At 40.1% G+C, this 71,878-nt stretch overlaps 5 protein-coding genes across 5 annotated transcripts in view; 3 read left to right on the forward strand and 2 right to left on the reverse strand.

Moving 5' to 3' along the window:
- LOC115668441 (uncharacterized) overlaps positions 1–1,895 on the reverse strand; it is a 2,669-nt gene extending 774 nt beyond the window's left edge. The window contains exons 1-5 of the mRNA XM_030589896.2: positions 1,494–1,895; positions 1,071–1,358; positions 691–970; positions 315–431; positions 1–47 (exon numbers count right to left, since the gene is read on the reverse strand). The exon at positions 1–47 is cut by the window's left edge and continues 774 nt beyond it. Of these exons, the coding sequence (XP_030445756.1) occupies positions 1–47; positions 315–431; positions 691–970; positions 1,071–1,358; positions 1,494–1,844 (1,083 nt within the window). The 5' untranslated portion in view covers positions 1,845–1,895. The remainder of the gene's footprint in view (positions 48–314; positions 432–690; positions 971–1,070; positions 1,359–1,493) is intronic.
- A 23,626-nt stretch (positions 1,896–25,521) lies between these two features.
- Positions 25,522–27,805, forward strand: LOC115672280 (universal stress protein PHOS32). Its single transcript, XM_030594053.2, has 4 exons — positions 25,522–25,918; positions 26,005–26,114; positions 26,233–26,351; positions 27,416–27,805. Exons 1-4 carry the CDS (start codon positions 25,744–25,746, stop codon positions 27,504–27,506), a joined length of 495 nt encoding a protein of 164 aa, XP_030449913.1. The 5' UTR covers positions 25,522–25,743; the 3' UTR covers positions 27,507–27,805.
- A 6,731-nt stretch (positions 27,806–34,536) lies between these two features.
- On the forward strand, positions 34,537–38,306 carry LOC115672279 (rop guanine nucleotide exchange factor 7-like). The gene is made up of 7 exons (XM_030594052.2): positions 34,537–35,265; positions 35,365–35,481; positions 35,777–35,931; positions 36,401–36,475; positions 36,557–36,847; positions 36,934–37,290; positions 37,548–38,306. The coding sequence occupies exons 1-7, from the start codon at positions 34,626–34,628 to the stop codon at positions 38,037–38,039; spliced, it is 2,127 nt and encodes a 708-aa protein (XP_030449912.1). The 5' UTR covers positions 34,537–34,625; the 3' UTR covers positions 38,040–38,306.
- Positions 38,307–53,231: 14,925 nt separating this feature from the next.
- LOC115672359 (uncharacterized) lies at positions 53,232–53,882 on the reverse strand. The gene has a single exon (XM_030594155.2). It carries the CDS (start codon positions 53,806–53,808, stop codon positions 53,362–53,364), a length of 447 nt encoding a protein of 148 aa, XP_030450015.1. The 5' UTR covers positions 53,809–53,882; the 3' UTR covers positions 53,232–53,361.
- A 9,399-nt stretch (positions 53,883–63,281) lies between these two features.
- LOC115672358 (uncharacterized) lies at positions 63,282–65,088 on the forward strand. Its single transcript, XM_030594154.2, has one exon. It carries the CDS (start codon positions 63,559–63,561, stop codon positions 64,567–64,569), a length of 1,011 nt encoding a protein of 336 aa, XP_030450014.1. The 5' UTR covers positions 63,282–63,558; the 3' UTR covers positions 64,570–65,088.
- The last annotated feature ends 6,790 nt before the right edge of the window (positions 65,089–71,878 follow it).

Here is a 71,878-nt window from a genome sequence, read left to right on the forward strand (position 1 = left end):
CTGTTGGACATGATGAGGCCGGTTGCTTCTGTATCTCCAGGCTCCATCTGCGCGACCCAAAACAGAAGAGTAAAAAAAAAAAGTAACCACTAAGTAAAGATCTCGCTAAAAGAACAGAACAAGATTCGCAGCACCGAACAAAAGAAGAGACTCGATTGAAAAGAACCAATTTTTTTTTATGGGAACAGAGTGCAAATCTCGGCAAACTTGTATTTGGGTTTTGGCAAATTACACACTTGGACGACACGACACAACTAGGCTCGAGCAGATTGAACTTCGAGGGACCGCAGAAGGCATGAGTAATGAGGACTCACCACTCTCAGGCGCGAAGCAGACGTTAAGACGAGACTGAAGCTGGGGCTGAGAGCCTGTGTCGTCCAAGTTCAGGTTCAGGGCCTGCACTACTTTTGCAGGGATCAACACCGTCGAACCTGAAGCAGCACCCACAAGCACGAGCAAAGATCGAACTAGTCAGACAAAATGACAAAATAACAGAACATGGGTGGGTGAAAACGTCCCGCTAACTACAGGAGTTGATTCTTCCTCTGCCCACATACTCTCTCTTACGAAATCCACACAAAACCAGTCAAACTCCCACGCCGGTCTAGAACAGAGCGAAAGCGAACTAGGGAAAACATCACAAATCACTTCAAAGGACCACCAGAGATCGCTAAGAGATCTATTTCTGACCTGTCTTTTTGCGATGTTCGGGCTCGGAGACAGCCCGCCGAGGCAAGAACACGCCCGTCCCCGCCGATTCTCGCTTGAGCCCAGCAGATCCGAGAAACACAGCCCTCCTGCCCGACCCGTGTAGGTGGTGGCTCCGCAGCTCCGACTGTTGTCGATGCGCTTGTTGCAGAGTCGGCCACGCGGCGGCCGCGGCAAACCGTCCGTTCCCGACGACGCCCGCGAAATCGCTGTTCCTCACACCCTGGAACGGAGCTTGAGCCATCGTCGTCACGTGCCGAAACTGCCGGCGAAACAACAAAAAGAAAAACATCAGCGACGGCTCGAGACGTTCAAGACTTGAAAGGCCTCGTGCACAACCAGCCCGTAGAATCCGAACTTACCGGCGTGGCGGCCTGAAAGGGCTGGTGCTGCGAGATCGACGGGTAAGAGTAGGGGGCGACGTCGTACTTGTGGTACTTAGCGAAGCTGTTGAGGGCGTAGAGCTCCTCGTCGTTGATGCCCAGGTGAGCGACCCTGCCGGCGGCCTCGCGGAGGAGGTTCAGCGTGCCCGGAGGCGAAGCGGGCTGCGACGGGCCGTTCGGGCTGCCGCGGCTCGAGCCCTGGCCGCACCCGCAACCGCTCCGGAGCCCGCACAGCGTCGATTTGGGCGAGCCCGACAAGAAGAAACCCTGAACAGACAAGACAAAAGCCAAACCACCAAAAAAAAAAAAGAACCCTAATCAGAGACTGCGCCGAAAATGGAAAAGAGGGGGCAAAAAACAAATAAAGAACGAAAGGATGTTTAGAGCTTCCTTCTCTCGTACCTTCGAGTACTCGAAATCGTCTTCGAGGGTAGACTGAGCCACCTTGCGAGTCAAGTCGGCGATGCGCTCCTCCACGTCGCTCCATTCCTCCGTCGACCCCACCACGGACTCCACCGGAGAGCCGAGATCCGGCGACAGTACGACCCCGCGCGCCCGCTCGAAGTACGGTAACGCCGAAGCCGAAGCCGAAGCCGCATGGGTCGCGGCGGCGGCGGCGGCGGAGGAGCCACCACCGGGGGCGGGGCACCGCCGCTCCGGGAAGACGAGGAGGTCGTCGTCGTCGTCGGCGTCGGCGTCGGAGAGGAACTGCGGGGGGAGCCAGAACTCGCCGTCGTCTATGCTCTCCGCCATGAGGGGAAAAAAGTGCGAGCAACCACAGCCACAGGTCGGGGAGGGGCTCAAAAAGGGGGTTCTTGCTTGCAGGCGAAGGTTTGCCAGAGTCGAGACGAAAGAGAGGGGAGAGATTTTGAAGAGAAACTCCCGCTTTTGGGAAGACGGAAGAGGAAGCAGCACAAAAGAGAGGGTAAAAATGGAGGAAGAGAAGGGGGAGGTGGGGGGGGCTCAATTATAAGGCGAGCGCGTGCGCATGGTGTGGGGCGGTGGTGAGAGACAGAACGTCCCCTTTGAGGACTGCCCCCCGCTTTTCCCTTAGAGAGAGAGAGAGAGAGAGAGAGAAGTAGGACGTGGCAAGCGAGTGGGGGGGGAGGGGAGTCGAGAGCGCACGCGCGGGAGGCCGGGGGCGCGGGATGCCACGCGCGCGGACGGACGGAGGGGTTTTCCCCCCTCCTTCTTCTTCTTCTGTCTTTTTTGGGTGGGGCCCGGGGGGGCGGAGTTGCGGCCAGGTAAGATCGGGGAAGGGGAAGGGGAAGGGGAAGCGGGAAGGGTAAGGAGTGGGGGGCCCAGGGCCGTCGGCCGCCCGGGGGGGGGGGGGGGGGGTGGGCGGGCGGGTCTGGCAAGGCGAGAGGGGCTGGTGGGTTGGGGCATGTGACGGCGTGGGGCCCGCCCCGGGGGGGGGCGGGGGTGGTGGTTTTGAATATATCTTCCTTTTTCCGCTTTTTTTTTGAAAGATTTAAAAAAAAGGAAAAAGAGAAAAAGGCAGCATAGCGTGTGTGTATAGTCCCAGTGAAGTGAAACAATGGCCAGTGGGGCTCGAAACGTGGACTGCCCCCCCAATCTATCTTTAACGTCCATTTCAAAAAACTATTGTAACGGCGTTTATGTAACAATCATTATAGAAGGAAAATGCAGTGGTCACACGGCGGGTTACGAACGATTACGGGAGGGATTCCGTCGATTCGATGAATTGTGAGAGCGCTCGGAGCACATGATATTATTTCCTGATGCGGAGCAAGGAAGATAGGAGAGGGAGGGGGGTTCGAGAATTAATCGACGATTCATCCCGTGCCCAAATTCAGCATAATATATCCGTTAAATATCCCTTAGCTAGTTTCGACGGGGGACGACGTGGTGATATTCGTTCTCGGGGGAAATTTAACGAAATCTGTAGAATTGAAGAAGCGAATAGGACCCTGAAAAGATTCGAACTCGGGACCTCCGGCTCCGATACCATGATGCTAGATTTTATGGGACTACTGCCGCCAGCCGTTCTAAAATCTTAAGCTGTTAAAATGAATGCGTGATTTTATTATTTAAATGTGCCAACAAAGGTAGAACGGTTTTCACTTTCGATAAGAAGGGAATCATTTTCCCCCTAAGCCGCCGGACAAATGAAAACTAACTATTTTCCGTAATATAATTTTCGCGAAGAATATTTTCTTTATCTTTAGTTTTTCGGTGAAACAAAGGTACCTTATCCTTCTTTTTAAGTTATACCCTTACATTACTCCGGGTCATAAATACATAAAAAGAATTTTTGAATCGTAATAAATCATTTCTTATGGTCTTTTCCTCTGGCTAATCTAAAACCTCACTAATCAAACTTTACGCCGTTGCTTGTTTGAGGGTGATGGGTGTGCAGTGCGCGAGAGAGTAGCAAATCACGGCGTGGGGGAGGGGCGCGGCGGGGTGGGGGGGCCGCCGCAGCGCACGCACCGCCGTCCCCTCGCCGGCCCCAAAAAGCGGCCGTCTTTGTCCTCGTGGCGTCGGCAAATTGGCGGAGGGAGGGCGACCGCCGCATCTGCCGTGGACCGACCGGCAGCTCCATCTGGGCAAAGCTCCGTGTCCCCATGCTTTGCTGCAAAGTGATCCCCCCCACCCCCCCAATTGGCAAATCCCATTATTACTCCCTCCATCCCGCCACCTCCTTCCTCCATCCCCCTTATTTCATGGGTGACGTGACCAGCAGGATCGATCGGATCTTTGAGAAATCGTCCGAACCGATCTTATTGTTTGCCGCGATTCGGCTCGAATTATATTGTCGTTTGACTTGCGATCGAACAGAATTGACGCAGTTGGTTGAGACGGTACGGTGACGTTGGGGATTTTCCCCGGTTCATGATCCGGAAGATCACCTCGTTCGAATCTCGTCAATCATGTCGTGGCCACCTGCACAGGTCAAACATCGAGACCTGATCGGCCCATAAATTTCGTAGGGTACTCCACGGACCTTCGCCTTATCAATCCGTGAGTTCCGTCATCGTATGGTGCTCTGCGTCGCGAACCACGCGCAGGGTGCTCTGTGTCGGGGGCCCATCTACATCAGGCCGACCGCCGGGACTTGAAACGGTCCATGTAATTCGCGGGGTGCTCCATGGATCTCCGGCTAATCGACGCACTTGTCCGAGCTCTCGAGTTACAAAAAAAAAAATGACGATAAATGATTCTTCCAATCGAGCGTGCGGGGATTGGTTTTTTCATGTTTTTTGACACACTTTGGAGTGTATATGGACAAGGGCCATGTTCATACGCATTCGAGTGGGGCCAAAATAAAGGCAAAAGCGGGGAAAATGCAAAACCCCCCGCCAGCTATTGCGGTGCAGCCCACTGCCTGCCCAACCCCCACCCACCTACAAAAATATCTGAATCTCCATAAAGCACACCCGAGTTCCTATCTAGGGTGACAACGACCAGTTTTTTAATTTTTAATTTTTATTTTATTTTTTTCATCATCCTCTTTTCGTGGAAAATTGATTATTGTATGTAATGATTTCCTATTTTGCTTCGCTTCGTGAGCGCGACTCTCCATTTGCTTACATATCCAGCCAAAATAAATACGTGATCTTGTACGAATAAAACAACCCCCCCCCCCCTCCATTTTCGGATTCCTATTTTGTTTATACCATCTATACTATCCATATATAAAGTAATTTTCGAATTTTGGTGTCCTCCCATCCCTTATCATTATACCCTCGCATCTGTAATTAACTCCAATTGAGTGAAGAGTTGAGGAGGTGATATTGACTTCGTTTTATCGTTTTGCAGGGTTACACTTAAAATATGTTTGGTAACGTTTCTGTCCTCGGGAATAATTTATGTTCAGAAATAGTTTTTTTCTATTTCTATTCCCTGAACGAGTTTCTGAGTAGAAGAACGTGTTTGATAACTATACAAAATTTCTATTCCCGGAATAGAAAAGAAATAAAAATGCGTTTGGTACGACTCTAAAAATTTCTAATCCCAATTTTTTTCATTTAATTATAAAAAAAAGTCAATGGATACTTGATAATTCATGTTTGGATAAAACTAGAATGGAAATAGAATCAGAATATATTATGATATAAAATTAGATGACATTAATACAATAATAAAGAAAATTACTCCTTATAGACAAAGTAAATACCGGGTGGTGGTCGAGAAAATTGCAGTTTAGGATTTAGGGGTTTGGAGTTTAGGATTAGGGTTTTAAGGTTTTTGATTTGGGGCTTTGGGTTTGGATTTACGGTTATGGGTTTTAGTGTTTCGAGTTTTGGGTTTGGGGCTTTGAGGTTTGGGGTTTTGGGGTTTTGCGGTTTTGGGTTTTGGGGTTTTGTGTTTAGTGTTTCGGGTTTTGGCTTTTTGGATTTGGGTTTCGGGGTTTATGAGTTTAAGGTTTTAGGAATTCGGGTTTTGGAGTTTGGAGTTTGAGGTTTTAGGGTTTAGGATTTTGGGGTTTCGGGTTTAAGGTTTGGGATTTAGGGTTTAAGATTTTAAGGTTGAGGTTTAGTGTTTTAGGGTTTCGAATTTAGGATTTTAGTGTTTTAAGGTTTGGAGTTTAGGATTTAGCATGAGAATATCTTGTGAAAGAGATAGTTGATCTTGTTTCTCTTTTAAAAACCCGGAACAAGAAATGGATTTTTTTTACTTATTATTTCTATTGCAAATCTATACCCTGCTACCTTTTTGTTCCGGAGAACAAAAAAATTAATTGACGTTATCAAATTGATTTATGTTCTTTTTCTGTTTTGGAGAACAAAATAACAGTAAAATAGAAATTTTGGAGTGTTACCAAACCGGCCCTTAGCTCCGTTTGGTAACGTTTCTATTTTTTGGAACAATTTCTATTCAAAAATAGTTTTTCTATTTCTATTCTCTGGACGAGTTTCTGAGCAGAAGAGCGCGTTTGGTAACTACACAAAATTTATATTCCTGGAATATAAAAAGAAAAGAAATGCGTTTGGTACGACCCTAAAAAATTTTATTGGGAATAGAAATTTTTAGGGTCGTACCAAACACATTTCTTTTTTTTTCTTTTTTTTCCTTACCAAAAAAAAAAGAAATGCGTTTGGTACGACCGTAAAAATTTCTATTCCCAATAAATAAGAGAAAAGGCTAATACCACGAAAAACCCCAAACTAGTACATCTGTGATAATTTTATCGTTCATTAGTTTTCGTTAAATTTTACAGTCAAATTTCTGAGTTGGATGACACGTAGCAGTTGACGAGTGTCTCAGTTTGAGGTTTTATCCTCCATTTGTCTCGTAGTATTAATTCAATTTAACTGATGGTAAATTTGTCACAAATGTACCAGTTTATGATTTTTTGTTATCAAAAAATTAGTTTGGGGGTAAATTTATCACGTGTATTCCAGTTTGGAGTTTTTGATGATTAAAAAATTAGTTTAAAGTAAATATATCATATGTGTGCCAGTTTAGGGTTTTTTATGGTATTAACCCTGAGAGAAAACCATATTGTGATTAATTTTAAATTGTTGACTGAGTTATTAAGTGTTCTATCACCTTGCTAAACAAAAAGAAATCGTTCTCGACTCACGTCGAGTAACCCACCCACTTCATCCAGTTTATTTATTACCTACCCACCTTTGTTTCGCTTCGTATGCTCGTAGTGTGCACATTGCCTCTATTTCTATTAATAAAGAGAACTTATAAATTTAGTACCCGCTCGCAAATTTACTAAAGCATCATTAAGGTTTCAATGATTCTTACAACAACGAAATGTAAAATGGTAATTTATATAGGTGATGTTTTCTGTAGTGGGCGGTCACCTCCACAAGATCCGCTTCGTCGCAAATTAAAGAAAGAAAAAACACACAAAAGGTTTGTCGATGTAAATCTAATAAATATTTTATCCCATTTCAAGTTGCCTTTCAAGGGGGAACATAACCACTTTGTCCACTCTGAAAAAATATGTGCTGAGTACTAATCTATAGCACCAAGAGAATTTTTTTTTCTTTTTTATTCGGTTTCCACCCACAAATTCACTAAAATATACTTTTAGGTATCTATGATTGTTATAACATAACAACTAAATCTTGGAGCCAATTGCATCAATTGATTGCTCAAAAACTAATAGTGATGCACAGCAATCATGTAAAATCAAAGATTCTTCTTTACTCAAATTGAGGATTAATTATATGGAATCATCCAATTAAATGACTGCGGGGTAAGCAATCTTGACAGCTTTTGTCTCTTCCCAGTATTCTCTAGCATGCATTCAGGATTTACAGTTTCCTTAAACAAAATGATTAACTAGGCAATGAGTTGCTAATGATTTTGTTTGTGCTTTTTTTTTTATTATTAATTCAGCAAAAATTAGTTTTCCCTCCTTTGTTCTAGCAGCCTTGTTTGGATGTGCAGAGACTTTTTTATTCTATATCCAATACAAACGAGGTATAACTTACTAATACCACTTTTGCTTTTATGACGCAAATTAGGTATGTTACTATTGTTAGATTTTGGAAACAATATACTAAGAGTAAGTGATGCGTGTGTGGGGATGAAGAATGTTTTTTGACTTTTGAGTGATAATGGGATTTATGATAGATGGATAATGATCACTAAGGCATAAAGGACGCACTTCCCAGGCATGAATAAAGATCTAAATAGCCGAAGCTCACCACCGAGGTATAAAGGACAAGCCACCAACTAAGAATAAAGGACTTCGGGACAAGAAAAATTCACCACCGAGGATTAAAGGAAACCTACCGGCCAATGATAAAAGACTTCTTGGTTCACCACCAATCGAGGATAAAAACTGAGATAGAAATGCACTCACTTCAGGAAAATTTCATATATTCATCAAATTCAAGTCTTCTGTCTTACAAATGAGATTACACCCCTATTTATAGAGTGATCGTGCTAAACAAAAGAAAAGACTCTTATAATCCTGAAAAAACGAAAATGATTATTAGAGTATTCACATAATTAAGACTCTTGAAAGCAACACCATAAAGACTCGTAAAACTAAGAATTAAGGCGCTTAATAATTAAGGCTGAATGCATTTAACTAAGATTAGATGCATTGTAACTTGACTTGATCCTCCAAATTCATAACCAGTCTTGATAGTCGAATAGACACCTTGGAAGTTCATCAAACAACAAAGGAAATTGACTAGAATAACCTCCAATAACTAGGTAGTTGATTAGTAGCTTTGAGGTCGACGTCAAACTTGTAATCGACATCCATCGGCAACCATGAAATCGACAACTAGTCCTACGAGTCGACAACTAGCATGTACAATTGACATCTTCAAACTTGAATCCATCAAAACAGACTGGAGCTAAATTTGGCCTTTGATTGCAAAAGTAAAGATTGGGCTGGATCAATCAACAAAGTCTGAGTTGAGTTCGAGAGTTGATCGATAGAGCCGGATGCTCCCATATTAGTAAGTATAATACAATCATTGGGAATTAACACATACTCAATTTACTAATACAAGGGAAATTATTACTTTAAAAGTGAATTGCATCTTATAAAGCAAATCATTACTTTTAATTGCTTCCTATAAAGTAATTACTTTGTCTTAAGAAGTGTTACTACTTTGAAGGTAAATTACTCACTTAGAGGATAAGAGCTAAATGTAATTTCTCTCTAAGAAAGATACCACTCTGTAAGTTCTCCTAGAATCAAAATTACCACAAATATGAACAAATTAGATGATTTGAAATCTCTAATTATAGAAAGATTGACCATTTTACACATCCTAACTTGCGGATGTTGTTACCAGTAATTATTCGATAATACTGTAATTTTCTTGAAATAGTCACAGTCAGTAGTTCATTGTGATTGAGAATTTTCATCATTAATGGTAACTTTCCTTTTCACTTCGCAACTTGATGATAAAATCACTCAATAATTATCCTATCATATTGTAATTAGCCTCAAGAGGTCAGAACTTATGTTTCCTGGTCTTTGTAATAATACCTGCAATAATTTTGATTTTCATGAAGTCATCGCGATCTCGATTGCACCTATAACAAATACTTTCCCTTTTTACATAGTAATTTGGCTACAAATTTGGTAACATGAAATTTACATCACTTAGTAATTAAACAATGGAACAGTAATGTGTCTTAAATTGTTGTGAGAGATAGCCTATAATCAGTATTTGAGCTCAATTATCATAAATTACCCATAAATCTATGTAAATGATGATTAGTAGTCTACCTTTAGAGATAGTAAATTGTCTCAAGTCCTCATGAGCTCGAAGTTCTTAATGATTATAACTTATACTATTATTATTGTAACCATCTATTTCCCTATTCTTAGTAAATTTACTAATATTATGACGATGTTTCTTTCGAATTGGTAAACCAATGGAGTTTATGAGTAAGTAATAATCCTTTGTTGTTGCAAGTTCCTTCGGTTAAATGTTAGTTAGTTACCATTTTAACATGTAAACGATTACATTCGTGGAAAGAAAAAACGACACAAATGGTGCAATGAACTTTAGCTTAATTTGTAATGTCGTTCCTGAACTCTTAATTTGTTCAATATAGTCCCTAAACTTTAGCCCAACGCACAGTATCGTCCCTAAACTTTAATTTCTTTATGCAGTTCTTAAACTTTTGGCACATGTTCAATTTAGGCTATAAACTATATAAAAATGTTCGATGTTATCTCTGATATTAAATTAATGGAAGAACAACATTATACATTTTCATATATTTAAGGAACTAGATTGAACATTTACCAAAAGTTCAGATCTCGAATTAAATAAATTAAAAATTCAGAAACAATATTACATGTCGGGATGAAATTAAAAAATTATTTGTGGCATTATCCATTTTCAAAACTAATTCGATGGACGAGTTTTTTGTACTTTCAAATCCAGTGGTCCTACCCATTGCGTGATCAGTCCATCGAAACATCCTACTGGACCCAAGATATTTCCTGCACTTGCTACCAGAAATCGGATCACCATGTCTATTTCTAACACCAATAAGGGGAAGGTCAGGTCCGACCGTTCAATCGTAGCCGTACACGTGGCTTTATTCTTTTTCCAGACAAGATCATGCTCGTACTGTTTCTCGTAATTTGTGGAAATTCAAATTTCAAATGCCCCACTGTAATAATGCAATTTAATAATTGATGCCGCCGAATTCAGGTTATTATTATTTGCTACTATTATTTGAAAAGGATTACAAAAATAACATCGAGCGACAAGACACACTAGCTTCCAATTCTTTTTAAAATAAGTGTATTCGTAGTCCTGAAATTTGCAATGAAAGTGCAATTGAGTCATAAAATTTAAAAAAATTGAATCAAGTTCCACAGCTTGTTAAATTGATGTAATTGAGTTGTTTCGTTAATTCAGTCCAACTTGACTAACGGAAAAGATTTAGGGGGAATTAGGGGTGTGAGGTGTGCGGCCACCGGCACGTTACTATAAGAACGTATCCGTGGATACTACCCCAAAAGATTAGAGATAGACTCAAAAGGGTTTTGACCTCATGCTAGGCGCTTACGGTAGTTTTTGTAATTGTCATTACACTCGTCGCAATTTTCATGTAAAATATATATATATCTCGCCCCTTGTGTAAATTTTGTCAAAATCCTTATGTCGCCTTTGTAAGTTACAATACTAAGGCCGCTACTTTAACAACCTCTTCATCTTGGCTTTTAGAATATTCAAACATTAAATCACATCTACTTCTAACAGTTTAAGGTTTTGGGTTGAGTCCTCTCATATAATATCAGAATTAGGATCTACCCCAATTTATTTCGCGTGCTCATCAAATTCCACATGTCATTTCCAATCTAGCTTGCATGTAAAGGGTATTAAATTATCCCACTTTTCTTAACTAGGTGGTTTATATGATTTTTATATACACGCGCTCTTCCTCTACCTATCAGCTAAGCTTTTGGGTTTGACATTCCTACATTCTATTACCGCCTTTGGTCGAGTGCGTATTCAGCACCATGATCCTTATTTTAGGGGTATTGGGATGTCAAAAATCTAAGTGAGTTCCATGTCCGATCACATCCAGGATGGGAAATTCCTCACTTTTATTCGGTGACCAATCAAGTGTGAGATTTGCACATGCACCGGGTATTACTTGATCTTGTCCCTGTCCCCGTGGCCCAAGCCACCGAAATGACTCATAGTTTACCACACAGTGTGTTGATCATTTGGGGTAGTACAAATCAAGTCACAATTCAACCTCGATGTCAAAATCCCTCGCTTAAACTATTAACAGTCTCGTTAATATTGACTTGTGTTACTTAGCGATATTTGGTCCATTTGGTGCGTGATTCAGTTCATTCGCTCCACTAAATTTACTATTCCTAATAGCAAATCTCCCTTAATCCGTGCACAAGCCTTTCATGCCATCCTCGCCCGCCTTTAAGCTAAGCTCTAATACTAGGATCAAGTCCCTCACGAGATATTGCGTCGCGAGTGTAACGAAGAGAGTAATTCATGCCTTTGACATCGTATTCGACTTTGGATCGGCTTTCGCACGCCGAACGAAACCATTTTTTCCAGCATCGATGCCACGCCTTTTGAGCACGAGCGCTCTCGCGTAATTTTCTCCATTTTCATGCGATCAAAGTTGTCTTCCCGACCGAATCAAATGGGCACGGGACATGTTTTCTCGTGTTGCGGGATGAGTGCGGGACGTGCGATGCGAACCGCGACACATGATGCAGGAAAAGATGAGCGGAGATCATGGGATCTCAGGCGAGGAAAGAATCTCCAAGAATCTCTGACGTGGCATCCATTAAGGTTTTTGTCAGTCGGCAGCTCAACTGTCTTACCTGTCCTCGGTCAAAAAGACAACCACTTTCCGTCCGTTTTAACGGCGGTCGCTGTCCGATCGACAGCGGCTTTTCATCCAACGGCGCGTCGTTTTCCCGCTTTGACTGAGCCCAGCGCAGCCGGCGCTGGACGGCGGCCCCGCACTCGTACGCATGTTGCAGATGCACTCCCCGTGGACGCCACTCCATCGCCCTCAAACTTGAGCCTCTCATTAGTTTTTGTCCGCGAAGGAAAATACCAAAAGATACGGAGAAAAATACCTCATCAGTAGAATACTTTATTCGATGTTTGAATATAAAATTAAGGAACGAGTGTAGAAGCCTTAGAATTTGAATAAAATTCATTTGAGTCCTAAAACTTATCACGAAAGTGTAGTGTAGTCCTACAACTTTCAAAAAATGCAACCGTGTCATAAAACTTGTTAAGTTGACGCAATTAATTTTTAAAACTTGTCGAGTTGGTGTAATCAGTTTCAAAACCTAGGGGTGTGCAAAACGGACCGCTTAAATCGGGAATCGCCCGGACCGGACTGGAACGGCCGGTTTAGTCCGGTTCTCGGAAGTGTTGGTCCTGTTCTCGATTCCTAAAAGTGAAATCGGTATCTGGGCGGTCCGATTCTCGGTTCCAAAGGGAATTGGTGTCCGCGTGGTCCCGTTCCTAGTTCCAAAGGGAACAAGACTGGACCGACTACATATACTTTTTTATTTCTTCAAAAAAAATTAGTAAAACGTGAACTAAACCTTTAGTGAAACAAGTTTTTCGATTCGTCTTTTCAATTTGAGGATCATTGCTTACATATCACTTAATTCAACACGAAAAGATGGCATCAAGTAGCGGGAAAAAAAAATTGGTTCCATTAGACCGGACCGGACCGGGAACTAATCACCCTTACAAAAAACTTATCAGCATTTTTCGTTTGTCAAGTTAGATGGAATTAATAGAAAGACGTGATTAAACAAACTTGATGAGTTTTAAGACTTGATTGTACTATTTGAAAATCCCATTTTGGTGATAAGTTTTAGGACTTTCGGTGCACTCATCCCTGAAATTAATCTTTTGATAACGAGGGTTAAGATAATACCTGTTGATTTACTCATTCGGTGAACCAAAAAGAAATAAAGTAAAAAGAGCGAGGTTACTTTGATCAAGCAAAATAGAAAAAATCTGAATCTCAGCACTCATGGCGCCCACCAAAAATTACCAATCACACAATTCAAAATAAAAAAAAAATTATGGAAAATCCTTAAAATGCCCACATCACCCACTTAGTAATCCCGCCCAATCACTTTAATATACACACTCGAATCTAACTCGTGCAAATGAACGGGACCAATTAAGTTTATTCATCGGTATGTACCTTTTGTATTAGAATCCATTTCAAAAGTAGAAAGGGCAAATTGCAATAAAGAATTTTAGAGTAACAAAACTAAGGAACATTAGGATGTACGAAAAAGTCCCGATGCATCTCGTTACATGGGTCGTGACTGGGAACTCCGCTTTTCCAAGTCATCCTGGATACGAATTTTAGGTCCAACTTGTCAAGTACCTGAGATTTTACGGATGAAGTCATCTATTATACTTGCGTGATGTTATAACAGATTTTTAATTCGTGAATGTTGAGATTGGCAATTTTTATTCAATTTAAAATCTAAAACTGTGATAACCACGTCAACATTTCAAATTCACTTATATTGTTCACTAACTGTGCACACTTGATAAAATCTTTGATTCGTGCTACATTTTCTAAATATCACTATAAGGTTACATTAACATTAATGCTAATTAAACCAAGACTGACAATAAAAAAAAAGAAACTAAAACAGAGAGTGGATTGAGGAAAAAATTACCTTATTAAGAAATTCTCCCTTTACTATTTGTTTACTTTTTATTTTTATTTTATTGATTTGAGTTCATTTGGAAAATAAGAATCCCACGGAAACGCGAGTTTTGAAGGAAAAAAAAAATTGAAAAAACAGCAGAAGACCTCAACAAGATGTGATGGCAATTTCTTCTTTGGAAAAGGGGGCAAAATTTGAAACGAGCAAAGCGATCGAACAACGTGGAAAGGAAGCAGTTGCAACGGGGCAAAAAGGGGACACGAGGTGACGAGGATTAGCAACATGGCTTCGATTCAAAGGGATTACAAAGCAAAGTAAAAAAGAAGAAGGAGAAGAAGGAGAAGGGAAGGGTAAAGCGATGGGTGGGCAAAAGTGGAGATCTTTCGACATCCTCATCTGATTTTTTCTAAAGCAAACGAGTGCTGTTGCCTTGTGTGAAAAGGAAGCTTCGCTTTCATCGGACTGATTTGATTTGATTGCCTCATGATGCTCTCGATTTTTACCTCCTGTTCCCCTAAACTAATCTCGATCTTTCCCGCCGAAAGAGAGGGATTATGACGTCACCCTCCTCAGCCTTTTTTGACCATAGCACAAAGCACACACGAAAGTGCTTTTGGCCTAGAAGATGGGGTGTCGTTTTATGGGTGTCGATCATGTGTATTTGTTCCGATATAATAACTAATTGCTATTTGCTAATCCGAATCAAAACGTGTCGAAGTTCAAATCGATTTGAGAAAAAAGTCACAAAAAATTTCAAACTACGACTACCGTGACACATCTAACATGAACTTTATGCCAATTGTGACGCTTCTACTCTAAACTTTTTGCTGTGACATAAAAAAGCCCAAAATTTGTGCATGCGTGACACATGTACAAGTTTGGAATTTTAGGCGCTTCAGAGAAAAAAATTGGATAAATGTGTTACGGTGGGTAAAATTTAGGTTTTTTAGTAGCCTTTGCCCTATTGCTTTTAAGTTGGCAATGTTTTATGTCATGCCGGGTTTGGATTTTTCTCACTAAATTCGAGTTTCGAGTCATGTTCTTGTCTGGTATCAAGAATCGACATCCCTATCTAGAATGTTATGCTCAAACTTAGCTACGTATTCGGGAAATATACTAATGCTGAGACAACAAAACATTTCAATAGAAGTTGATGTATGGAGCGACGAGGTGGCAAATTAGTGATGACATACTTTAGTAACTTCCAGTGGAAGTTTCTTTTCGGGCAAAGCGAAGACAATTGATCTGCTTGGAAGTCCTCGAAATTACCCCAAATCTGCTTTTGAAATTGAACAATTCGTGTACCCAAAAGCCCTCGTTAATCGTACAGGTCCAAAAATTTAAAGGTTAAATGTGAAGAACAAAGTAAAAGATGGGGTTCGATCAGTACTAAGCTGAAATGGAAAGGATGATGATTCTTGGTTAATCTCTGAATCCCAAAATGTGATGGATACCACACTAGAAGCCACTTTAGAAGATTAGAATCCGAAAAGCTATCTCTTTAAGATTAGATTGGCCCCTTTTCCCAAACCTAAAGACATTCTACTAGACATGTATAAAAAGATCAAAGGTCTTCTACCACGGGGAACTTATCAAGAAAAGTTCTAAATTTATTGTACTTGTACCAATTCAGTCATGAACATTTTAATTATGCCAATTGAGGTTTAAACCTTTTTCAAATTTTGCTAATTGAGTTCATTCGATCAATTTTGATTGTAAATCATTGACATAGACTTACGTGCCACGGCCGGCGTTGATATGAATATTTTTTAATTTTTTGTAATAGTTTTTTTGTTTATATTTTTTATAGATTAGATTGGCTCCTTTTCCTAAATCTGTAGACATCCTGCTAGACATGTATAAAAAGATCGAAGGTCTTCGAACACCATGAGATAGTGTTGGGAAATTGAAAGTGTTGATAAATAATCTATTATAAAAACATTGTTTACCCGTTTCTTAACACACTAAACTTTTAAGGAAAACGATTAATTTAACATGGTATCTTAACATAGTTTTTGAGGGTTCGAATTTCGACACTCTCTCTTAATTTTCTCCTGTCGATAGTGTTAAGTAATATAGTATAAGTACGTTAAGCGATTTGTCTAATTGAAAGGAAGAGATAATCTCTAGCTATATGCGTATGAAATTTCTTGTTTGACGGGGAAATTGTCCAATCAGTCCTAAATCTACTGTGTGGATGCCAATTTAGTCTTAAACTTTTCAATTTTGCTAATTTAATCCTAAACATTTGCGCGAAAGTCCAATATAGTCCTTCCGGCACCACGCCGGCGATTTTTGGCAAAAGTTAGCCAGAAGGACTACATTGAAATTTCGCACAAAAGTTTAAGACTAAATTGGCAAATTGAAAATTTTAGTATCTAATTAACATCGGTACAATAACTTAGTCTATCACTGATTGACTGGTCCCAATTACTAAATTCGGTGGACCTCATATGCTGGGTGATTGAGATCACTTGATTCATGATAGAACAAAGTAACTCTAATGTGGTGCCAATATACCACAAGGAAGCCCCTCAGAGAGAAAAGTCACATTCATTAGAACCGATCCAAATTTTCTCTCTCGAGAGATATTGATTCGATATTGAAGAGCAAACGATGAGCGGTGAATGCTACTATAAACTAATATATCGTTTATTTCATCATTCAAACCCTAGCTTCTTCTCCTCACGCAATATGCCGCGATTTCATTGGACAAACTGAGTTAATTTTAACACTTCTGGCGAGAGGATCCGTACACGCCAGGTTCTTTTTGAATATGGCCGAAGCAACTCTGATCACGACCTAGTGTTCCTAACGTAATTGGTGTAGGCTTTATACTCAAATTGAATAAAGAAATCCGATCAAGCGTGCAATTTCGTAATATACGACGACTTAGGGTAACATCTTAGGGAAAGATTGCAGTTAACTCATGTGATTGCAGTTTACCCCACCTTCCATTTTTTTTTCATTTTTTGCAATTATACTATTCTATAATGATTCCTTAAGTTCGTCGCAAACGGATATTTTCACCCTCCGGACACGACAATAGTTATCTATTTACTTATACTAAGATCATGCTTTCCCCATATGATTTACCATTGACATAAGCAAAAGTGCGTGTCAGCCAGCTAGGGCAATGATAGGGCGTTTTCCCCATCCGCAAGCACCAATGATTTCCAGTTGCGGTGCACATGCAGCTTGGCTCGAGGACAGCACGTTTGCTCTTGAAGGACACTGTTAAGTGCATGCATGTCCCCGAAGGAATTACAGCTAGACTCAGTACAATTGTGTGCATGATTAGCTTAGGCTTCTATTCGCTATGTTCGTATGTTCAATGGATGGGACTTGGAGGTATGTCTTTAGTCCAAATTCTTGAGATGTGATGCTTGGTGGGTGATGACACTGGTGGATAAGAAAGATTATATCTTCCCTTTGGATGTGGAGATCCTATGTTTTCAATTAGGGATAGCTTGCATCTTAAGTTTACACTTTCCAAGTTGTCGATGCGTCGATGATTAACAAAAGGGCCCATGTTAAGTCGCATCACTCAACCCTAACATCGGTGCAATTAGTTGGGGGCATCGGAGGATTTTCAGCTCAGAAACTTGAGTTTATCCATTCGAATTTCACAAATTACGTGCAAACTAATCTGGGTTAGGGTCGCCTGCACAGATCAAAGGTCTAGACTTATATGGTTAATGAGGGTCTTATGAGCGTCGCAAGGTGTTCCATGAGCCTTCGGTGGCTGAGTCTCCATGCTTATGCGCCTAGATTATGAAAAAAAGAAAAGATCGCATAACTCATTTAATCCAACTCTGTAAAAGAGAAATGCACCCACTCTTTGTTAAAAATTACACACAGATCACATTCCCTTAATTACCCTTACATTCTCTCTCTCTCTCCACGCATGCGCTGGCACGCATTCTAGGATAGCGAGCATCTTCGTGAAAAAATGTAGTTAAGTATAACGACCAAACCAAATAGAATTGCTGCAAAACTTCATTTAGATGTATGGAGACCTTCGCAAATTACTCTAAAGAGGAGTGCCACATTCATGCTGGCAATTGTGTAGACCATTTATTGATTCGATGAAGTAGGTTTGATCTTGTGCTTAGGCACAGAGTTGATATGATTGTTAGGTTCAGGTAGTGCATATACCTTTTATCAAAATGCATACGTGAAATTGATGAATGGGGGGAGCCTTACACGCTAAATACATTTGGGGTGGAATTTGTCTCTAATGCCATACTCGAAAAGTCCAACTCAAAAGTTGATAGATAGACGAATACTACATTAGTAGAGGGCCTATTGAAACCCCACAAATAAGTAGTGTGTAATACTTTGGTAGTTCGATTCCCTCTTCTCGTTTCGGCCGTGACAAGCGCACATCAGATGTTCATGTAGTGACCTAAGAGGCGTCGTTTACATAATAAATTCCATTAACACGAATTAAGCCACAAATGAAGCGAAACCCAACAAGATAAGATACTTTATTAATTTCCAAAAAGCCCATGAAAGCATGCCCAATGAGAATCATCATCATTAGGAGTTAATCCAAAGTGGGGTGTGGGGCTAAAGAGGGAGAAACAGCATTCGAAGAATGGGGGGAGGGAAGAACATGTCGCCCTAATTAGCGGGGAGCTAGCAAAACTCGCCCATTACTACATGGGGATGTCCGAAAAGCTTGTCGTGGCCCGTGGAAGGTGGTCTGATTGTCGCACTGTCCATCCAAATCCCAAAAGGGTTTTCGCAGATTCCTTGGCCAGAAGTTTGACAATCTGTCCCCGCTGTTTCCCCTCTTTGACCAACCACGCCTCGCCCCCTTGCCACCTCGGCGAACAGCTCTCTGACAAAACAATCCAGCACGATTGCAAGATTATCAAAAGAAAAGAGTGGAAGAGAGAACAAGAGAAACGAAATTTTCAAAAGGTGATTGGTATTTCGATCTGCTGAAATTGCTAATTATAGTGCTATCCACCAAATGATGAGGGGCCCAACCTTAATCACTTCTTGCTGTAGGGATGGAATGTGGCTCTACTGGCATGGTCAGAAATGGATCTAACATTCCATTTACACAAATGATAACTTCCAACACATCGACCTATAGATTATTTGATATAGATAATTTGATAGTTAGGTCACTTCTCTCGAAATCGAAATATTGTTACGTTGCACCTTATTTGGGATATTAGTGAAATACTTGGTAAGTTTAGGGTTTGCTCCTCGAATGCGGATTTTGTCGTGGTTTGAAGGAGAGAGTGTTTCCGATGCTGCTTTTTGATCTTATTCAAACCCGAGATTCATGCGGACGTCAACGTGCCGGCTCTTGTGCTCTTCTCGTTTCGGTTCTATCCGTATCGAAATGTTCGTCAAGGTTTTCCGGTACTGATTTAGTGTGGACACTCGCTCTCGACGAATTGGCTGGGTGGCTAAGTGCTTGATTTGAAGATATGCATGTCTCGTATTCGAATAGGTAGTGTGATGCGTGTGTATTCATGGAGATTAGTCGAACCACCGGATGTGAATATGTGATATAGTTGGCTATTGGGCGTTATGGCCACTGTCGGGGCTGATTTTTAGGTTAGGATTGGAATTGGGCCGACTAATGGACTCGATTGGATTCATTAAGTTCAGAGCCCAATTGTCCAGGGCCATGACCTGACGAGAAAGACCGACGAATTGGCAAGTTCGTATTAGCTCCTGAGGACATAGGACGAGAGCAACACTTATATGAGCTCGCGACCTAAACACCAGCGAATAGATTGGTCGTTTGGAGACACCAACAAACAAATGAACAAAGCTCATGCACACGATCCCTCGAGAATCGAGCAAATCACATTAAAAATGGATCAATTTGGGTCAGACCAATTTTCAATCCACCCAAATTTGACCTAACACACCCGTTTGATAAGTTTAAATCCCATACATCATATCTGAAATAGTACTAAACTTTTAGATCTGCATAGAACCGGAGTTATCAAGTGAGACATGGCTTGGCTCGGCTCATGAACTGGGTTTGCTTTGGTAAGGTCTACGCAGTTAGTGCCTCCATAAAAGAGCTCCGAGGGAAGAAAAACCCTTTCATGGACGAACTTTTGTCTGAATTTGAGTCCATATGGATGGGATCCATCATATCTCTTGATCTAATGGGAGCTAAATATTCAATGGTTATGATTAGTTTTATATTGATGTACCTGGGTCTAGATAAGAGTACGCCTTCACAAGTGTTAGGCTTTTGAAGCAGTGCTAAACTAGCTACTACCATTCATAATCACCTCTAATTTCAAAGTTGAATTACTACTCATAATTACTTGGACCCTTCTAACTTCTTTGGCGTCTTTAACTTGTATACATGGGTTCTTCTCCGTTTGATGCATATGCACCGGTCGCATTCAAGACTTTCGTATAGGTTCATCATATCGAAATTAATGTGTGCATACCAAAAAGAGCACCGGTGCTCAAAGTAGTCAAGACATATTGCCATCAAACACTTCTTCTTTTGATGCACCTACATTTCCTGCACAAATTTTTTCCCTATAAATCTATAGATGGTGTGCAATGTTGCTTTTATTATTGAGTTCTTAGCAAACCTCCCCCCTAGAATACCTTTTATCTGAATTTCACGGGAAGAGCTCGGAGGGAAAAAACCTCCTTCCTAGAAAAACTCTTACTTGAATTTGGTTCCATATCAATCGGATTCATCACAATCGTCGATTATATAGGCCATGTATTCAATGGTTGTGATTATTTTGGATTGATGTATCCAGGTCCAGATAAGAATTTGCCCTTCCAGGTGAGAGAGACCTTTCCCTATTGTTAAGTTAAAGTAAGCAAATATGTCATAATTAGAAGTAGTGTCGTACTAAGCCACATGCATGAAGTTTCAAAATCCATCTCGAAAAGCACTACCATTCCCAATCTCCTTTCGTTTCAAAGTCCAAGCACTACTCACAATTGATAGGATCCTTTTAACTTCTTTAGCCTATGTCTACTCTGTTTGATGCACATGCACCGGTTGCATTCAAGACTTTCGTAGGTTCATCATATCTGAATTTATATGTATATACCGAAAAGAGCATCGGTGATCAACGTAGTCAAGACATATTGCCATCAAACACTTCTTTTGATGCACATACATTTCCTGCACAAATCTGTTCATATAAACCCTTAGATAAGTGTGTAATGTAGCTTTTATTAGTAAGTTCTTGGCTCCAGGGAATGAAATGGCTAGGGATTTTTGGTCCCACACGAAATAAATCAGTGACAAAAAGACACCCAAGAGGAAGTTTCCTAGCAACTTCGTCTCTCCCCTTTTTTTTGGGGTTCTCTATCTTTGTTTCGATTCTAACTTATCTCCAGATATTCATAAATGCATTTTGAATTCGAGGCTTGATGCCTCGATCTGATCAGACACGATGTATTGCACGCGTCTCTGTGCTGTGCCGTTAGGAGAATCAGAGGCAGCCTAGAACGCAACACGTGAACAAAATTTGGACTCGGACTCAAAGGCCGATGGTTGGAACGATCTGATGTCTGATCTTTTTACCAAAACGTAAGGCTGAGAGAGACTGATGGGATGAGATTGCGGTTGAGATCGAGACAGTTTGTCACGTGGTATTACGTGGTCCACGAATTGCAATGGAGTTATACTCGTTCAAAGCTTGATTTCGCTACGCACATAAGAAACTTCAACATTCAAGGATGTCGTCTTCTGCTGTTCTTGGTATTGAGGAGGACTCGGGATATTTCAAAGCAGCTTGAGATGCTTCGTATTGGATGATCCAGATGGTTCGACTTGTAGTTTGGACGAAGATGTTGAAGGGAGTCGTGGTTGGTGGTACGATACTGTGATCGGTCGTGGTTAAACTGTTAGGTTATACTAAGTCACTTGGTCGTGAGACTTTTGCTTCGAAGACTTTTGTTCTTGGTGGCGCTGTTGATACCCTTGCTTATCTGCCAAAAACAGGCTTAGGCCCATCGCAGAATGGATGCATGCAATATGGTTTTGCTCATACCCATCCCACAAAGCCACAGCCATCTCTACTTTGAATCACGAGGAAAATACTCGTTTCTGATTAGAGGGTTACAAATATGAACACCATCCTCTTTTAATTTGAGATAAGTTTGCCATTACGTATGGGTGATGTACTTGAGTTGTAAGCCCTCGGATAGAGACATGGTTGGAAGGAAGGAATGGTGGAAAATAAATCCCTAAAAAATGGTTTACCAAAAAAAAAAAATCTATAAACTAATACGATGGTCTCTTGTTGGATGCTGAATATGATAAATTTAACTACCGATTTTAAGTATTTCTTTGCTATTTTATGTATGTTCCGTTTAGATTATGCAAAAGACCTTGACTCAGAGCAGTTTACACGCAGTTGGTGAGATTCGAATGAGCGATCTTAAACTCCTAAGCTCGAAATCTCTCCATGCCTCAACTAACGATGTTGATCCTATATTATGTATTCATAATTTCTTATTTTCCTAAATTAAATCACGATCATCCTCAAGGCTCGAGCAATCATGCCAAATTACCTAGCATACAAAATTTCGGTCAAAAGTTTTAGTACCCCTAGGATTTCTCGTGAGGGATCTCCCAAATGGATTTGAGTTTGATAACTACTTGGGATGCAAAGTGCCTCTCCCACGATACGTAGCAGTTGGCACTGTATCCATGGAACGTTAGGTAATAACATTCTCGTTTTCAAAGTTCAAACGCTTTGATCAAACCAAATTAATGTTCAACGATTTTTCTAGAGCTTAATAAATTATGAAAAATTCAACCATCGCAATAGTAGACGAGCTTGAAATAATCTGAAAACATGTAGATACGAATCGCCTTGTAATTTAAGCATAAGATACGAATCGCCGAGGAATATTATAATTGGACATCAATGATCCACATGTTAAAACATGTGAAGAACGCATGTAACGTTGTCGACATCCCCTATCATGTAAGATTTATATAAACTAATGAAAGAAACTAAGGCATTTGATTGCACCCTTTCTATTGCGTAAATGTGAGAATCACAGTACAGTAACCCACATTGATGATAATTATGAGGGCATGCAATGCCACCCTATGTTGCTAGATATGCCATGAATGTTATTGAAGTAGTACTAGACACAATAAAGATGTCTCGAGGAAATATTTGAATCATTGATAGTTCATATTTCATAAAGTGGATTCTAATTTTGCCATTTACATTATTCTGGAACCGAGTCCGTTAATATTTTCATTCCGAATTTCTGACTACTTTTGTTTTGCAAGGTACCATGTTCGCCTCGAGGCTCTTATTGGGGATTCATGTGCTTTATATAAGAGAACCGTGATATGTAAGGCTCGTTTGTTTACGATTCAGCATGCTTTCCCGTCAGAATCTAAAAATATAATACAGATTCTAAAAGGTTATGGAAAAAAACAATACACGCGAACTCATGTGTTTTTCAACCCCAAAAAAACTTATGTGTTATTAATAGCATTTCGAGAAAATTTTTAAGCATTTCAAATATTACAAAGCCAATGCGCGTAATTCGCAAGATTCATACCCGATCAATAATCTTGTGGTTGTCAAATGCGAATGTATGACTCCTTGAATTGACCTATCGAAGAAGGCGCATGCGTGCATAAAAAAGAACCTGATACACTATTGTTTTGGATTATTCATCCGTCGTTTTGCATGGAACGTTTTGCAAACACATGCTTGTACACACGCTATCAACCTATCGTCTAATCGACAAAACGAATTTAATCCAAAATCCTATGCAGAGTCTAGTCCTAATTGTGGCGCATCGAAAAATAAACGACTTTGAAAAACATTTTCGAAGAAGGGATGTGCCTCCAATTCCGATTGTTAGCTGTTGTGCGATTGATCACGCGAATACGGTGCTGACTGTTGAGTAGGAATCGGGAAATTTCTTGCACGCGACCGTTCCAAATCTCTAATGCGGACACACAATAGAAATGACAATGACCCACCACCATTTTGTGGACCCTATTAATTTCTATATCTAATTTGCAAAGGTTCGATCGTTTTCTCCGCCCATTTTACCGACTAGGATTTGTGCTTGCCTTCATTCAATAAAATGAGTTTTGTCAAACGAGTTTATATGTTTCAGATTAGCATTTGTTGGAAATTCTAATACTTATGTAATTTTTCCTATTAATTGTTTTCTTGAAAGGTTTTTATTATTTTCAGTTAATAATGCAAAATGTTATTGATTACATATAAATTTTCCTAAGTCATATGACAACGACGATTAGGAATTTTCTAACGGTTGTCGAATTCCTATACTTCACATTTGTATATAATACGATTCAGTCTTTATTTAGAATTTTAGAGGAAGTAACGCATGAAAAGAAAATAGAGCAAGATTAGAGCTTTTCGCCACTTTTTGGCCATTTTTTAGAACTCTTCTTAACATTAACGAATATATGCACTGAAAGCCCTAAAACTTGTCACGAAAATGCAATTGAGTTCTAAATTTTTTAAAAAGTGTAATCAAGTCTTAAGACTTAATAAATTGGTGCAATCAAATCCTTTTGTTAAATCTGTTTAACTTGACCAACGAAAAATGTTGACATGACTTTTTTATTATTTTTTCTCTTCTACGTGGTGTAGATGTAGCTAAAACATAAAACAGAAGGCTAAAATAACATCATTTTGATCCTAATATGATTGTTTAACAAAATTTTGTTTAATTTACACTTAAAAAATAAGCTAAATTTTAAAAAAAGAAGGGAAATCAAGCGAGGGCCGAGCAGGCCCTTTCCGCTGTCGCCGTCGCCCCAACATCGCTGGAAAGTGCTGGTGATAGTTGGGTAATGGCCGATAGAGGTCATCGGGACCTAGCCAGTGGTCGGCAACCCTCACTGACCACAGGCGAGGGCTGACGACCCTTGCCCGAATTGTGGGTCGTGGCCCTCCCCTAGGTCAAGCGAAGGTCGCTAGCCCTCGTCCAAATTTAGCCGAGGGCTGCCGGACCTTGCCAAGATCTTGTGTGGCCCTTGCGAAGATTCGGCGCCCGTCGCCAAGATCAAGTCCTCACGTGCGGTCGGCAAAGGTCGCTGGTCTTTGTCTGAGGCTCGGTGACCCCGTCGCCATCACCCCAACATTTTCCTGTTTTTTTTTTTTTTTCAAATTTAGCTTATTTTCAATTTATTTTAAAAAAATTTAGGTTAAAAAAATCATATGTGGACCAACACGACATCGATTCAGTCTTATGTTTCATGTTTTTGCCAAGTCAATGCCACGTAGGAAAAAGAAAATAATAAAAAAGTCACGTTAGTATTTTTCATCAGCCAAATTAGATGGAGTTAACGAAATGATTTAATTGCATCAATTTGACAAGTTTTTTTTTGACTTGATTGCACTTTTTCAAAGTTTTAAGAATCAAATGTATTTTTGACACAAGTTTTAGGACTTATCCCTAGCATTATTGAGCACATTATTATCTTTTCCTTCTTTCACTCTCATCATTATTTCATCACTTTATTTGCAACTCCTCATTTAACAATATTTTTTTTCCTTTTGTAAGTAACAATTACACAAGACTTAAATAATATAAGAAGTAACAATTATACAAGACATTCAAAATAAAATTTAAAAGTACTTCTACAAATAATATAAACAACATATAATTATATCTAACATCCATATATGCATTAATTTCTCTAAATAATAAATCAATTATTCTATTATTATAATTTTGTAGAAAAGTCTGAAGCGCGAATATATGCCATTGCCTGGCTGGAGATTGAACCCAACACGAAAGCATCCAATTTGCCATTCTTGTCTCCCTCCTTCATCTATCGATCCATCCATCCATCTATAAAAGGGCACTCCCCTTCCTAATTACTAAGTAGCTTCGTGTCAAAGCATCATAAAGCCTAAGAACCCGTCGCCAAAGCGCGCATTCTTGCCTTTCCTCTCAACCCTTCACACGCCGTTCGCGTTTCCTTTTGCCCCTTTTCCCTTCGAGCATCCGCCAAGAACGCAGGCTCGGAGCAGATCGATCAGCAGATTCGAGAAGATGGGGAGAGATCGACAAATCGGCGTGGCCATGGATTTCTCCAAGAGCAGCAAGTGCGCCCTGCAATGGGCCATTGACAACCTTGCCGACAAGGGCGACACCCTCTACGTCATCCACATCAAGACCGACTCCGTCGACGAGTCCCGTGATAAGCTCTGGTCTAAATCCGGCGCACGTAAGTGTACATGCTTCCGAGTTCGCGGTTGGAGTTCTTTTCATAAATATCTGAACTTTCCCATTCGACTGTGGTTTGTGTTGCAGCTCTGATTCCATTGGCGGAGTTCCGAGAGCCGGAGGTCATGAAGAAGTACGATGTTCAGACCGACATGGAAGTTTTGGATACGCTCGACACGGGGTCGCGACAGAAAGAGGTAAGATCCTTTGCGCATCGAGTTCGAACGTAGGGTTTCTATTTCTCGAACAGATGATTTCGGTTTCGTCGAATTCGATCAGATTGTGAATTGCGATGATGGGTTGTGTGGTCTGCAGGTGAAGATCGTGACGAAGCTGTACTGGGGGGATGCTAGAGAGAAGCTGCTTCAGGCGATTGACGATCTGAAGCTGGACTCTCTGGTCATGGGAAGCAGGGGACTAGGCACCCTCAAAAGGCAACTCTCGCTCTCTCTCTCTCTCTCTCTGAATGAAGAAGATATGTAAAAAGAGAATGTTTTTGATTCGGATTATTCACGAAATGAATTTACATAGTCATAGAAAAAGATATATATATATATATATATATATATATATATATATATATATATATATTTAAACTAAAACTTGAAATCAGAGAAATTTATAAGACTAATTGCCAATTAGTTTGGCTAATTAGATACAGCTGTCAATTTTGCTGTTGATATGTCATTATAATTAAACTCCACACGATTTACGTGCTAGCATGAAGTTTGTGGACCAAGAATGAGGCTGAAAAGGTACCTTAGATTTAGTAGAGATAATATAATCAAAATTAAGTTTGGGTGTAATCGGTTTCTAGGTGGGCCGGTTGCGAGACCGGAATCTAGAACCTACCTTCTTATAGATCCCTATTCCGAAGAATTGGAACCGGGTGGAGCCGTCTGGCCGGTTTCGTTTTGTACAATGACATAATTGATATTTTATATTTCTTGTTTACCGCACGACTGGTCAAGCCTTGTTGGTCGAGTGGTCTCATGTGCCCTACTCCAAGCCGGAGGTCATAGGATCTCGTTCTCGCTTGTTGCATCTCGAACCGGCCTGCTTGGTTGGTTACTAAGTCGATGACATGAAAATTGAAGACCGAGCTGGGTAATGGATTTGGAATCGAGAACCGGACTGGTTCTTCCTAGAATTGACTAAGAATTGGTCGGGTACCGCTAGTTCGATCCGGTTCACGGGTTGAACCGGCCTGTCGCTCCCGCCTACATAAGTGTATCACATCACCCTTTTGTCTAACCAAAAAAATAAGAATCCTTTTCTGCAAACACCATGTTAGGATAATACACATCTACCGGTAATTTCATCTTGCAGAACGACATAAACTATTTATGCAAAACTAATTTCACACACACTGAACAACACAGAACAATCTCTTGATTATACAAAGTACATCACATTCGTTTATTTATTGGTCATTCTTGAATGTTACAATCAAAGATAGAGCAAGACATAATTGGGTTGGTGGTGACTTTGAATGCAGGATAATATTAGGGAGTGTGACCAGCTACGTGACCAGTCAAGCCCCTTGTCCTGTGACCGTTGTCAAAGATCCCAGCTTCGGCAAGAATTGATCATCACCTTCATCTGAGTTTCAACCTTGGGCGGGTGGTCTCTTGAGGAAGAGGATCAATCTCAAGTGCTTCTCTCTTTTTTTTTCCAATTTTCCTACTAATGAATAATTACCTTTATTTGTGGGTTGATACCAGATCATATCGACATAGAATTTACTCATATATGAAATTAATGTATTACTTCTAGCTATGCTGCTTTCGTGTTTTTGGATAGTGCTCACCGTTTCATAAAATGCAGAAACATGTGTATGCTTTCCTGAAAGGGATTGTTAAGTAGATTTGATTTGCGGTATTGAGCCGATACATGTTACAAAAGCTCATATATAGAACATCTACACGTACAGTCGTAAGAGGACTCTACCGAGCCGTGGTCGCGTTAAAGCAATCCCTAGATATATGGGCTTACAAAGTATGATGTAACCATGTTAAAGTAACCCCGTTTCACAACTGAAGCTGCCGCAAGAAATTTATACCGAGCAAATTGAAAGTTTTCTTGAAATACTTTTCTTTGGATGAATACCGTGAAATCCAATTCAGAGAGGTTGGTCAAGCAGTAAAAACAACAGGGATTTTGCTCGTGTGATACCGTGAGACTCCAAGTTTAATTCATACTTAACACTATGATTTGGAGTTCAGTCATTAAGAAGTAATTCATCGTGAATTCTCTAGTCCTGTCATCGATCGCTTGACTATGATCAGATCGAGGCAAAAGTCTAAACATATAATATGTCTAGAACAACTAAATTTCATTCAACACTCAAGCAAATAAGTTATAAAGAACATAACTAAATAAACAAATCCCGACGGGGGATATACTTTCCCTCGTATCACATGTGCATCCAAATAAATTTTCTTTCTCATTTCGATTACCTTATTCCTATTTGCCAAACGGGGTATCATTAGTTTTTTTATTCTTGTCATGTTAAGATCAGTCCCCCTCATTACAAAGCTAGCTTTTGTACTGTGCCCCAAAGAGAAATCTCAACATGTTCCCCCCCTTTTTCTTCTTGTGGAATGCGATGCCGGCTAGTGCAAACTTTTATCACCTATTGTCACGTTAGGGCTAGAATATGATGACACATCAAACCCAGCAACCCTTTTTCTTTATGTGCCTCCATCTGTGGCATTCTCCTCCAGATCTAATTGCGATGCCATACCTCGGTCGCCAAATGATCATTTGAGAGATTCTTCTATTGAAGTTCATGTGTAAGCGTGTTAGTAAAACGACACCACATATTAGACAATTAATCAGGGTAGAGCAATTAATATATCTACTCGACTCATTTGGAATGATGCCTCGTGAAGATATAACATATACGTTTTTTTTTAGGGTTCAAATATCCATCGGTTGCCAAAACATTAGTATGCTTGGTAACATTTCAAATAAGGAATCAAATCTCAACCTTACATGCATGAGTATCCAAGGAACTCAATTTGGATGCGTTGATATTTTAAATGAGACGGATAAAAGATGGGCATGTCTAACTGCAAAGTAATTTTTCTTTACTCTTGGCATTGCTGATCATTCCAAAATGAGGGATGCTGGACCGCGGACGGATTGGGGAATCGCCATGGTTCAATGAAGGCATGCATACGCAACACTCTGAAAAGAGTTCCTCTTCCACCTTAACTAATCGCAAAATTATAGGCCAAATTTCTCAAAAGAACACTAATTTATGGGTTCGATCCGATTCCGACATCGACTTTCGAGTGTACCAAAGAGGCCAACAGTGCACGTCAACAATGTCCATGCTCGAAAGTCGGTTCCGAAATTGGGTCAAAGTCATAAGATAGTGCTTCTTTTAGTGAATTCGGCCCTAAACACTACCTCACGACACATAAGAAACCCAAATCTTTGGAGAGACTTTAATTTTTTTCTCACTTATTCTGATTAGAAATGTTGCTGCTAGGAAATGAACTTGTCTGATCTGAATTCGACGTACTAGCGAACCTTGCTTACCTCCCTTTGTCTCAGCTATGGCCCGTGTCAATGGTGCTCAAAGGATGTTTTGATCAGTCCTTATTTCCCTTTCCTTTCCCTCCTCCTGATCTTGTTTTTTTCATTTGGACTTGCACATAAGAAAAGACCATTTCTTGGTCAATCCTCATTCCTTAGCGTTGGCTCGGATCCATTGGGCCTACAATCGGGCCGAATTATTTGGTGAAGCCCGAAGTGGGTTACTACTATTTGGAAGCATTGTTCAATGAAGTTGGGCTGGACATGGATGATACTGATGTCCAATGTTTTCCAAGCTCTGACGTTTTAATGTTTTCATCACATAAGAAGAAGAAAGCAAGATCACCGCATGCTTGGAGTACTTTGGTGGGTCAATTTCATTTTTGGCTACCACACATCGGATCATTGACAAAATGAGACAGGAGAAACAAAAAGATTTTTAGTCGTACGAGACCCATTAATTGTACTTTTCAGTTAGGCAAATCGTTTTTTTTTTTCCAAATAATTTAAACTAATAAGAAACTAATGAACAACGAATATATAACATATGACTTCACGTTTCCTATGAATATAAAATCAGTCCTGAGATGCGCAACATGAGATGTGAATATAATCATATCGAATAGACAACCTGATACAGGAAAACATTCAAAGGAGAGAGAGAGAGAGAGAGAGAGAGAGAGAGAGAGAGAGAGAGAGAGAGAGAGAGAGAGAGGTATTGAGCAAACTGTTTTCCTAAAAACCTTAAATCATTATGGAAAAAATAGCCCAACAAAACATTTACGTAGGATATCACTCAACATTCGAGAAAAATGAGGCTATGCACATTGATATCCATAATCCCCTAATTCATAGTTTTTAATTCTGTAATAGTTTTGCCATACAGACATGAAGAGGTAATGCAATAGCATTTTAAACATATACTCAATTCATGTAAAGTTTCATTCAAGCAATTTTTTCTCATGAATGATCATGTAGAAATTCAAATCGGTAATAGGGCAGGTTCGACTTTAGAAATTGCATCATACATATTGAGATCGTTACCTTAAATTGAAATATACACGGAATGCCTAAAGACTAAAAACCGTAAACAAATTTTGCCTCTGTCTCTTTCATTCCCTCTGATCTCCACGCCTTTCCTTTTCTATATTTAAATCGTAACGTAAGTCTGAAAAAGCATGTAAGTGACAAACAACGCTTGTCTTTGTCTAGTCAAGTGCCTGAAGTTGTAAGCTTTGGCTCCACTTTGTTGCTTCAAATCAGCAGTCCACATCATAAGCTATCAGAAGCTGAAGAGAAGATTGCCGTCGTTTTCGTGTCAGTTGGAACAACCAACACAACTATCGGACGCTTGCAAGGGAAGTTAAAGAAAGCTCGAGGGTGTATATAATCAGGCCATTATTGGATCTCAACTGCAACTACTCCTTTTATCAATGTAATTTCATGGTCACCAACTTAGTACTTTATGTTCATAATAGCTTATATGTAATGCTATTATGCAAACCATGATCATTATATCGATTGAGGGTTTCATTTGAGAGTATCTAGGTCAGGCTATCCTCCATAATTACCTTAATGTTGATCATCTATGTGACTTGGCCCTAAAGTATGTTCCTTCAAGAAGATGTTGGAATTAAGTCAAGTATCTTTTTTTTTTTAAATTATTTACCCCAAAACGATTAAAGGGTATTCAAATAATTGATTTGCATCAAGATATATATATATATATATATATATATATATATATATATATATATATATATATATATATAAACACACACACAATGTTTTAATGAAGCAAAACTAATAAATTGGGCCACTTAAGAACACATGCTAGAAATAGTACCCAAAAGCAAAACTAATAAATTGTCCACGTGCAAGTTGATTATCCTGTCACTAAATTTGTAGTTAAAGAGAGATTACTTACATATAAGGTTAATGCGAAAACCTGCAAACAAGTATGTAATGGTAAGAAAATCACAAGGAGTTCAAGAATAAGGTAAGATGAATGAAAACGGTTTGCGAAATAAATGAAAATTGTAGCACGAAGGATATGAGACTAGATCGTCACACCATGTTTGATATTATTAGTACAACCCTACAAGTTCATGTCATTAGGTAGAAGGAGATTGCATGCACAGTACATCATCTAATGCAGCTGTACGAATTAACATATTAATTGATATAATCGGTTCATTTCTTTTTGCATGTCACCGTTTTTTCTAACACATCAATCTTGAATTTGGTTTACAAAATCGTTCTGCTTTGCTAATTTCAATCCTCACGCCACCCTGGCTTGGTAAAGTCATTCTTTATTTATTTAGTACAACAGAATGCCATTGCTTTTCTAGCTTTTGCTGTGAAGGTTGGTGGAAGTGCATCCTCACTACCCCGTTTGTCTTTGGCCAAATAATAAGGTTTTTATTTAGCGAACGGTGAAAAAGTTTGAGAATGTCAAGGCTAGGAGCGCATTGCTCAAGACCCAAAGTTCTTTGTCGCTTTCATTTACATTTTTGTTCTTTGACTTTATTGCTTTTCAATTTTCATAACTTTATTGGCTAGAAAGATATTTTCCTTTTATTTTTCTGTCGATAGTGCCATGAAGTCTGAACTTTGAAGGGGAGGAGAAATTACTACACGAGTGCAGATGTACGTACCAAACTAAATTTGAACCATGGAAGAAGGTGGACTTTTATATGGTCTCACGTGAGTTTCTCCATACATGACAGTCCAGATTGAGTTTAGTATATGTACTAAGTTCGTGAAATACTAGCTCGAAGGGGAGACAAAATGCATCCTTTTAGGTCACTCCAAGTGACGTGCAGTTTCCAAAGAGTCAAAAAAGTTCGTAGGAGCTCTGCCAAAAAGAAAAAGGAAAAAAAAACAAGTACATGTATTTGAGCACTAATGTTGCGTTTGGTACGGCGTAATATGATAGAAAGAGGAATTGAAATGAAAAAATTGGAATGGCATGGTGAATATATTGGAATGAATATCTTAAAAATGAAACAAACACTCTTTCATTTAGTCAATGACTCCACATGTTTTAATATTTTAAAACATAATTTTTTTTTATTAAAGAGCATCTTAGCGCTCTTCTTAAGCAACTAATTACGATTCCTGGCGAAAAAAAAAAAAACTAATTGACGAAATTTTACAGTTTTTACTGTATCATTATCTTGTATTACGTGCAATTATCAATTTGAGAATTGAACTTATTTTACATTGTCCCAAGGGCACTTATTAATATTATCTTAAATAAAAATTTTGTTCCTTATCCTACATACAAAAATTAAATCAAAAGAGCTGAAATTATGAATCCATCACCTCAAACACAATTTAAGTTTTTCTATCGCATGATGAGGTCTTTTCAAGCATTACGTAACCATCACTTATTTTTTCATGAACTCTCATGCGCTCTCGTATCACACTCATTTACCTCGTTCAAAAGATGTTTTTATCATGCCATTATTCATCAATTTGCCCGTGCAACGAACTGCTAAAGTCCCACAATTTCCCAGCATGAGATTGACAAGAATTTATTAGATAGGGATAATTGCAAAATCTATCCTTAACTTTCCTTTCCTGTCAAGTGTTCTCCTCGTATTTCAAAACTTACATTTTGCATCTCCTCAAATCTCACTCTCTTCCCGTCATTCCTCTCTTCTCATACACAACAACATGACATAGCCGCCTGCACAGGGTCGAGCCACCGCTGGACACCATAGCTAGACCGTAATGCCGATGTGATACCATTGCCCTCACCCTCACCCGTCGCCCGCGCCCCTCTCCTGGCATCTGTGTCTTTGTTTATGATGAGGTCACATGCGATGCGCGATGGCAAGGCCACGCGAGCTTGGCCTAAGCTTGTGGCTCTCGGTCAATGAGGCCATGCAAAGTTGGCCTCAAGCTCATGAGGGCTGTGGCTAGCTGTGAGCCTCTGCGACAGGCTGGCCATCCATGCAAGTACTGTAGCAAAGCTCGGCTATGACGGCCATGATCGAGGTCGAATGATCGACCTCGACCTTGATTGAACTTTGAGCTGTCACCGTGATCAATTCTTAGACTTCGATACGAGGTTGGCGACAACCGTAGATTATTGAATGCTCTCACAATCTTACGTGTTGAAAATCTTTTCACAACCATAAGATTTGCAATTTGAGAGTCTGTGGAGCTTGCGTACTCAACTAAACAATTGACCTTTATTTTGGCGCTTTCATAATAGATGAAGGTGGAGATTGGCCAAAAAGGAAAATGGATAAAGGTGGAGACGATAAAAAGCGTAGCACAAGTGTTTGCCGGACCAACATTATACATAAACATATATATATATATATATATATATGTGTGTGTGTGTGTGTGTGTGTGTGTGTACGTAGAGAGAGAGAGAGAGAGAGAGAGAGAGAGAGTTTTAAAATCTTATGGGACCAAAGTTAATAGACTTTTTTTGGCGAACAAGTGTATCCTCCAAACGCCACCAATTTCATTTCAAGGCATCATTCAAAGCAGATCCGTTCCTTCCACGATTTCACGCGATTACTTTATTGTTGTGTTCTTGAATGATATTATTGCCTATGATATAGAGACCTTGTCTAAGCAAAGAAAGAGGGACGATCGTGCGGACGTTAGGCATGACTTTTTCCTAACAATTATAAACTTGAAAAGAAATACTTCGACTTTTATTAAGTGTTACAACTACAAGATTGTCACAGCCGAAGTATCATTGCACATCTTAAAAAGCTTCTTCTTCAAATTTCAAGTTACGGAAATTTAAAAAAAAACATATATTATCAAATAACATAAATTATAATACGTCGTACCACAGTTATGACATAAATATTTAGACAATTCTCAGCTATTGCCTTACTCAAAAGCAGAAATTTTGCAATCTAAAGAAATGGAAATGATGATTGATTTAGAAGCATCTAAAGGGGACCAGCATAGGCTCCTCCATCAATCCATTTCATATGACCTTCACCATGAGAGTCATAGTGTTTGAACCAAGCTTCTCTAATCATGACAGTCCTGGCCTTGCCCACATAAATAAGCAAAGCTCCCCAACCAAAAAAACAAAACCCTGAATTCTTCTTTTGTCCATGCCTTTACCATTTACTTTTTCCCGAGTTTTGATTTTTACTAGACAAATGCCTTTGTAATCTCTCATGGGTGGCGCTTTCAACCAACAAGAAGATAGAGAAGGTGCTGAACGCAGGAACCCTCCCACTCCACACCAACTCAAGCTTTGCCTACCGCTGCCAAGACCCAAAACGTTCCATAACTCCAACTCCCCTGCTGCTCTCGGCATCTGGGTCTCAAAGTTTCTTTGGAAGCTGCATTTCTGGGCTCGTTTCTCAAGTGGGTCGTGCTCTAGGAGGCTACGCTACAATGGCATGATAGTCAACAACTCTGCATTTTATGCTTCACCGGGCCGTGCTGAAGCAGAAGGAGAAGGAGAAGAGGGTCCTGAAATGGAGGGGTTGAGTGTCAAGAGAGAAGGCACTGAGGGAAGGAGAGATAAGTTCTGCGAGAACGGTGGTGGAGTTGGGATTTTTGCGGATTTGATCGAGGAAGAGAGGCGTGAGAGCAGTTCAAGCTCAGCTTTCTTGACATCGGATGTGACCGGGGATGAAGAACAAAGTCATAGCAGCTCCGAGGTGTCGTATTCGCCGCCTCCTGTGTTGCATTGGTCGGCGGACAAAGCTCCGGCGTCGGACTGTTCCAGTGAGAATAGTGTTGTGGAAGATGCAGAGAAATTCCCCTCCAGTGATGAGAAGTTGGAGAAACATGGCTCTGCAATTTCAGGTTTGAACCAAGACAAAACCAAAACTGAAAGGAATATAATTAGTTGTAAGTTTATTTTAATGTCATTACTGATTACTGTTTGGTTAATGGGCGATGCAGAGGTTGAGATGATGAAGGAAAGATTCTCAAAATTGCTTCTTGGAGAGGACATGTCGGGTTCCGGTAATGGGGTCTGTACAGCATTGGCCATATCAAATGCCGTTACTAATCTTTGTGGTATGTTGCCTACTTGGAATTCGTTACCAACTTCTTCTTCATTGCTGTGGCGTATTGGCCTAAGAATTGAATTTGATTGGTCCAGCTTGTTGTGGAAAGTGGTTTTGTCACCTGTATTGCTGATTGAAGGACATATGGTCTTTTGAAAGAAATAAAAGTGAAACTAGTTTTCGTATATGCATCTCTCGTTGTGTGCTCCAATCCATGGTGTGATTGCAAGTGCATTATGAGAGAATTTTTTTGATGGCACTATTTCTGATGATTGATCTTTTGTTTTGTAACTTCATTCGTGAAGCCACCCTGTTTGGGCAACTTTGGAGGTTAGAACCTATTCCTCTGGAAAAGAAAGCAATGTGGCGTAGAGAGATGGAATGGCTTCTTTGTGTTAGCGATCACATTGTCGAGTTCACTCCGTCGTGGCAGACTTTCCCTGATGGAAGCAAGCTCGAGGTAAGGCCATTTGCTTGTTAAATTGCACCTATAAAATTGCATCCTTTGACAAATAAAAGCTTGTTTCTTGACATCCCATTCTCTAGTGAGTTCTAAGTCTTGATTAGCGCTAGAATTCTCCACTCTGCTATGATGGGGATGATTTTTTGGCTTTAGCTGCTTCAATGTTCCGTAGGCATAAGAATTGCTGTGGTTGTTAATAACATCTGCACTTAGATCTCTGTGTTTAAGGAAGAACGGCAAACGACAGTAATAATTGTTGCTATAGAACCATACAGTGTAAAATAGTCTCAATTCATGAACACTTTGACATTTGTGATTGCTTGCTTCACTTCAGGTAATCAACTTGGTAAGATGATTCCATACTACTTACTGGTGGATTATAAAGAAATTGGTCAAAATTGAGGGACCAATTGGATTTGAGGTTTCTCAAAAGTCATTTTGCCAATTCTTTGTCTCTGTGTTTCAGGTCATGACATGCAGACCAAGGTCTGATCTTTATGTGAATCTCCCGGCCCTCCGAAAGCTAGACAATATGCTTCTTGTAAGGTTTCTTCCAAGTGGTTAAGTGGTCGATGTTTTTAGTCGGGAAGGAAAACTGAGGATTATGACTTGTCTTTATCAGGAAATATTAGACAGCTTTGAAGACACAGAGTTTTGGTATGTGGATCAAGGGATTTTAGCGTTGGAGGCCGATGGATCGTCGTCTTTCCGACAAGCCCTCCAGCGCCAAGAGGAAAAATGGTGGCTTCCGGTACCTCGAGTCCATCCTGAAGGTCTCAGTGAAGTTTCTCGAAAGCATTTACAACACAAACGTGATTGCACCAACCAGATATTAAAAGCTGCCATGGCAATCAATAGCATTGCCTTAGCCGATATGGAAGTCCCCGATTCATACTTGGAAACTCTTCCTAAGGTATGAAGCATATATAACTGTCATGTATAAATGTGGCATATGAATGCAACTTACCTAGTCTCTAAGAGTTCTTCAACCGATTACAGAATGGACGAGTGTGCTTGGGTGATATTATATATCGCTATATTACCTCGGATCAGTTTTCTCCTGAATGTCTGCTAGATTGCCTTGACCTTACATCAGAACATCAAGCTATAGAAATTGCCAACCGTGTCGAGGCCTCAATATATGTTTGGCGAAAAAGAACTCATTCAAAACCTGTCAATAGCACCAGCAGATCTAATTCGAAGTCATCGTGGGGATTGGTAAAGGAGCTTATGGTCGATGCAGACAAGAGAGAATTTCTTGCGGACAGAGCAGAAAGCCTCCTGCTTTGCTTGAGGCAATGGTTCCCTGGCTTGCCTCAGACCACCTTGGACATGAGCAAGATTCAATACAACAAGGTAATATATCTAGGACTCTGTCATTCATTTGTTGTACACGATTTTCGGTTTTTTCAGTTCACTCCCTTGTGAAAAATCATAAGAAAACCCTGACAACATAGATCCGAGTAATCTTTTTGTTGGGATTTTTGATTGGTGATGAGGCGACGAATAAATTATAGTAAAGAATCCTACTCTGGAAAATATCCCAGGTGTTCTAGGTTTAGTTTCAGTATAGCTGTATTAGTAGAGTGATCCACTTTGCATTGCACCTGTAGGATGTGGGAAAATCCATTCTGGAGAGCTATTCAAGAGTACTAGAAAGCTTGGCGTTCAACATTGTGGCTCGTATTGATGATTTACTATATGTAGACGACTTGACAAAGCACTCGGACAATGTCCCTTCAATCTCCAAGGTAAGTTTGATTGCGCACAAGAGCATTCCAATCCCATACACAGTGCCCCTCTCGGGCACTCCGTATAAAACAGCTTTCTCCACGCCAAGCTTCTCTCCGGCACGTCTCTTCAGCCCCATGAGGGGTGAGAGATCTCCTTTCATTGCCAGCGGCAAGCTTCAGCATCGTGGGTTAGGCGTGAAAAAGGCTTTGACAGATTATGTTGCCATCGACACAAAAGGAAAGGACTGTGGCAAGTCGAATGAGGAGGCGGATGCGTTGTCGAATGTCATCATCAAAGCATCTGCATCTCCGAGTGGCGTAATCTCTGACAAAGGTAATCTCAGCGCGAGGGAAGATTTACATGCCAAATAAGGAACTACCAAGAGGGCTTCTCAATATGATTTGCCTATATCAGTGCTCTGAACTATTCTCTGCTGTACTAGATATATACATATACAGGTGCTAGGTTTGTTTAGATCATGTTGTTAATTGTAGTGACATCTTTTGTATGAGCTGAGGCCTGACTGCTCATGCTACATGTACCTTCAAGGGCAGCAATTCTCCATCGTTGCAGCAATTCCCTTGAGATTGAGTTGCATATTGCGCAACGTATATAGAATTGCAGACCCTCTTCTGTAAGGACTGGCATATGAAACTTATTGCTTCACGGGTAGATGAGTTGTAAACGCGCGAGCGCAAGAAACATCCTCACTATGCTTCTAAAGAGGCCGCGAGAATCTTGACTCGCGACAATCTTCATAGTCTGATGAGTGAAAACATGAGCTAACAGAAGGAACGATTAAAGATGGGTTGAAATAATCTGATGATCTTGGAATTACCATGTTTGTATTCTCTTTGTGCCGACGCTCCGGCATCACAATTTTGCTGGAAAGATAGGCATGTCCCCGTGCTGCATCGTTTTGCCTACTGGATAAAGACAATGTTTGAGCTAATTAGAACTTGGTGAGAGTTCTCAAAGACAAACGACTGTTGGTTTTATTGCTGCTCAGGCACGTATTCGACGTAATGCGCCGGAGGTTTAGGAGGCGTTGGCGACACGCACGATATGCACAGAGTTGTCATAAATAGTGAACGTATGGAAAAACTGTGGCGTACATCGAGTTCATTCCTGTGAAATCGGTGCGTCTCAACCGTTGATCTTGATGGGTCTCTCGTGACGTCCATATGATGCGTTAACGAACTCAGCACGCGCCCGATATTGACTCAAATGGATGAGTCTCTCCTTGCCTGATAAAAGTGCTTAGCCCGGCAGCTTGACTCTTTCCTGGGCCCAGCAAGTGTTTGGGGAGTGGTGGGGTGTGTGGACTGAGACAAGATTCGCCCGAAACCCCAAATGTAAGTTATCATATCTGGACACCATTATCGGCTCTGAAAAAACTGTCCACCTAGTCCTAGATTCATTATGCCTGCACCTGTTCAATTCTAAATTTTTTGATTTGCTAATTTAGTTTTAAATCTTTACGCGAAATTACAATGTATTTCTGCCGATCAATTTTTACCTGAAATCACTCGTGTAGCGGTATGCCCCGTAGAATGACTGGTGATGATTTGATCGTCACGTCAGCGATTTCCGATGAAAATTGAGCAGCAGGACTACATTGGGATTTCGAGTAAAGTTTTTGGATTAAATTGAAAAATTTGAAAAGTATAGGATTGGATTGTTATCCGTACAATAGATTTAAGATGGATTGGGTATGATTATTTGATATTCACTTGCAAAGACTTGGAGCTAAGAGGTATCGTCTTTGGAAAAATTACAATTCAAATCATGATAAGGAAAATGCTGAGATCTGTTTATTTTGAAAAAACCTTCATGATAAAAGAAAATACTTTTCGGGAAATTATTTTTCGGAAAAATATCTTCTCCATTTTAGGTTAGGAAATTCATTTTCCTAACTTTAAGCATGCACGGAAATGATTTTCCGTTAATTGATTATTTTTAATTTTTCACTAAATTAAATATTTGAAAGTCCAGAAAATTAATACCGGATTTTTTTTTACTCAAACAAACATATACCCTAAGTATGAAATGGGTTCACTACTCCAAATCTGGCTTGTATCCTCTGCTAAAAAGAAGATCTTAATGCAAAGATTCTTTCTTAGCCTTTCTTGATCTTGGAAATGATAGGTCCCAATCACATGATTTGACTTGTACACTTAATTTTGAAAATTACACGACTACACTAGATGGTAATAGTTACTATAAATACAAGTCTCCTTCTTCCTTATTTATGCACGGAAAATTTCCAGCAAATTTTTTCTTACATTTTCGACAATCTAAATCCAAAAGCATACGTCCATCACTGACTCAATTTACTGGATTGATGAAGTTGTATCATTTAAAAATCTAGGAAAATTACCACAAAAGTTCTAAACATATTACACTTGTATCAATTCAGTCATAAACCTTTTAATTTGGTCAATTTAGTCTTAAACTTTTTGACAATTTGTTAATTGTGTCCATTTGGCCAATTTGGGCTAAAAATTATTGACGTGAACGCCGGCCGTCCTACGTGACACTGCTAATGCTGATGTGAACAATTTTTGTAATTTTTTAAAAAGGTTTTTGAATCTTAAAATTTTAAGTTGTTTATCATTTTCTTTTATATTTTTTCTTTGTTGCGGCTGGCGAGGGCTTGATGACCCTTGTTCGCCACTGGGCAAGGGCCTACAAGCCCTCGTTGGCCACGGGACCCGGATTTGACGAGGATGACCCTTGCCCAGCCCTCTCAAGGCATCGTAGGTAGTCGACCATCGCTTGAGACCAGCCACCAATGAAAAGGAAAGAAAAAAAAGAAAAACGAAAAAAATTTAGAAAAAATTTAAAAAATTGTCAACATTAGCATTAGTACGCCACATAGGACGGCCAGTGCTGACTGGACCGCCATGTCAGCATTTTACTGTCAAAATTGGCTGGAAGGATTACGTTGGTAAATCATCAAATGTTTATGATTGAATTGGCATAGTTAGTTGAAAAATTTAGGATTGAAGTGCTATAGGTTTAAGACTTCTTTAGTAGTTTTGCCTCGAAAATCCTCAAGACACATGCAATACTAAAATCATGATATTTGTTTTTGATAACTTAGGAGAGCGCAGATGCTTGACTATTTGAAGACCCATGTAATACCTTCTAAATCTCATGAATTGGTAAAATCTAGGCGTGTAGCCTATGTAAGTGACCGCGACCCAAATCAGCCTGCATGCATACACGTTGAATTTTTCCGTTATTCAAAACAGACAATGCTCAAGAAAGCACTTAATTGGACTTTCATAACAATTTTAAGACATGACTCCACTATTTGAAAGCTTCATGATTTGATTACATGTTCCTTATAAAGTTTTAAGAGAAAAACAAAATTGACCAAAAATGACTATATTGAAATTTTGTGTAAAAATTTTAGACTAAATTGATAAAATTAAAAATTTTAGAATTAAATTTGCATCCGTACAATAGGGCTATGATTAATTAGGTAATTTTCTCCCGGACAATCAGTCAATTATCATAACCAGTCTTTCCTTCTAGATACGTTGTTTCTCTAGCACATACGATGTGACCTCGCTTGATGTTTAATGCCTCTTCCCCATTGACTTCTAATCCCCATTTCGTCTTCCACGCGCATGCAGCTCGTACCACACATCGACCGGTGAACGTCCCTATCGATGAGCTTTACGAATTGTCGTGGTCCTCCCATGAACCGCACCCGCACGCATCTGCAGTGTATTCTAATAGTTTTTCCATCATTTCCTCCGTGCGAGAAAAGTCTGAACAGGGTCAAATCCACTCGTATCCCTTCCTAATAAGGACAAAAGGGAGGTCCCAACCCATTCTAGAAGGTGGGGCGGCCAATCACAATCATATAATAAAAGCAAAAAAATGACCAATACATTTCAACTTTCCCCGAAAATTCAGAAATATATGTACAAAAAAAACTAGTTATGCCCCGTAATTTAATGTGATGTTGCCATCTTATGCTTGGCTTTTCTGTGATTTTAGCTGCATGTCACAACATCAAGTTGTGAACTTTATTGGCCTTAGGCAAAGAAAATCATGTAGACTTTTGTTCCGTTGGAATTTTTTTTTTCCGGATAGGAAGTACGAGAAAAACGTATCTTATTTGTCTCCCCCATGTTACATACATGCTTCTATTTTGAAATATACATCTTTCGCCGATGTGGCACTACAGTCATCGCCGGCTGTTCGATGCGACACATCTGCGATTTCCGGTAAATATCGACTAAAATGATTACATTGTGCAAATGTTTAGGAATAAATTGATAAAATTGTAAAATTTTAAGACTAAATTGGCATCCATATAATGAGTCTAGGATTGATCGGACAATTTCCCCGGAATTGGCAAATCTAATAAGGTTGATGAGAACATGGAGTTTTATCGAAGTGTTCGGTCTTCTCTTACTTCGTTGAGAGTGAAGACAGTTAGAGATTGCCTTCGCTTTGGTTGTCGATGTAATTTCCTGGTCGTTTCCAGTTCGTTCGCTTTTGGGCCTCCACCACGTTTTGCGCACTCTAAGTTTAGAGACTCCCACTCAAGCCTCCAACCTCGGACTCGGGGGGCGAGAGTTTCAGTCGGCTATCACGTTCGATCGCGCGCACGATTCGCAGCCTCTTGGAAACTCAGTTTCTTCATCAATTCAGACATCCCAACTCTGTTGGAGAACTGGATTCATAGCAACCCCAACGTTAACGAGGGTATGTTAATACTCGAATTCGGCGACGAATTAAAAGGATAGGAAGATGCGAGCGGCATAGCGATCCATACTATAAGAGCCCCGAGCAACTATGGAGTGTTGAACCTTGTTCATGCGAACGAGTGAACAAGCTCAATGGTTCAAGGTTGGAAAGCCGGTCTTCTTTTGTTTTAAATAATGTAAGGACACGAGAGAAGAGGTCCGGTTACTTGGACACCCACGAAAGACCCCGCGAGTCCCTGTGCACACAGTTGGAAGGGCTTGAACAAGTGACTCCCAGTTCCGGGTAAGGCTTGAACGAGATGAAGCCTGTCATCCCGGCCTCACCCGAATATCAAAGGTCCAGACCCCATCTGCACAAAAGTAGATATACACAACCAGCGCCCCAGACGATTTCGGCCTCTTGACCTCGGATTCGTGAAATAGTCTCCCGCCTCCGCTAGTCCGCCACACTTGATGACGAAGAAGTGATTCAGACAGGTATATGTAAATGATACTACCTATGAACTCTTCCGAGGGGATTCAGTTAATGAAACAGAGGCCCTATTCTGCTTGATCACATTAGATGGCGTGAATCAGTAGCTTCTATTTATAAAGAGGCAAACTGATCATGGCAATAGTGAGCGAATCGTAGTGTCCGGAAAGGCTAGTATTGCCAATTACTTCGTCGGAGCTCGCTCTAATTCTTGCATATATCCATGATCAAAGTGCGTCTTGGTATATATCTTGGAACATCTCTAACTGTATCAAAATTTAGGTGTATCATACAAGCGGTTGGTCCAACTCTACAAATGGATGTATCCAAACCATGTACAAAGAGAAGGATAAGAAAAGAGGGGCATGCGCTTCAGCCGAGTTTCCATGGTAGGCATTGGAGCTTGGAGCAAGACCCCTCCCATGTGACTGTACACTCTCCGCCGCCGTCGCAACACTTGCAAACGACTCCGAGTGTCGCCAGGATCTTCGAGTAACCTACAAATCAAACAACGACAGAATTCAATTAGTGGGACGGAACGAAAATAGACGATTTCGAGACTGCGAAATCCGGAAGGACTGTTCTTACCAGGTTGCTGAGACGGGAAGCCCGGCAATGTCCTCGATTCGACGAGCTGCGCGACCTCGGACGCAGAGGCCACAACCAGAAGCCACAGGAGGAGCAGAGAAGGCTTGAGCACGCCCATCTCTCTTATCTTCTTGTGCGCAAGAGCTTCCCCACTTGGGCGTCTGCTCTGTCTCCCTGTGTGGTGGGAGTTGGGGCTTTTTATGGTGAAAGGCGTGTATCTTGTGAAAAGCCCCCTCTTTAACAGTGTTTTTAAAACAAGGTACCAGTCAAGAAACAGTTCAATCCGATCGAAATTAAACAATTATTGATATCTAGAAGGAGGGTGGGTTCATTGTTGTGGCTGGATGGGGACGGGATGGAGTCATGAGCGGGGCTTCTTCTAGACCGAATGATGGAGTCGTGCCACACGTTTTCACTTTCCTTTGCGTTTACATGGGGCTTTCGCACGGAGGTGAGCGGAAGCTTCGTGTGTGAAATAATGCTCGAAAACGGGGGCCCCGCCGTCTGTCCTTCTTGTCTACTTTTAAAAAGACAGATGAGCAAAAATAAGATAGTCGGGTTTTTACTGGTTGATTCCACCTTATCTTGACCAAAGTCGCCTGCCATTGCTTTCTCCTGTGGTGGGATTAACTTTCCTGTGGCGGGATTCGGAAGTCTAGGATGCAATCTGAGTGTTTTCACGGGAATTGCTAAGCTGTTCTTTAACTTAAGTCTTACGTTTGGGTCATGTGCGTAAGAACTGTGCCATGATGCCTCGAATGGATCCGAGCTGTGCCATGTCTTGAGTGGGGATCTAATTTGATCTTTGCTTTGAGAGGGATGAGAATTCGATCTGTGACTTATAGGCGGCGGCCTCGTTCGGCTGATGCCAGCGATATTATCCGTTTTGACGATGGCTCGCTAAAACCGGCACGGTTTCAAAACGCTATGTTAATTTGATTTCGCAAAAGACTCATCTGTCAATGTAATAGGTTAAATATAAGCGATGGATGATGGGCCGGAAGCGGATCTGATACCTAATATCCCCATCCTAGCTTCGTGACCACATCGTGGGTAGCTCCGCTGAGCACTTCGCCAATGCTATATTATTTGCTCTGATCGTGGCTCACTCGCATATCCGCACAAGTTAAAAGCGTGTCATACTTGTTTGATGTCACGAATGACCTATATACCTTTGCAACAGCCTAGACACGAGGAAAATGGGAGTATAATACATATTTGACGCCCCATAGTTGTATTTCCCCTTATTTTGTCGTATTAGTCGCGATATCCATAGAACCTTAATGAGTTTGGAAAAAATCCACCCCGGAATGAAAAATTAAGTAAAAAATCCACCTAGGACGATTTGTCAGAAAAGACACTCAAATGAATGATTTTACACCAATGTGACATTCAAGTTAGCGAAAAAAAATATTATGACACTCAAGTCGAAAGTTATGACACTCCTAATATTCTTATGTCCACTACAAACTATTAAATTTAAGCGATTACTCAAAAGAATACTTAAATTTTCGAACACTTTAACACTTCCTTTCACGCATAAGTTGGACTTTGGCTCGTGATTGATGCTTTTGGAATATATATATATATTAGAGAGGTAAATAAGAGGCCTTGGAAATATTTGAATGCATATTCTCCCGCGTAAACTTATCCATACCCTTTTTTTTATTTTGAAAAAGATTTTGTGGGATGTACTATCAATTGTTTTAAAAGTTTAACTTTTTGTCCCGACACCACAACGATAGTTTACCAAGTAGTCTAGGATGTGATTGCCCCCTTCCTTCGACTAATTGAACAATCATTCCTTTCATCTTGTTACTACTGCCGTGGCCTAATCCGCCACTTCTACCTTAGCTCAGTGAATGAATATGGTCGAATTTTGAGTGCCAAAAGCTGGACATACTTTTTGACAGGGCCAAAGGTTACTAGTACCTTTATGACATGCTTTGTGCACTCGGGTTTAAAAGGGGTGAAATGTCCATGCGCCAAAAAACTTGAACTTGAGCTTCAAGACAAAACGGGATTAACATATCTGTAAGCCTAATGCAGGTAATGTTAATAATTTAAAGATGGAAATAACAATTTGGGTTAATACCGCGAAAAATCTCAAACTGATATGCATGTGACAATTTTACCCAAAACTAATTTTTTGACCACAAAAATCCCAAACTGGTACATCTGTGATAAATTTACCCTCAGTTTATTTTCGTTAAATTTTACTGTCAAATTGCTTTGTTAAATAACATGCGGCAATTGACGGATGTACCAATTTTATGTTTTACCCTCTGTTTATCACAGGCGTACCAGTTTATGATTTTTTATGGTATTAATTCAATTTAATGGAAACTAACGAAGGGTAAATTTGTTACAATTGTACTAGTTCCGGGTTTTTGGTGATCAAAAAAATTAATTTGGGATAAATTTGTCACAGGTGTACCAATTTGGGGTTTTTCGTAGTCAAAAAATCAGTTTGGAGTAAAATTATTACAGATGTACCGGTTTGAGATTTTTCGTGGTATTACCCCTAACAATTTTCAATGCACAACTTTTAAGGCATAATTAATACTTCTTATTAAGTTCCTTACAAGCCCTTTTTTTTTTAATAAATACACTAAAAGTCATAAAACTTATTACAAAAGTACAATTGAGTCCTAAAACTTTCAAAAAGTTCAATTAAATCCTACATCTTGTCAAGAAAGTGCAATCGAGTCCTAAAACTTTCTAAAAATGCAATCGAATCCTAAAAATTTTATGAAAGTGCAGTCGAGTCTTAAAACTTTTACGAAATTGCAGTCGAGTCCTAAAAGTTTCATAAAGTGCAATCAACGGACGGACTTGATTGGACTATTTGACAAGTTTTAGGACTTGATTGAACTTTTTAGAAGTGTTAGGATTCAATTGTACTTTTGTAATAAGTTTTAGGACTTAATTGCACATTTTGAAAGTTTAAGGACTCAATTTCACTTTTATGACAAGTTTTAGGACTTTTAATGCACTTATCCCTTTTGTTTTCTAAAAGTTTCCATGGTAAAGTAGTCCCTCGTGTTGGCGACATGACAAGGAATGCGAATTCGTAATTAAGAATGCCTAAAATCAGCGTCATTGCCTATCAAACATTATGAAACTACTAGCTACAACGCTGGCATCTAGAACGATGCAACGGCGCAGAAATTGTGGAGACATAGAAAAATATTTGGTGAAGTGCAATCCTACAAGTAATTGTCTAGAAACTTATAATGAACATTCCACGGAGATTTCACACAGCAAAATTGACTTTTTCTTGGTGGTTGAACGCCTTCACCACACCGCGCAACAAACCACTTCCTGCTTCCATCATCGTTTATTCTTGTTCGCTGACGATTGTTTTTTTTTATTTTATATTTTTATAGTTATTAAGTCATATGATATATTGCATGAATTAAGGGCAAGCCCAAATCTTAAATTTATTGAAGCATGTCACAAGTCGAGTTTCAAATCTAGGGAGCGATTGATGTTTGGTGCGGGAGACCAACAACCGGAAGAGAAAGAAGCACTCGTAAGCTATTTTGTCTCGATGCAGTATCCCGTATGCTCAAGTTTAAAAATATAACTTGATTTAATTATTGATCACTAAATCTTGGATTTGATTATATTTACCCCTCGAATCACTTGAATCAATTCATACTCGACATGATCTCAATGGGGTTCATTTAGTTAATATTCGGAGTTCAAGTTCAAAATATTAGTTGATACGTCGCCCTCTAAAGATACAAAGACCTAGTAAACATTTTAGTGGTTGACTGGAAGACGTACTAAGATCGCGGTACGTATGAATAGAGTTGGAACTTTCACATCGTGACTTTGAGGGTTTTTTTTTTAATGTCATTAGGTCCATTGTCAATGTAAAAGTTAATGTACACGTTAATCAGTGGATATTGGGAATTGGGGGCTAGAGGTTTGTGTGCTCGGTGTTTTCTAGAAGGGAGGATGATTCTAAAGGTGAGCGGTTCCCGGTCTAGTTCGATCCAATTCAAAAATCGGGAACCGGACCGTGAGGACCGGTTCCTAGTTTTTAGGATCGGGGACCAGACCGGCTAGTTTTGGGACCGTGGACCGGACCATCGGTCCTGTCCGGTTCCAATGGGACCAATCACTTATTGGTAAAGGTAAGAGGGAATTGGGGAAATTAGATTAGACTTTTTATTTTTTTTTAAAAATTTTAAAAAGTATATATATATATATATATATATATATATGAACAAATTAGAAAAATATATATATTTATCGGTCCGGTCCGGTTTCCACCCTAGAACTGGGAACCAGATCGCCCAGAAACGATGTCCACTTTTAAGAACCGGGAACCAGACCGATATTCCCAAGAATCGGACCAAATCGGTCGGTCCGGTCTGGTCCGGTCCGGTCCGGTCTGGTTCGGTCCAGTCTGTTTCGGTTTGGGCGGTCCATCTTGCTCACCCCTAGGTAATTCGATCGTTTTTTTGGTGGGGTTTTGTTCTGAGCTGCGTCGCGGTATTTTCAGAATTAGAAGATTAAAATGGTAATGGAAAAAAAAGTAAGGAGAGTATTTGATACTTTTTCATTAGTTAATGATCCCGGGGACATGTGAGTCAAGCTCACATCCACTGTTCGATGTGGTGGGCCCCATGTGCAATAAACTCGATCTAACGGTCGATGCGATACGTACTCTCGCTTGCTCATATCTCTCATTACTAGTTGAGGACCGTGCAATATGCAGGCACCATCTCCAAATTTCTTTAATAATGACTAGAATAGTATACTAATAATGAAACATATTACGATTGATCTTACTTTCTCATATACATCACAAGGTTACCGTCTTGTACATATTATATCAAAGCACAATTCGTTAATGTCTCGTGTTTAAAAATCAAAAGATTGAGAGGCTTTTTTTCATATATTGAAAGGAAATAACTATTCTCATATTTTAGTATGACTTTAGCCGATTAGGCACATACCAACCGCGATTGCACGTTTGCTAATTGGCAATCGTGTGCGTGTCGGGTGTCCGGTCATGCCACATCTCGAGATTCTAAGGCCGTGGCCTAATTGTCTCTACTTTTCTCTCTTTATGTTGGAACCGTCACGATTGGCCAATCCAATCTCGAACATGTCGAACCATGGCAAAAGTTACGTCCGTCACAACTTGGTAATATGGAGATAAAACTACGCTCGAAAACAAATTAAAACAAAAAAGAAAATCTCAACTGCGTTATGCGCTGAAACTCGTCAAATTCAATTTAGATCCTAATCGTCAAGTTTAAGTAATTTGTAAACTCCTTTGTACGCCTAATTCTTGATCCATACTTTTTTGGGAGCCCACCAAAAAGGCCCACGTTCAGCTAGGCCTAAAGACAAATTTGGGAAAATGTAAAAGGGGAGAAGAGTGAAATGGCATATATACCCACACGAAAGGCTGGTAAAGGAAAGCTCAAAGTGTTGGGGCCCACGGTCCGTAGTGTCAATTACTATTTCGGGGAAAATTTTATTTTGGTACCCAAAGTAGGGCCTTTTTCTCAATTTGGTACTCAAAGTGGACATAGTCCCAAATTGGTACCCAAAGTGCCCATTCAGTCTCAATTTGGTACCCAAAGTGCCCATTCAGTCTCAATTTGGTACTCAAATGCTCATCGGCCGGTAAGAAATTCTTGTTAAGACAGCCTAGAACAGTATTTTTTTACTTTTTTATTTTTTTTCTTTTTTCCTTTTTCTGTTTTTTTTCTTTTCCTTTTCCTTTTCTTTTTTTTTTCCCTTCTTCCCTCCGCCGGCAACAGCCATGGCCGGCGGAGGGAAGAAGAAAAAACAAAGAAAAGGAAAAGAAAAAAAAAAAAGAAAAAGGAAAAAAAAAAAAAAAGTAAAAAATCTGTTCCGATTCTTGAACAATAAATTTCTTGCCGGCCGGTGAGCATTTGACCGGCCGGTGAACTCAGGTACCAAATTGAGACTGAATGGGCACTTTGGGTACCAAATTGAGATTGAATGGGCACTTTGGGTACCAATTTGGGACTATGTCCACTTTGGGTACTAAATTGAGAAAAAGGCCTCACTTTGGATACCAAAATGAAATTTTCCCACTATTTCGTCACGGAGGAGCGTAGGGAAGAAGAAAATATTCAATGATATCATAATAACATATCATCATCTTACGCGGCAAAGTATAAGTCCAGTCAGATTCGTTTAAAAAGTAACACGTGAGTCTGCGCTCATAGCTAAGTAAGAGGTGCGATTTTGGAGCGAAAGAAAAAGGGAGCAAACAACTTGAAGCTACAGCAATTCCAGAATAATTTCGAAGTTCCAAAGTATTGCGACCTTCTCTGATGATTTTACTTTCCCCTTCTCTCAAAATCTCAGTTTGGCGTACAATGATGAATTTATTAGGTTTTCGACATTAGAAGGGGGGCATCGAGTTTGTCGCCATGAGACTAGAGTAACACTAGATGTTTGCAAGGTGCAAATAACATCACGAATTTCTTTCTCTCTCTCTCCTTTTTTTATTTTATTTTATTGTCAAAGCATTACTTATGACAAATTGCTTACTATTTATAGTCAATTCGAGTCCGGTTGGATCGATTTTCGAGTGAGTTAGCTGGGATTTTTGACTGGGTGCCACCTCGAATTTCATCCTCGTAATCATGTCATGCGTAAGTGAAGGGTAAACGAGCAATCGATAAATCTTTTTTACTTCTTTTTTGGGTTCAGGCAAAGCATTTTGCAATCCATTGAAAAGATGAATGATTTTGGTGTACATCATCTATCAAGGCTCTGCCAAGACTAGGCATGACCTAACCATAAGGAATCAATTAATATATCTAAGGGTTTAGATTTTCGAGTGAATTTGGATCTCTCTATATTATATGTTAATAAGCTAAAATTTAGGCGATCTCCTATGAAGAAGGTAAGACTTCCACTACAATTTCCAAGAAAATGAGTATCATAGTGAAGGGATATCTTAGATCATCATAGTTATTATGTCAGGTATGCAGTCTTTCTTCAATTTAATTAAAGGGGCAGATCATTGTATATAGTATAGGCAGAATTCTATCGTTTCGTGCGACAAAAGCACAACTTTTCTTCGTAGTGGTAAATTTCAGTAAAGTACTAGTAAGTGTCAAAAGCTTTTTAATAAAAAAAAGACTGGGGACTTTTTATCTAGATAATCTGTTGATAACTTACCAATATTTTTATAAAATTATCAACTTCTCTTTATAGTTTCCAAATGGGTAAAGTATAATTCTAGTCCTCTAACATTCAATATTAATGCTATTTGGTCCTCTAATTTGCGTTTATCAATCAAGCCCTCTAACTTTCTGGATCTATACAATTTGGTCCTTTGATTATTATTCTGAACTCCTCTGACTTTCACGATTTTGTCATCCAAATCCTTCACTCAACCATTCTAATTAAATTCTCAATTTAATTGATGCCAGGATATTATTAATATGGTAGAAAATGACAAATGATACTAATTTGGCTCGAAATGAGTGCCAAATGAGCATAAAAGTAACTCGAATTGTTTACACATGAAATTATGGCTTTGATGGCTGTCAATTGTTGAAGAATTATCCCACATCGATTGACAACGGGTCCTAAATGCTCTTTATATTCATGTGGTCTCCCTCTACCTAGTAGCTTAAGCTTTTGGGTTGGACTTTCTAACATGGTATCAGATGCAATTCTATCCTTTTTGCGAATGTGCGTGGTAAAAATGTTGCTCGTAATTTGGAGCCAATACTATCCCTTTCGCGAACGTGGTAAAAATGTTGCTCGTAATCTGGCTTGCAGGTAAGTGGGGGTATTGAAAAATTATCCCACATCCATTGACAATGGGTCCTAAATGGTCTTTATATTCATGTGGTCTCTCTCCACATAATAGTTTAAGCTTTTTGATTGGACTTTCTAACATCAGTCACATTGTAGAAAAAAGGGACTAAATTCATGGTCACTGCCCAAAAAAGGGACTAAATTCACGGTCACCGCCCAAATTCGACCCCCTACTAACAAAATTTGAACTATATATCTCTGCATCCATAGTTTTCAATACGTTTTTCGCCATTTAGAAACTAGAGGCATCGCAGTTTTCTCCTTCTCAATACTAGATCAGTCACTAAGTGAATGTGCAACTTTATGATCACGATCCTTCTTTTAAAAATGACTATCGACGAAGTGATTCGAGCTAGTGATTCCTTCATTTCACGCCGAAATTGAACATATCTTGCGTTGATCCTTCTTTGGGCCCAAACTAACTAGACAGGAGCCAACGAACCAGTCTGCTCGGAAGGGCACGCCTTGGACTGATTTAAGAGCTCATGGATGGACGTAGGCGCACAAGTGGTGGCTGAGCGTGAAGACTGGAGTTCGTGGGCACTAGCACAACGAAATCACAGTGGTGTGGCTTCACCTTTTTCGATGAACAAATTTCACCAATCACACAACGCACGATTTTCTGTTCTCTCTGGACGTGTGTGGCTGCCCTCTCTAATGTGGCCTCTCCAATTTTCTTCCTCCCTTCAACGGGAGATAGAGAGGTCCTGTATATATAGGCGTTTGGAGATCTTTTACAGATAAGGACCAACATCGGATGCAACAAAATCAAAAACCCATCGTAGAGACTATCAATAATATCTAAGATCGTAATGGGATGATGACGCAAACTGAAGCCATTTGAATGGATATATGGGAGTGATAGAGAAATCATGAGATGGAGCTGGTGAGTGTGGATATCTCTGAAGTTGGATACGTGTCCATCAAATATTCCTTTTTAAACTCTTCCTTGTGGCTATTCACCTCCTTAAGCTTTTATTGAAAAATCTCCACTTGGTTATAAGCTCTATCCACTTTAATCCCAGCAATGAGAGTTCAAATATCACCGCTTCGAACCTCGACAATCCCAATTTTCCTTTAAAGATCGAACTCATCTATTTTCAAACCATACCCAGCAAATCTCATTTGGCGCTAATCGAAGATTATGTACTCGCTAGTCTGCAGTGTGTTGGTGCTATTGACGAGGGAAGATCCCTTGGGCACTAATTTAATGTAAATAATGTAGGAAGATCATGTGCATGTAATGCTTGACTTAAATGAAATGTGAATGCGAATTATGTTATTTTTGTTTAGGGGTCGGACCAACCCCTAATTTTCTCATGCGAAAAAAAAATTAAATATGATAGCCAAAATTTGGGTGTCAATAGCTCCTTTTAAGGCTCTTGGAGCTTGGCTCACATGAAACTAGCCAGACCATCACAGATAATATCATGGCATGACTCTGTTTCAACAAATAGGGGACAGTTTAGGCCCAAGCCAATCAGATGAGAGAGGAGAGTGTTTATAGGGGGTGAGAGTTAGGACAAGATGCGACTCCTAACAGATTTTTAGGATGGTAAAGGGACGGGAACGGACTGAATTGCCCTTCATATTGGGGGAATATTGGTAGGCTAAATGAGCCGATGCAGATGAGGACGCAAGTACTTTGTTTTTTGGACGGGAGTTTGTGATCTATTAACTCTTACACACGTAGGAGAGGCTTTCTCGAACAATTTATACGTAAAATCCATTTCCAAATCATTACCATCTTATATTATCGCTTGAGTACTTTCTTTGGAGGCTTGGTGTATGCAAAACAGACAGTAACCATATTTTCATCACTAAGTTCAGAGGAGCTTTGATTCATTGTTTCACGAGACGCTTCAGAGAGAGAGAGAGAGAGAGAGAGAGAGAGAGAGAGAGAGAGAGAGAGAGAGAGAGAGAGAAACTTTCATGTATGGTACAATCCCTTTGTGAAGGAATAAATATCTATTTAATCAACACTTTACAGATTAATCAACAAGGTGGCTTGTATTCTCTCCAACTATATGCATTTTACGTGCAAAATAAGATCCAGAGGAAGCAAATCTAGGCATTTTCACCCGCATTACTAGCAGCCTCTGATTTATGTCTTCCCGTCGCTCTTATGTAGCAGAACACCGCCACCAAGAACGTCGTGGCGAGGCCGCCGAGTATGACCCCTCCACCAGCCACAGACTTATCCCCTGATGAGTGATGCTGTTTTGCCAAATGGAGCTCTTGCTCAACCAATGAAGGCGGTGACAGATCAGAAGAGCTCGCGTTGCTCCAAGCAGGGGCTTGAGACGGGCTCAAATTCGGCCCTCTGAAGGCCATCTCCAGTCCCATTTGATGTCTCCCGAACTTCCGATTCATCATCTCTTGGGCCGTGGTTAACGTTGCGCCATGGACAGCTGGAGTTGAAGAAGAACCGGGAGAGTCTGATTTCAAATCTGCCGTTGCGAAAACCACAAAAGCATCAGCCAGAATGAAGAAGAGAAGGAGAGATCTTGCCATTACTCTTTCTGATGAGTGATGCTTTTTCTTTTTTGGCTGATGCTGTTGTAGTGGAGATTGATAGATTTGGCTAGAGTTTGGATCCTTATAAATAGTCCTCAGGCAGCGTTGCATTATAGAAGGAGATTGCCCAATTTTGTGGTATGATGGAACTTTCCTCCTCTTTGAGACACTACATGACCTGTTTAGTGATTATTTTAATTTTTGTTTTAATGGGGTTGTCTGTGGAATGGGAGAAATTGAGGGAGATACACGTGTAGGGTATAAATTAATTGGGGATACAACTAAGAATTCAAGCAGGGGGGGACAAGATCTCTATTATGTTTATTGGTAAAGTAGCATTACATTTAGGTTGGACAAGAGATTAAATTAAGAAAATGGAAGCCATTGATGATTCCATTCAAGCTTTTGTTTAACGTACATTTGAGATCAGAGAAGGTGATAGGAAGTTGCAAATTCACTTACCACTTGAATAGCACTTAATTTCGCAACCTTCACTTCGGCTCCGTTTGTTTCGCAAAAAAATGTAACATTTCTAAAAATTATTTTTCATGAAATCATTTTTCAGGAAAATGATAATATTTTCCGGTATTTGGCTGAAACCTAAAATTGAACTAGAAAATATTATCCGCCATTTGGTATGGAAAATTTGATTTGATTTCCCGCCGTGTACCCATTTTAATAATTTTTATTTTTAATTTTATTTTTAAAAAATCAATTTAAAAAAACAAAAACAAAAAATTATTAAAAAGAGTGCATGGAGGAGAACGTGCTTGGTCTGGGTGAAAAAGAGAGGAGGGAAAACGTTTTTCAGAGGAAATCATTTTCGTCACTTTTAAATGTGTTTCTTCTATTGACGGAAAATATTTTCCTTGACTTATTTATTTTCTTTGAACCAAATGCCAGAAAATCCAGAAAACTTTTTTCTGGAAATTATTTTCTATGAAACAAATGGAGCCTTCGTTTTGACGTCAAACTCTGTCCACTTTCTTCACCTCTTGTTCTTCAGATCTGCAAATTAGATCTCACTATGTCTGATTAATTATTTAAATAAATTCTATGTGTAAAGAGATAATTACACGAAAAAAGAGTTTTGTTTTAGTAATTGGTAACATTTCGAAGTTGAGGAGTTATCTTTCGAGTTTTTACATGTCTTTTGCAAATATAGATATCAACTGTCTTTTCTCTTTTCTCTCTTCTTTTTTTCCACTTTTTAGAAAAAATTGCTCTCACAATCCGCGTGTAGAGTAATATACATGCTTCTTTTTTTCATCTTTAATGAATATGTACGCACAATAGATAACATATGTTCTTTTAAATCATGCATGAACGAGATTTAGTCGACTTTTTATGAGATAAGCGAGGCAATAACATTTTTTAGGGCGAAGTTAGGGTGAGATATGGGCTAATGGCAAAGGGATCATATACCGATATCGTTAGACTTTGTTATTGTCCTTGCACTTTACTTTGATTTCATTAAATCCTAAACCTTTTGAAATTGTTACGTGACATCTCAAGTCTCATATCAGTTGTTAGAAATGACTCTCTAAAGTGTTTCATAAGTCAACAACAACCCTCATTTGAGGGTTGGGATTTCATGGAATGAGACTACTTGTCGTATAGATAGTATCAGAGCAAGCATCACAAGGCTAGAATAAAATGCGGCTCCTAATAGACTTTTATGATGTCGGAAGAGACATGAATGTGCCTGATCACACATAAATGGTACAAGCTGATGCTGGCGAGGATGAGGACGAGGATATCGGTTCTTTAAGTTGATGAGTTTATGATATCTTTATGTACCACATGAATTGGGACGGGTCCTAATGAACTATTCATAAGTTAGCATTCCTTTTGGAGGCTTGACATGTAAAACAAGTGGGTCGTCTCATGATTATTTTGACATTTTCCCATGGAATAAAGATAAACTTCTCATGATTTTGTTCATTTAGGACGTTTACTCTATGAAGAATTTCGAAAATAAAAATCCTGAATTTTGCCTCTATCTTCAAGAAAGGACATGCCAAACTTCGAAATGTGAAATCAATGTCTACCAAACAGTGTGGGGTGTCCATCTCAGTCAGTAGCATCGATGTTAACAACATAAAGGTCAGGTTGATCAATAATCAATCCCCTTTCTTCTCTCTTTCCCGAAAAGCTCCATGCTGGTCAGCTGGACAAATTCGGGCGGCGCCTGCCACGGGCCTCTTGAGTGGGCAATGGATTTGGAGCCTGCAATAGCGTTCCTTCTCCTTGTTATAGCTCAACCCGTACCTAATTAATCTTTGGCGGGACAAATAATTGCGCTTCTAAAGGTTGATTAGCGGAAGATATGATGTGGCTAGTTCTTGCTCAGAGTATGTGATATGCCATTATGAAGAGATTACCGTTCCCTAATCGTATCGATTGGTTTGGTGCATTGGTGGGCATAAGGAGGACAAAAATCATGTAGGCCTTGCAATTTTTGTGGGGGGCATAGGATGGTTAGGAGTCTGTCTTTTGTCCATAGGTGGTCCTGACCAAATCATTAACGTCCGTAGAAGAAAATAATTAGTGGCACCATGTGCATTGGGCCGTGTTTTGTTATCACCTAATTTAAAACTGATTATCTTTTATAGCATGCAATCTGGCTTTTACTTGGTCACATTTACCCTTACAGTTGGTGCGTGAAATTCTCCTTAGGGAAGATAAATACATTAGAAACAGAGAGGTGAATAATGCACAACGACAATTTGGAGGGACGATAACAAGATTAAAACCGATGTATACAATCATAGTCGATTAGTGTGTGTGTGTGTGTGTGTGTGAGATAGAGAGAGATGTTTGTGTCGTGGGGCGGGAGGGGGTGGGGGCATCAACAATGACACAGCATCGGCACGCTAGTGGCATCGGTGAAGGTTGATGTGATATGGATGCAGCAGAGATCCTGTCCATTTATATGTAACGGTTTATTTGGAATATTAGATTGCTGGGTTATCTGTACTACTTCTGAAGCTTCATATTCCATATATATCTTCATGAGAACCCAATTCAAATTTTGTCAAGCTAGGTTAAGACTATGATATGGTTCCTCTTTCCATCGAAGAAAGCATAGCTTTGTCCTCTCTCTTTTCTTACATCAATCTCTTCATAACTGAAACGTAAGTTTATCTTCTTGTCCATCTCAGTCGCCTCTTCCTACATTGTAAGATTTTCCGGGCACATTAGGCTGACCCTATGCTAATCAACACTCGGCTAAACTATGTATGATTTGTCTGCGGAACACATGTCATCCTGAAGAGTAGCTATAGGTGCCATCTTTTGTTCGAAATAACATTAGCAAAGAGCGACACCAGTGTCCACCCCATCATAAACTTTTCCAACGATTGTCGAACTAAGTGAATACATATCTCAGCATGTCCCATTTCCGATGGAACCAGCACAAGATACAAGGAACAAGCATATTCGAAACCAGGAATAATTTGTCCCTACATATATGTATTAACCCCTATATGATCTTCCACTCTAGGTCCAAATAGACTATGAAACCCATTATTATTTCTCTTATTTGTAATCAACCCCCATTATATTTTTCACACTGGAATCTGCGGCCCACCTTCCTGGTGAAGAGAGCCAGGAAAGCTAGAGAAACCGTGCAGGTTTTTTAATTCTCCAAAGCTTCTGCGACACCATTTTCGCATAGAATAAACCATTCTTACAAGCAAACAGAGAGGCAGGAGATGCCCTTTATGTGGGAAACAATGGAGGTTCTGTGGCAGCTTGAAGTGACCAGACCAACGCAAAAGATATGATTTGATTAATGAGTTGAACGTCAGTCGCTGTCTCCATCTCTCTACGAATAATGTTAGGAGCTGCCATCTGCTGCGGAGAATAATATACGATAGTAAGGTGAGTGATTATAAGGTTCGCTAAGTCATGTTTAACAATAATATAAAAAATGAAGGGTGTGCTGGAGATCCTGAAGGTGCCAGCTCATGGGCGGGGTGGTGGTCAACCTCCATGGTTGGCCGCTCGCACGTGCCCTGAATCCCCTGACAGAGACAGCTTCCAGCCAGCACGGCAAGGCCTTAATCCATATGGAGCAAAGAGTGCAGTGGATTTTTCCCATAAATATTAAACATACTAGAATTGATTAATAAATTTTGATATACGAAGTGATAAAAACTATAATTGGATGCTAAATTTGGCCTATTACTTGTGGCTCGAGGTATATACTCCATCGACTCGGAATGAACAACGTGAATTTCAAGGTTTTTGAGGACAATCGGAGTGTTGGCATAGGGCCGGATGCGAAACTGTGGGAGCAGAAGATGAAGACGGTAACTAGAAAATCTATTAGGTGTCCGGGACAAGGGGTCACCTGGCCGGGCACTTAGGCTAGGTGGCTGGCTAGGCCACTGGCCGAGTGCCCAAGCCACTTACTGGGCCACTCGACGAGTCGGCAATCGAATGGTCGGGCACCAGATGATAGAGGACGTAGAAAAAAGATTAGTATATATTTTTGGTCAGCATGATTAAATAGGAAACAATAAATTCAAGAGAGAAGGGTAATTTGGTCAGTTAATTAAGATAATAAGTTTCATAGTCTAAATGGCTGTGAATATAGTTCCACACTGCATAAAATAAGTTAGTTTTTTTTTTAAATTGTTTCAAAAGTATAAATACAGAAAGAAAGAAAGAAAGAAAGCACTCATTCAAGGGCAATACTTTTGCCATCTCTGATTCGAGAAAACTCTCTCCAATCCTTTATTAAATTGGTGAATTACAAATTATAAAATATACATATGTAAATTTAACCAAAATTAAGGAGGGGCGATGCCTATAATTGTAACTCGCCAATGAAACTCATGTTTGGAGAGAAGGAGGGAAGGAGAGAGAGACTATTGTTAATCTTATCCATTTGTGAGAGAAAGAAAGCGGTCAAAAGTCTTATTTGGGAGAAGTACAGTAGACGTGGCCTTTATAAATAAAATTTTTATCTGACTTGGCATATTTTTTTTTAAGATTCTAGCCCACTTGGAAGCCCAAAACAAAGTCGCACAATCCTGCGTGGCTTGCTCAAGCAAAACGATGCCTTACCAGTCTGGGAAAAACGACGTCACATGGGATGGATTCAGTCTTCGTCGTTCCGGGAACTCCTCATCGCTCACTCACCATCACTCGTTGTTGCTCGCTCGGTCGCCGCCGCCGTCGCTCGCCCAGTCATCGTGGTCGCTCGCCATCGTGAGCCGCTCGTGAAGCTCCTGCTCGTGAAACTCCAGACTTTGAGTATCACTGAAATATTACAGATCTGGGTTTCAGCTCCTCCTTTCCTCTGCCTTCAGCTCCTCTTCTAGATCTAGGAAGAACACAACACCTTATTCCTCATTTCTTAAGTGTGGCGCCGTGGTGTGGGTCCTGCGCTAGCGTCACCCCAGGTTTACCCCTCCGGCTGTCGGCCGTGCGGGAGGTTCCTGGGTTATCAAAAAAAAAAAAAAAACACCTTATTCCTCATTAACCCATCTCCTTTGCCCAGATTTGGTAATTAAAGGCTCGCTCGTTAATCGCATAATGGATTCATCCAAACTCAAATTAGTGCTTCCATGTGGAAGTTTCGTAACGACGCCAGGGATGGGTAGTTCGAGTTTGAGCTCGGAAGCATTCCTGTTTAGATGTTCCTGCAATTTAGAAATTAAAAAAAAACGATAATGTTTAGCTTCTTCTTCACTTTGTTAGAATGAATTTGAGCCGCTCGTGAAGCTCCCGCTCTCTATTTGCAAGATTCAGCTATTAATTTGGGAGCAACTCAAATTAGGGTTTCGATTCTCGGTAAAATGATGATTAGGTTTCAATTTGAGAATTTGGATCAATTTTGCAATTTAGGGTTCTTATTTTGGGACAAACCATCTACAAGACATCGTTTTTAGGGGTTACATGCTGACTGGGCCACCGGCGAGCCATGTATGACTGAGAAATTAATAAAATATGGCCATGTCAGAATTTCGGCGATCGAAATCAGAGTTGACACTTAAATGATCGTTTTTTTTTTAAATATGACACTTAAGTGATTTGAAAGAAACTTTTGGCACTAAACTGAGTGCCGTACACAATTTTTGGCACTGCTATTTTACTTCTTCCGCCTTCTTTTGTTGCATTTTTTTTTAGATCCTTTTTATTTTTCGATTTCTCATGTAATGGACAATCTTTTTTAAAATAAAAAAGATCTCTTTTGGAAAAAGCAAAAGGGTCCTATCCTTATTCTTTATTTACAAATAAGATTGGATTATTCATCTTGCCAAACCACCTATCTCTACACATTTTCCTCAATCAATTCTTGACGGGGAAAACTATGTAAAGTTGGTTTATAACTATTTGCTGTCGTCAAGTTAGTATCTAAAAGAATCTTACTTTCCAGATAAAAGGAGGCAGTACTTTGTGGGAGAATAGTAGTATGCGTGATGCGAGAGAGAGTGTCCGTGGAATTGAAATTCAAGTTGGTGGCATCAAAATCAAACCAAGATAAGAGTAACGCTGTCGATGATGCCCCGAGACAATCGAGCATGTTCTTTTTCCTTTGCCCTTGGACGTCGAAGTTATGGTCTCACCCGGCCCTAAATATCAGCATATCAAATTTGGGTTTATCTAGAATTGAGGAATGGTTGATTAACTGTTGACAACCTATGTGTCTCTTGAATTTCTCTTTATTGTTCTCTGGTTATTTGGAAGGAAAGAAACAATTTTGTGTTTTGAGCGCAAGTCTCAGACTCGAGGAAACTACTAGAAGCTGCTTCGACCTTGTATGATAGTATTGCTTGCTGGACAGCTAGATGTAAGAAAAGAACCGAGCTCAGATAGGCTTCGCATCGAGTTTGGAACCACCAAAACCGGGCGTCTTGAAATTAAACATTGATGGAGTTTACATGGAAGGAACTAAAGAAGGAGCCACAGCATGTGTGTGTCACGATAGCTCTGGTCTTCTCGTGGATGGATTTGTGCGAACTGCCATGGCATCGTCTGAAGCTCAAACCGAGGCCCTTGCTCTACTGGAAATCCTAAAATTCTTCTGATCACACTCAAGTGCTTGTTTTGAACTGAATTCGGATAAGTTTGGTATGATAAATGGCTTATCCAGTGAAGAAGATGCTTCTTGGGAAGTGAGTTTGCTCATCAAGGAAGCCCCAAAACAACTTAGCTTCTATTCGGAAAAACCAATCGATTGTAACCGAGAAGCAAATAAAGTGACAGACTGGGTTGCCAAGGCCCAACGTAAGAAAAGCCTTCTTTCTAACTAGAACTTATATCCCCCTCAAATCCTTTGGGCTAAATCAACATTTGTGTATGCTCATTCTTTATCTTAATGAAAGAGAACCATATTGCAGACCAAAAAAGCCAAAGAGCAACTTTAATTTTAACAGCATACTTCACCCTACTGAGAGTCTATTGGTTTAAGGAACAACACTATTGTGAATAACATCACCCCTTTCCTTCCATAAAAAGTACAGAGCTCCATTCCAAGCTAATTTCAGGATCACACTCCTGATTGATTTATCTTCTAAACTCCATAAAACCCACTTAAGCTCTACATTCGAAAGTCCAACAGCTCTGTTAATATTAAACAGATGCAGCATCTGGCTCCGAACTTTCTTACAGAAAAGGCTGTCAAAGAATAAATGCATTCTTGACATTGAGGAAGCATACCACACACAAGTTCTAAGTTCTATCAGTATTAGCCCACCTCTTCATCCTATCTCAAGTCTGCAACATCCCCACAGCTGCTGCAAACTTAAGCACATTTGGCCCAAACCAGACCAGCCTATGCCATTGAATTCAGGCACCCTCAGGCCTTACCAACTGCCAAGCATCTTTTACTATTGTTAGAAGCACAGTAGAGTTCAACATGCTTATCTTTGGGGTGATGACAAGTATATGAACTTTTACACTTTTCTTAGTCGAGTACTTAAAAACTTCTTTTTTTCAATCAAATATCTTGACTTTTCAATTTGTTCAATGTAAGACCTCTGTTAAAATTATAGAAGGAAAATGCCAAAATGAATGCTAACACCATTAAATAGCCAACAACGGTCCAAATTAGTGCCTTATATGGTCTCTTGAGATGATGCCGTGTCAACAAAAACTTATTGAATGGCTAAGACCATCCAAGTCAACACTCTCTCTCCAACCACATCACTTAACATTAAAATGGAGATGGCATAAATTCGGTTGAGTAAGCAAACTACTTTGGCAATTGTGTCTAACTTTTGCTGAGTAAGCGAGCCATGACAATAAAATCACATGAGATGGTAGTTTTTGAAAGGATACCCAAATTTGAAATGTTGAGGATAATATGATTTTGAAAGTGAATAATGTGGCTGGCGTTTGAACAATTCAGAATAATTAACGTAAAGAGCTCAAAGGAAAGCACAAATAAGCAATTGATAACAATTGAATCCTATAGTTTACTCCGGCGAAAATCCCGCAAGATCAAAATATGGTTATAGAGCTTTTTCCAATCTGTGAAGAAAAAACGACGAAACAATTGAGAGAGGTCGCGACACAATCAAAAAGAGAGAGAGAGACTTTTCTATCGTTGCATCTTTTTTCTCGAGATTCATTTTATTTTTCGATTTCTCATATAACAGAAAATGTTTTTAAATTAGAAAAGATCTCTTTGGGAAAAGATTGGATTATTCATCTTACCAATCCACCTATCTTTGCTCTTTTCCTCAATGGCGGGGAAAACTATGTAAAAGTTGGTTTATGGCTATTTGTTCTCGTCATGTTAGTATCTAAAAGACTCTGTTCCTCTACAGATTAAAGGAGATAGTCACTTTGTGAGAGAATAGCAGTGTGCATGATGCAAGAGAGAGCGTCCGATCGAATTGAAAATCCAAGTTGGTGGCATCATCATAATCAAATTAAGGTTAAGAAGTAACGTTGTTGATGACGCCCCGGAAATCGACAAATCAGTGAAGTCATACCGGTTGTTATTAGCGACAATGACACAAATGGTTTTTAAACTTTGATCTAATGTGTAATGTCGTCTCTGGACATTTAATTTATTTAATATAGTCCATGAACTTTCTTCCAATTTGCAATATCGCCCATGAAATTTTGATTTATTCAATGTGATCCCTGAACTTTTGGTGAATGTTCAATTTAATCCCTAAACTATATGAAAATATTCAATGTTGTCCTTCCATTAATTCAAGTTATCAAAAAACATATAGTCAACTGTCCAAGGACTAGATTGAACATTTACCAAAATTTTAGGGACAACATTGAACAAATTAAAAGTTTATGAATGATATTACACGTAGAATCAAAGTTCATGGATTATTTATGTTATTTTTCCTTACGAAGGCTCAAAAAGATAATCGGGGATTTAACAATCCTAGAAAGCCCAAAAACCAAAGTAAGTAGGCCAGACATGTTTGGGCCGGAAAGAAGAGTTAATCTTGGAAACAATCTTTACATTCCAGGTTTTCATGGTGGCTGGCGGAGGCCTCTCTTTCCATCATCATCCATGGACCATTCGTTCGATCTCATCTCGCCGTCTCGCAAGCCAGAGCAATCGGACCCGACCATGGCGCAAAAGAACGCAACCCGCATCTGACCCACCACCGCAAAAGCCCCCCGTTATCATCTTCTTCCCCTCACGGTCCGACCACTAACACCAGAGCAAAAGGGTCACCGCCTCCACTACCATATTTCCCGGCGACTGCTGCTCGCTCCGGTCACGTCTCGAGCTGCAAAACAAGGAAGACGAAAGGGATGTCGACCCTGCAGATGTCTCTCCTCGTCCCAGCCCCTCCACGAACCCTCTCCTTCTCAAGAGCCCTGGGTTCCCCGAATGCCCAGCTCTTCCTCCTCCGCACCGGGCTCTCCCACCTCTCCCTCCGGCAGACCCCAAGAACGATGACGCCGATCCGGATGGGGGGAGGGCCGAGGACCTTCCCGGGCGGCGTCTCCAAGTGGCAGTGGAAGCGCATGCAGAAGAAGAAGGCCAAGCAGCTCCTCAAGGCCCGCCTCTGCCGCGAGCGCCACATTTACGAGATGCGCAAGCGGGCCGAGCTCAAGGCCGCCGTCTCCGAGCTCGAGAGGCCGTGGGAGGCCGTCGAGAAGGCCACGCGGCTGTTCTCCGTCAGCGCCGACGACCAGCTGAAGGTGCTCGCCGACCGGTTCCAGCGGCCCGGAGGGTTTGACATGTGGACCGATAGGGACGGGCCACAGGTGTTCGGCAGGGCGGAGGCGGAGCTTCCTTCCGCCAGGTTTTTTCCCAAAGGGGTTGTGCACAGCGTGATGCCTTATGGGAGAATCGGTGGTGGCGAGGACGACGAATTGGATGGCAGTTCGAGGAATAGCGGTGGCGAGGCGATAGCTCAACGGAATGGCGGTTACAGGGGGAGGAAATTTCGCCGGGTACGCCAGAGGGGAGTGATTGGGAAAGAGGGGTATTCGGGTTCTGAGTCGGTTGATTCGGATGGGAAGAATATGAGTTTTCAAGGCTCTGTGGAACGGAGTGGCGTGGTGGCAGTGAAGAACGAGAAGGAAGTCGGTGTCGGTCTGAGGAAGGTAGGTGATAGGAGGAGGGACCACGGTGGGTCGAATGCGGAGAATTATAGGAGAATTGGGACTGATCAGAAGAAGAGAGGGGAGAGTTACTCCGGTCGAGCTCGTGGTAGCAGGATTGGCGAAATAATTGAGGGTTTGAAGAAGCCAAGGGATTCGGTTTCAGATGTTTATGATGTGAGTTTGCAGCATGATGGAAGTTACGGGCTGTAACTATCCATAGGTCATTTGGTTCAAATTTTGGGGCTTAGGAGATTGAAATTGGTGAGGCATGTAAAACTTCTGTCGCGTAATGAGACTTGCATAATTGGCAACGGAGTTGACGATGGTCGAGCCACCCTGTGATGGAAGAAACGTGTCTAGAAGACGGTCAGGTAGAAATCACTCATTGCTTTGAGATGTACAAATATATTAGGCTTATAGTTGTTAGTTATCTCTTGTGGTACATTGGCCTTCTCATTTGTATATTGGATGCAATAGTGGAATTGTCATAGGTTCAAAATCCATGAGACCAGGAAATATCATGCACATCTGCACAGACATTACATGTCTGAACCAGCTTCATGACACAGAATATGCTTTATCATGAGCTATGCAGACTGAAGATGACTTGTTTAAGCTACCTGCTGTGATTTTCACTTTCAAATTGGTCTGTTATTAGCTTTACTCATGGACTGTTGTGGGGAATTGCAAGTGAGAACGTCCTTGATAGGCTTACATATTCTGTTGGTACATGTGTTAGTTCCTACTTTCTCTCTTGCTCGTTTAAGGACAATATTGAGAGGAAAAAGGTTTCAGTTCTTCTTTCGTCGCTTGGACATAAGAACAGATGTTGATAGATTCTTAGTCTATCCCCCATTTAGGTGCAACTAAGCAAGATACCTACAAGGATTGGGATATGCTAGTATGGGACTTGGGAGGGAATGTAAGCATAGCCTCATCAAATTTTAGCTTTTCTGGCATAATCAACTGAGTGCGTCTCGTTTTGTCTTGCGACAGCCAAATTTACTTTTTGATTGCTCTGGAAATTTGAATGATAAATTAATACAGTATATTACTTTGGCACAAGTTGTCCTCGGCTTTTACCCATATGACATATCCTTCCTGCAACTTTGGTGTGTGAAGCCATGAAGCCTTTTTGCCATCTGATTCACTTGCATGCTGGCTAAATTCAGATGACATTTTTCTCATGTTTTAAGCTGTGCTAGGACTAGATGGAACTATCCATTGCTTACAATTCGACTTTCTGGTAATACGCTTTGCTGGAGATATCAATGAGCTGTGGAACTTCTCTCACGTGAACGTATTATAGTGAATCACTAATCTGCAACTTTTACCTGTATTTCTTCTCACGGAAGCATCAGGCATTGATACAAGTTAACTTCAGATTTCGTGACTCGCCTTTGCGAATTCATTTCTCTTATTGTATTGTTAGTCTTTGCTCTTACTCTGCAATGCATGCTCCAAGGATGCAACCTCCACTTTTTTATCCGTTGCTTGAATTACTTATTTTCTTCTGAACTTTAAGATTCCTGCTTAGTCCATCTCTTTGGGCTTCTCATGTTTGTTGTCTTCAGTTGTGTGGCTGGGACGTGGGTTTCATGTTGTTGCTACCTACATAGAGAGATGATGCTCAAACATATTCTGAACATGTTGATCTGCCAGTAACAGAGGATCATCATTAACCCTCCACGTCTGCTTTAATGATGAAGAAGCACCATTGACAACAAGAACTATTTACTTAAAGTTTAGATCGAGAGAAGAAACTTGTTCTCTATCTCCTTTAATTTCCCGAGCCGCCTTCATGCTGTTTCGACATCGCAAGTAGTCGATGTTTTATACATTTTGGGGTACCCTGAAACTACATAGGTGGCCACGTTGTGTTATCGTTTGGTTCTTTTTGTAGTCTAAACTCTTGAAACGTAAGTGTGGCCGACACTTTTCAGATCCTTGGCTCATTAATTCCTCATTGGTGATTACTTCTCATCTCGGTTACCATTACTTGTACATCCATTCGCATGGGAGCTGATTAGCATGTTGATGTTCTGGACCTGACCTGAATATAGATACTGAGTAGTGTGCACTGTTATTACCTGCTTCAGTCTTCACAGTTTAGAGTTTGAACAGTTGAAGAAGATTTACATCAAGGTAAAGCTCACAATTTTGTGTTGCCGTGACCCATCATGAGTCGCTTTGATCAATTCCATGGTAGCACTAATCGGTCCTCAGTCGCCCTACTTTTTTTTCTTTTGGTCCGTCCTACTTTAATTCTCTTGTTTTTTTTTTTCAGATTTTTACTCTATCTCTTTGTGAGCGCAAAAGTAAACGTCCCTACCTCGCCCAATTCCCTTACCATTGGACAGCCCCTACTTGGTCAGTCATGTCAAGGGGAATTTTGAGAAACCACTTTAGGGGTATTTTGGGATATTCATTAAAAATTTAGAGTGTTAATAAACATTTAAGAAATAAGGACACTAGAAGCAATAAATTTTATCGTGAAAGTGTAATCGAGTCCCATAATTTTCAAATAGCACGATTAGGTTTTAAAAATTATCAAGTCGGTGTAATCAATTTTTTCCACTCAGGTGTCGATTTCGTTTAATTTGGTTGTGACATATTTTATTATTTTCTTAAGACATGAGGCGTTCACCAACGTCACATTAGAAAAAGAAAGCTTGAAAGTTTAGCAAGGAAGATAAAAAAATTTAAAAAGGGAGAAAGAAAAATGGAAAAAAGGACAAAATTAAAAGAATTAATGCCCCCTCCCAGATCTGATTTTCTCAGCTTCAGAGAACACAAAGCATCTTTCTAATTAGTCAAAATGACAAAAAAAAAACTTCAACCAGGGAAAATTAGGAGAAATTAAGACTTAGTTTGTTTCACGAAAAATGAGACATTTTTAGACAATATTTTTTAGAAAGTCATTTTTTAGAAAAATAAAAATATTTTTCGGTGTTTGGCTAAAACCTGAAAATAAATAGAAAAATATTTTCTGTCGTTTGGTACAAAAAATCTAATTTGATTTCCTAGAGCAAATTACCAAAAAATTAGAATTTTTAATTATTTTTTTTTTATTTTTTCATTCTTCCTCAATCATTCGCCGGCCACAAGTGAGGGACGAGCCTGCCCAAGGCCGGCAAGGCTCCACCTTGCAAGATCCTGCAATTGAAGCTACATTATTCGACCGGGAAAACTATGACTTAATCACATTTATTAAACCTACGCACATTTTGTCCAAAATCAGCTCTAGGAAAATAAAAAGGTCAGAATAACACACACGAGGTCAAAACTATATCATAACAACCCAAGAGTCCAAATCGATTATATAAAGAAGTCAACAATGGAGATGAACGCCAAACCAAACTAACCTCAACGTTAATGATACAGACATGAGTGAACGAAGGTAAACCCTAGGATCGTGGAAAAGAGAGAGGATTGAAGAGCAAGGGAGAGGCAAGAATTGTGTTTTCCGAAGAGTAACACGGGGAACAGATTGGTGAAGCAAATGGATTTCACGGGGGGCAAAGGCGGCAGGGAGAGAGAGTGTGTGGCGCTGTCAGAGCATCTGTAGCCGCAAGCCATTTCTTAGGTAGTGGCGCTGCAGCCATCGTGGTGGCAGAGAGGAGGAGAGTCGGAGAGGTGAAGGAGAAATTCTGGAGCCGAGGATAGATAAGGAGTGCATAGGCGAAAAAAGGAAGGTGAAGGAGTGCACAGAGGAGAACGTGTTGGGTCTAGCTGAAAAAAAAAAGAGGAAGGAAAAGAGGAAATTATTTTCCCCACTTTTTGAATATGTTTTTTCCATGGACCGAAAATATTTTCATTGACTAGTTTATTTTCTGCGAACCAAATGCTAGAAAATCTAAAAAACTTCTTCCTAGAATGTGTTTTCTGTGAAACCAACAGAACACAAAATTATACAAGATTGGATTCGATCGAGCTTCAGAGGCTTTCCCATTCCCAAACTTGGACCTCAGCAGAGACGCTTCTCTACTACTGCAGATCACATATGTCACATTACTCGCTTTGCTCATTGGACCGCCACCTCCGCCGTCACCATTGTCCTTTGTTCCCTTCTTCCTCCTCCTTTCTTCATCCTCTCCCCCTTGTTCTCCTCCCTTTCCTCCCTCGCCGCCATCAAACACCACCGATCCTTCGTCTACCGAGATCATGAGCCCACACCTCCTCGCCATCTAGTGGCTACATTCTCCAGGCCGATCCCCCAAGCACCTCTTTACCTTCAGCTGCCCCAACTTCACTAGGCTTGTGCCCCCCTTGAGCCCCATTGAGTTGGAGGCACATCATCAAGCACACAGCTCAGGAACCTGCAATTGAAGCTACATTATTCGACCGGAAAACCGCGACATGAATCACATTTATCAAACCTACGCACATTTTGTCCAAAATTGACACGGCCAACGAAAAAAGGTGAGGAAAACGCACCACGAGATCAAAACTATATCATAACAACCCAAGACTCCAGATCGGCGAGACAAAGAAGTCAACAATGGAGCCGAACGACAAACCAAACTGACCTGGACGTTGATGGTACAGATCTGAGCAAACGGAGGTAAACCCTAGGATCGTGGAAAAGAGAGAGGATCAAAGAGCAAGGGAAGGGAAAGAATTGTGCTTTCCAAAGAGTAATACAGGGAAGAGATTGGTGAGGCAATGGATTTCATGGCGGGCGGAGGTGGTAGGGAGAGAGAGAGAGAGAGCGTGGCACTGTCAAAGCATCCGTAGCCACAAACTGTTTCTCAGGCAATGGCGACACAGCCGTCGTAGGTGGTGGCGAAGAGGAGGAGGAAATTTGGAGTCGGAGAGGCGGAGGGAAATCCTAGAGCCGGAGAGAGAGAAGGAGTGCACACGCGAAAAAAGGAAGGCGAAGGAGTGCATGGAGGAGAATGTGCTGGGTCTAGGTGAAAAAAAGAGGAAGGAAAAGAATAAATCATTTTCCCCACATTTGAATGTGTTTTTCCATAGACCGAAAATATTTTCCTTGACTAATATATTTTATGTGAACCAAATGTCGGAAAATCCGAAAAACTTTTTCCTAAAGTGTGTTTTCCGAGAAACAACCAGAGCCCGAAATGAAGCAAGATTGGATCGAATCAAGCTTGAGAAGCATTCCTATTTTCAAACTTGGACCTCGGCAAAGGCACTTTTATACTACTGCAAATCACATATATCGTATTACTCCCTTTACTCGTTGGATCGCCACCTCCGCCGCCACCGTCGTCCCTTGTTCTCCTCTTCCTCCTCCTTTCTTCATCCTCTCCCCCTAGTTCTCCAAACTCGCTCCTCCTCCCTCGCACCCATCAAACACCGCCAATCCTTCATCTACTGAGATCATGAGCCCACACCTCGCCATCTAGTGGCTACATTCTTCAGGCCGATCCCCCAGCACCTCTTCACCTTCAGCTGCCCCAACTTCACTAGGCTCGTGCCCCCCTCGAGCCCCATTGGGCGCATCATCGAACGCAGCAGTCGTATGTTCGTTCGTTTCTTAGTTAAAGCATATAAGACAAATCGATCACACACATCGCATAATCAAATATCAATCACAAGTTATTATACGGACACTTCACTTTTAATCAACTCCATTATGCAATCAACAAAGAAAAGATTCAGGAACAACGCGAGCGATTCCTAGCTAACACTAGAAAGGGATGAGAAAGAAAGAATAATTGTCCAAAAAGTCCTAAATTTATTTTTCGGTAGCTAATTTAGTTTTAAACATTTCAATTGTGCTAATTTAGCCCTAAACTTTTTGACGATTTACCAATTTAGTTATAAACCTTTATTTGTGTCAATTTAGTTCTAAATATTTTGAAAATTTGTCAATTTAGTCATAAACCTATTATTTCAATATTTAGCCGGAAGGACTACATTGACAAATTATCAAAAAATTTAGGATGAAATTGGTAAATCATCAAAAGTTTGAGGACTAAATTAACATAATAGAAAGGTTTAGGACTACATTGGCAAATCGTCAAAAGGTTTAGAACTAAATAGGCACAATTAAAATGTTTTGGACTGAATTAGCCTCCGTATCATAGGCTTAGAACTTTCTGGACAATTTTCCTTGAGAAAGAGATACAAACGATCTACTCTGCAAACCCCAGAAGTTTTTGCGCTTTCAAATACAAAATGATTTCAAAATTGATCATGGACGGAAATTGACACACGTCATCCATTTTACTGAACAATAGCTTGCAATCACACTGCAATATTTTTGTATCGACACAAAATGAGAAAAATAATCAATAGGGAAAAAGCCACCAAAAACCCTAAACTATGCTCATTGTGATATATTTACGCTAAACTTTTTTCTGTAACACTAAAAATCCTAAATTTATACTTGTGTAACACATTTACCCTCCGTCAAAGTTCTATCAATAAAAATCATTAAAAATTTGCCCACATTGACACCAAAAAGCAAATGGTGTTGACATGGTGTAAAAACAACATTGTTTTGATTGAAAAATTATATAACGGAACCTTTACAAAGGACAAATGTGTCACATAGGTACAAGTTCGGGTTTTTTACGTCACAAGAAAAAATTTAGGGTAATATATCACAATAAGTATAGTTTGGGGTTTTTTGATGTCGCAAAAAAAATATTCAACATAAATGTTTCATAGTGGATATAGTTTAGGATTTTTGCGACTTTTTTACTAATCAATACGAGTGTAACAATTCGGCATCCTTCTCTTTCTTCTTTAACTAACCCCTTTCTTTAGCTATTTTCACGAACCGTTCTCTATATCTACGCCTATCTCCATTTTGGCCTTAAAACATACTTACATCCACATTTCTCACATGTAGGCGTGTAATGTGCACCAGTATTAATTGAATGGAATTTTTTTTATCATATGTAAAAGATAATTCACGTGCTTAATTTATTGACTTTCATTGTTATACTAATGAATGATTACTTTAATGTATTTTTCTCCGGCATTTTTCGCACCATCTTCCATATTCTATAAAAATATGAACTGATAGAGCTTTAATGTGAAAACCATAAAAACAAATGGATTGATAGAGCTTTAATGGAAAAGGTGGCGTCTTATAAATTATAAGCTTAGACCCTTTTTTTATAGACCGTGTTACGCACCACTTCTTAAGAGGTTCTGCCTTTTGGAATCATGACATTCTAAACGAACCTTTAAGATAACGACACATTTTAGTGGGTCTTTTAAGTCAATGATAAGAGTACAAAAGGTGCATGAAGGTATCTTTGGCTTTAAGATTTAGACAATTCGATGAATTCGTGCATCATATAAAAGGGATGCAAACAAAATTAGATGCGAAATTATTGTGGAATCTTGTATTTACTCCTATAGGGATCATCAAATCAATAGCAATAAGTCCGTTTAAAGAGGCTCATATACGGAACGTCTCAAAATGAAACGGTAGATTCAATTATGTGTTCCCAAGCGTGCAATGGGTAGAGAATTCGTCTATAGAGGATTAAAAGGGGCAGAGCAAACAAAAACGAACTTGAAGAAAACTTCCACCTCT

The sequence above is a fragment of the Syzygium oleosum genome, unplaced genomic scaffold, assembly GCF_021117445.2.
Source record: "Syzygium oleosum isolate NSW1041296 unplaced genomic scaffold, Sole_v2.1 Sole_v2.12, whole genome shotgun sequence".
Lineage (NCBI taxonomy): Eukaryota > Viridiplantae > Streptophyta > Magnoliopsida > Myrtales > Myrtaceae > Syzygium > Syzygium oleosum.

What these genes read in the sequence shown, in the direction of transcription:
- LOC115672280 (XM_030594053.2), top strand. Translation starts at nt 25,744, where the DNA reads ATGGGGAGAGATCGACAAATCGGCGTGGCCATGGATTTCTCCAAGAGC. An exon ending in CTGGTCTAAATCCGGCGCAC is followed by an intron (nt 25,919 to 26,004) that starts GTAAGTGTACAT and finishes TTTGTGTTGCAG; the next exon opens with CTCTGATTCCATTGGCGGAG. An exon ending in GGACTAGGCACCCTCAAAAG is followed by an intron (nt 26,352 to 27,415) that starts GCAACTCTCGCT and finishes CTTTGAATGCAG; the next exon opens with GATAATATTAGGGAGTGTGA.
- LOC115672279 (XM_030594052.2), top strand. Translation starts at nt 34,626, where the DNA reads ATGGGTGGCGCTTTCAACCAACAAGAAGATAGAGAAGGTGCTGAACGC. An exon ending in ACATGGCTCTGCAATTTCAG is followed by an intron (nt 35,266 to 35,364) that starts GTTTGAACCAAG and finishes TGGGCGATGCAG; the next exon opens with AGGTTGAGATGATGAAGGAA. An exon ending in TGCCGTTACTAATCTTTGTG is followed by an intron (nt 35,482 to 35,776) that starts GTATGTTGCCTA and finishes TCATTCGTGAAG; the next exon opens with CCACCCTGTTTGGGCAACTT.
- LOC115672358 (XM_030594154.2), top strand. Translation starts at nt 63,559, where the DNA reads ATGTCGACCCTGCAGATGTCTCTCCTCGTCCCAGCCCCTCCACGAACC.
- LOC115672359 (XM_030594155.2), bottom strand. Translation starts at nt 53,808, where the DNA reads ATGGCAAGATCTCTCCTTCTCTTCTTCATTCTGGCTGATGCTTTTGTG.